The 72089-nt window shown below is 45.4% G+C and overlaps 1 protein-coding gene and 1 pseudogene across 1 annotated transcript; both read left to right on the top strand.

The window, feature by feature from the left end:
• Window positions 1-34654: 34654 nt before the first annotated feature.
• LOC136124513 (polyadenylate-binding protein 4-like) lies at window positions 34655-36494 on the top strand (annotated as a pseudogene).
• Window positions 36495-39845: 3351 nt separating this feature from the next.
• On the top strand, window positions 39846-40500 carry DEFB136 (defensin beta 136). The gene is made up of 2 exons (XM_065879247.1): window positions 39846-39900; window positions 40328-40500. The coding sequence occupies exons 1-2, from the start codon at window positions 39846-39848 to the stop codon at window positions 40498-40500; spliced, it is 228 nt and encodes a 75-aa protein (XP_065735319.1).
• The last annotated feature ends 31589 nt before the right edge of the window (window positions 40501-72089 follow it).

A 72089-nucleotide genomic window follows, 5' to 3' on the forward strand; every position in this document is an offset into this window, starting at 1 on the left:
ATCACCCCAAAGAGAAACTCCGTATTCATGAGCAGTCATTCCCCATTCTCCCCTCCCCTCAGACCCTGGCAACTATTAATCTACTTTCTGTCTCTATCGATTTACCTATTCTGGACATTTAATATAATTAAACAACATGTGACTCTTTGTGTTTTCTTTCACTTAGCACAAGGTTTTTCAAAGTTTATCCATGTTGTAGCATGCATCAGTATGTAATCCCTTTCAATTGATGAACAGTATTCTATTAAATGGATACACTACCTTTCTTTTTTTTTTTTTTTTTTTTTTTTTTGCAGTATGCGGGCCTCTCACTGTTGTGGCCTTTCCCGTTGCGGAGCACAGGCTCCGGATGAGCAGGCTCAGCAGCCATGGCTCACGGGCCCAGCCGCTCCGCGGCATGTGGGATCTTCCCGGACCGGGGCACGAACCCACGTCCCCTGCATCGGCAGGCGGACTCTCAACCACTGCGCCACCAGGGAAGCCCTACACTACCTTTCAATCATCCAGTCATCAGGTGATGGACATTTGGATTGTTTCTAGTTTGGAGCTATTATCAATGATGTTGCTCTGGTCACTTACATCCAAGTTTTTGTGTGGATATATTTTCAATTCTCTTGGATATATACCTGGGTATATTGTTGTGTTTTATGGTTACACTATGTTTAAATTTCTAAGGAATTGCCAAACTATTTTCCACAGCTTCATCCTTTATTCTACAATCCCACCAGCAGTGCTTGAGGGTTCCAATTTCTTCACATACTCCACTATGGTCCGTATCTTTTATTATAGTCATCCTAGTTGGTGTAAAGTGATATCTCATTGTAGTTTTAATTTGTATTTTAATTTGCATCTAATTTGCAAGATTAATGATGTTGAACATCTTTTCAGTGTTTTATTGGCCATTTGTATATTTTCTTTGTAGAAATGTCTACTCAAATCCTTTACTTATTTTTTAATTTAGCTGTTTTTCATTGGTGGGTAGTCAGTTCTTTGTACATTTTGGACACTAAACCTTTAAGAGATATAGGTTTGCAAATATTCTCTCCCATTCTTTGAGTTGTTTCTTTTTTAAAAAATATTTGACTGGACATTGCTGTACCAGTGAACATGTTTCCAGGTTTGAGTGAGAAACAACTCAGACTCAGTTATCTCCGTGGGCAGAGGACATGATTTTATATGTGGAAACCCTAAGATGCCAGCAAAAAATTTAGAACTAGTAAAAAAAAATTCAGTACATTACAGAACACAAAATCAATAAGCAAAAACCAGTTGCATTTCTATATACTAACAACAAACTATTCAAAAGAGAAATTATGAAACCAATCCCATTTATAATAGCATCAAAAGAACAAAGTACTGAGGAATACAACTTAACCAAGGAGGTGAAAGATTTGTACACTGAAAACTACAAAATATTGATGAAAGAAATTAAAGGAGATGCAAATAAACAGAAGGCAATCCCCGTTCATCGACTGAAAGAATACTTCTAAAATGTTCGTAATTCCCAAAGCAAATTATAGATTCAGTAAAATCCCTGTGGAAATCCCAATGTTATTTTTTACAGAAATAGAAAAAACAATCCTGGAACAGTTTTAAAAAATTTTTAAACAGATAAAAAATTTTTTAAAGAAAGGAAAGAGGGAAGGAAGACAGAGTCCTAAAATTCTTATGGAGCCACGAAAGTCCCTGAATAGCAAAGCAATTTTGAGCAAGAAAAACAAAGCTGGTGGTATCACAATTCATGACTTCAAAATATATTACAAAGCTATAATAATTTTAAAAGTATGGTACTGGCATAAAAACAGATAATGTAGAACAGTGGAAGAGAACAGAGAGCCCAGAGATAAGCCCACAGAGAGAGAACTGATATTCAACAAGGGTACTAAGACTATACAATGGAGAAAGGATAGTCTCTTTAACAAACAGTGTTAGGAAAACTGGATAGTCACATGCAAAAGAGTACATTTATAGAAAAAATCAATTCAAAATAGATTAAAGGTTTAAACATGAGACCTGAAACTGTAAAATTTCTAGAAGAAAACATGGAGGAAGAGCTCATGAGACTGGTCTTCGTAATGATTTCTTGGATATGCACAAGCACAAGCAACAAAGGCAAAATTAGACAAGTAGGACTACATCAAACTAAAAAGCTTCTGCACAGCAAAGGAACAGTCAACAGAGTGAAAAGACAACCTACGGAATAGGAGAAAATATCTGCAAACCCTATACTCAGTAAGGGTTTATAAGTTCCTCGCAAAACACATGAGGAGCTCACACAACTCAACAGCCCAAAATAATAACAAAGCAATTAAAAATGGGCAAAGGACCTGAATAGATATTTTTCCGAAGAAGATATACAAATAGCCAAAAGGAATACAAAAAAGGTGTTCAATGTCACTTATCATCAGGGAAATGCAAATCAAGCCCACAATGAGCTATCACCTCATACCCGTTACAATGGCTATTACCAAAATAATAATAACAAATATTGGTAGATATATGGAGTAAAGGGAACCCTTGTACACTTTTAGTAGAAATGTAAATTGAAAGAGCAATTATGAAAAAGATTATCAATGTTCCTTTAAAAATTAGAGCCAGAACCACCATAAGATCCAGCAATTCCTCATCTGAGTATATATCCAAAGGAAATGATGTTTAATCAGGATGTTGAAGAGATATCTGTACTCCTATGTTCACTGCAGCATTATTCATACTAGCCAAGATATGGAAACAACCAAAGTGTCTGTCAATGGATAAATGGGTAAAGAAATTGTGATATATATATACACATACATATATGTGTATATATATATACATGTGTGTGTATGTATATTCACACAACAGAATATTATTCAGCCTTAAAAAGAAGGAAACTATACCATTTGTAATGACATGGACAAATGTCCTGAAGGACATTATGCTAAGTCAAGTAAGTGAGACATAGAAAGACCAATACTGTATGATCTCATTTATATGTGGAACGTAAAAATGTAAAACTCAAAGAAGTAGATAGTATAATGGTGGTTGCCAAGGTATGGGGGGTGGGGGAATGGAGAGATGTTAGTCAAAGGGAACAAACTTCCAGTTATAAAATGAACAAGTTCTAGAGACTTAATGTACACCATGTTAATGTACAGCATGGTGACTATAGTTGATAAAAATAGTTAATAATACTGTATTATATACTTGAAATCTGCTAGGAGAGTAGATCCTAGCAATAAAAGGAGAGTAGATCCACACAATAAAAGAGGATAACCATGTGAAGTGTTGGATATGTTAATTATCTCATGGTGGTAATCAATTCAATGTATATTATATCAAAACATCGCATTGTATACCTTAAATGTATACAGTTTTTATCAGTCAGTCATTCCTCAATAAAGGTAAAAAACACAAACACACAGGAAGAAAATGTGATATACATCAATATACAAAATAAATTCAGCCTTAAAAAAGAAGGAAATCCTGCTGTTTGTGACCCATGGATGGACTGGAGGACATAGGCTAAGTGAAATAAATCAGACAGCGAAAGACAAATACTGTGTGGTCTCACTTATATGTGGAATCCAAAAACGTCAGACTCATAGTAACAGGGCCTGACGGGTGGAGGAAGCGGGCAGACACTGGTCAAAGGGTACAAAGTTTCATTTATGCAAGACAGATAAGTTCTGAAGTTCTGCTACACACAGTACCTATAGCTAACAATACAGAGTTATCTATTTAAAATTTTCTGAGGCTAGATCCTATGCTAAGTATTCTTATCACAAGTAACAATAACAACAACAACAACAGTAATAAAGGAGGTGAGAGGAAACTTCCGTATGTGACGAATACGTCTATGGTCCTGATGGTGGTGATGGTTTCACAGGTATAAACTAGTCACCAAACCTACTGAGTTGTATACATTACAATTAAACAACGAAAAAGACATATAATTACAGTATCACCAACATACAACCCCCATTGTACTAATGAATCTAGTCATTGGGCATCAGTAGCTGCTATTATCTCTGAAAGATAGACAACCAGACATTATGGGCCTCCTGATGCAACAAACACACACACACACACACACACACACACACACACACACACACACCACCAACTACAGTACAGACAGCTAAAGGACTCAAACATGAGTCAGGTCAAGCCTCTGAATCCAGCTACCAATTTGCTGGAAATACGGAGGACACGTGCTAATTTCTCCAAGAGTAGGGAAACACTCCAGGTTAAACACCCCAAGTTCTTCAATTTGAATGGTGGAAAATATTTGCAAATCATGTATCTGATAAGTGGTTAATATCCAAAATATATAAGGAACTCATAGAATTCAACAGCAAAAATTAATAGTAAGAATAATAATCTGATTTTTAAATGAGCAGAGGCCCTAAATAAACATTTTTCCAAAGAAGATATACACATAGCCAACAGGTCCATGAGAAGATGCTCAACATCACTAATCACTACAGAAATGTAAATCAAAACTACAATGATATTTCACTTCACACCTGTTACAATGGCTATCATAAAAAAGACGGGAGATAACTGTTGGCAAGGATGTGGAGAAAATAAAATCCTTCTGCACTGCTGATGGGAAGGAAAATTTGTACAGCCACTATGGAAAACAGTATGGAGGTTCTTTCAAAAATTAAAAATATTACTACCATATGATCCAGTAATCCCATATCAAAAAGAACTGAAATCAGAATCTCAGTGTGATATCTGTACCCCAATTGTTTATTGCATCATTGTTCACGACATTCAAGATACGGAAACAACCTAAGTGTCTGTCTACAGACGAGTGGGTAAAGAAGATGTGGCCTATATATACAATGGAAAATTATTCAACCATGAGAAAGAGGAAAATCCTGCCATTTGCAACAGCATGGATGGACATCAAGGGCATCATTCTAAGTGAAATCTGTCTGACAAACAAAGGCAAATATTGTACTTTATGATATCACTTACATATATGTGGAATATATAAAAGCCAAACTCATTGAAACAGAGAGTAGAGTGGTGGTGGCCAGGGGCTGAGGAATAGGGTGATGGGGAGATGTCAGTCAAAGTATACAAACTTCCAGTTATAATATGTATAAGCTCTGGGGGTCTAAGGTACTGCATGGTGACTACAGTTAACAATACTGTATTACACACTTGAAAGTTGCTAAGAGAGTAGCCCTTAAATGTTCTCACCACACACACAAAAAAATGGTAATTATGTGAGTGATAGATGTTAACTAATCCTACTGTGTAATTATTTTGATATATATATATCATTGCTTTGTACACTTCAAATTTATACAATGTTATATGTCAGCAATACCTCAATAGAGCAGGAGGAAAAACCCTCAACAATAAGAAAATGAACAACCCAATTACGAAACAGGCCCAAAATCTTAACAGACACCTCTCCACAGAAGTAGAAATAGCAGATAGGCATGTGAAAAGATGCTTCATATCACATGTCATCAGATAATTAAAAATTAAAACATCACCTATTAGAATGGCTCAAATCCAGAATACTGACAACAGCAAATGCTGACAAGGATATGGAATAACAGGAACTGGATGGACAGGAAGAGAAAAGATGTGCAAGATCTCTTCACCAAAAGCTACAAAGCACTACTGCAATAAATAAAAGAAGACCTAAATGACTGGATATACTATATTCATCATGAATTGGAAGACTCAATACTGTTAAGGTTCAATTCTTTCTAAAATGACCCCGTAGATTCACCGCAATCCCAGTCGTAAGCCCAGCAGAAGTTTTGTAGAAACTGACAAACTGACTCTAAAATTGATATAGAAATGCAAGGGACTTAGAAGTTTTAAATGATACTGGAATAGAAAAAAAAAGTTGCACAACTAACACTGTATGAATTTAAGACTTACTATAAAACTATATTAAGAAAGTCAGCATGATACTGTTTAAAGACTGACTAACAGACTAATGGAACCAAATAAAGGACCCAGAAGTTGATCAACATTTACTGTCATTTGACTTTGTACAAAGCTGCCAAGGATATCCGAAGGGGAAAAGAAATCTCTTCAATACGTGCTGCTGGAACTGCTTAATATTCATACAGAATGTGGATATTTATTTACTTTGTTCATATGACCCTACCTCACATCATACTCAAAAGTGAACTCTAGATGTATCATAATAGAACGTAAAGACTAAAGGTCACAGAAGAACAGAGGAGAATATTTTTGTGACTTGGGGGTAGGCAAAAGTTTCTTAGGACACAAAAAGTAATAACCACAAAAGGAAAAACACGTATAAATTTGACTTCAACAAAATTTAAAACTACTGATCACCAAAAAATACTGTTAAGAAGAAAAAGAAGAAAAAGAAGAATTAGGAATTCAATAATAAAAAGAAAAAAAGATAAAAAGGGCAAAAAATTGAATAAACACTTGACAAAAGAAATATAGACACTGCCAAGAATCACATTACAAAGTGACTGTCATCAGGAAAATGCCAACTACAATGACGTGAGATACCACTACACATACCCACTCCAGTGGCTAAAAATTAAATATGCTGACAATACCAAGTGCTGGCAAGGATGTGGAGAAACCGGAACTCTCATGCATTATTGGTAGAAGTGTAAACTGTACAACCACTTTGGAAAAAGTTCTGAAGTTTTCCTATAAAATTAAATATACAGCCATACAATAGACTATCTGGCAACTTAAAAATGAAATACTAATACATGCTACAACGTGGATGAACCTTGAAAAACTATACTAAGTGAAAGACACCAGTCCAAAATGGCATATATTGCATAGCATGCTATGTATGATTCCATATATATATGAAATGTGCAGAACAGGCAAATCGTCAAAAAGTAGATTAGGGTTTCCCTGGTGGCGCAGTGGTTAAGAATCCTCCTGCCAATGCAGGCAACACGGGTTTGAGCCCTGGTCCGGGAAGATCCCACATGCCCACTGAGCCTGCGCTCTAGAGCCCGCGAGCCACAACTACTGAGCCTCCGTGCCACAACTACTGAAGCCCGCGCACATAGAGCCCGTGCTCCACAACTAGAGAAGCCACCACAATGAGAAGCCTGCGCACCGCAACGAAGAGTAGCCCCCGCTTGCTGCACCTAGAGAAAGCCCAGGCAGAGCAACGAAGACCCAATGCAGCCAAAAATAAATAAATAAATAAATTATTAAAAAAAAAAAAAAAAAAAAAAGTAGATTAGTGGTTGCCTGAGGCTGAGCGGGGATGGAGAGTCTTATGGGCTAAATTCATGTCCCCAGAATTTCATATAATGAACTCCTAACTCCTAGTACCTTGAAATGTGACTTTATTTGGAATTAGATCAATTGCAGATATAATTAGTTAAGATGAAGTCATTAGGATGGGCCCTAATCCAATATGACTGATGTCCTTATAAAAAGGGGAAATTTGGACAGACATACACACAAGAAGAATGCCGTATGAAGCTGATGGCAGAGGCCTACAAGCCAAGGAACACCGAAATTTCCTACAAACCCCAGAAGACAGGAGAGAGAGAAAAGGAACAGATTCTCAAAGCCCTCACAACCAGCCAACCCTGCCAACATCCTGATGTTAGACTTATAGCCTTCAGAACAATGAAACAATACATTTCTGTTGTTTAAACCACCCAGCCTGTAATACTTTGTCATTGTAGCCTTAGCACACTAATACAGGTTTTGCTACTGGAAAATGGGGTGTTGCTATAACAAATACCTACAAATGTGGAAATGGCTTTGTAACTGGGTAATGAGTAGAGACTGGAAGAATTTTGAGGTGCATGACAAAGAGAGTCTAGATTGCCTTGAGAAGAATCTTGGTAGAAATATGAACATTAAAGGATATTCTAGGGAGGGCTCAGAAAGAAAAGGGGAGATCTGTAGAGGCGGCTTCAGTCATCTTAAAGAATACATATGTCATCACGAATAGGTTAGGAATGATGGATGCAGTTCTGGTGAGGTCTCAGACAGAAATGAAAAACAAGAATCTGGAGGAAAGGGGATCCTTGTTATAAAGTGGCAGAGAATCTGGCTGAACTGTGTTGTTAAATGAAAATTAGAACTTGCAAACAATGAACTCAGGTGTTTAGCAGAGATAATTTCTAAGCAAAATGTTGAAGGCATGGCCTGGTTTCTCCTTACTGTTTATATTAAAATGCAAACGGAAGGAAATAAATTAAAGAGAGAATTGTTTAGAAAAAAAAAAAGAACCAGAACTTGAAGATCTGGAGAATTCTCTGCCTACCCATATTGAGAAAAAAAAAAAATGAGAAGGCACGCTATGGAGAGAACTCTAAGGGTGTAACTGGACAACAAGTGCTAAAGATTAGGTGTGCTTCCATTAGCCGAGGAATGCCAGCAAATCAGAAGCTAGGTGAGAGGCAAAAAAGAGATTCTCTCTCACAGCCTTCATAAGGAACCAACCCTGCTAACATCTTGATCTTATGATAAAATGAATATCTGTTATTTATGTCCCCTGGCTTGCGGTACTTTGCTATGGCAGCTCTAGCACACTAATACAGGGAGTGACTGCTACAAGAGGTTTTTCGGGGAGTGATAAAGAAGAATGCTAAACTTGATTGTGGTGATGGCTGCACAGCTCTGTGAACCTATTAAAAACCACTGAATAGTACACTGAATATATTAAAAACTGCTTAATTGTACACCTGAAAACCACTGAATTGTACACTTTAAAGGGGTGAATTTTATGGCATTTTGGAACGTGAATTATATATTAATAACGTTGTTTACAAAGAAAACTAAACCTAAGACGAACTTATGACTGAGAAACTCCACTCATAAGAATTTACCCAAGAGAAATAAAAGCTTATCTTTACAAAAAGATTAGCACGAGAATGTCCACTGTAGCTTCATCACAATAGCCAAAAACTGGAAACAGTCCAGATGTGCATTAGGAAGACAATGGATTAAAAACTGCAGTGAAGTCACACAACAGAATACCCCTCAGCAAAAAAAAGGAATGGACTACAGATACAAGCAACATCATGGAAGGATCTAAAAATATTACCTCAGGGAGGGAAAATCCTTACACAGCACAGTACACACTCTAATTAGACACTATATGTATGAAGTTCTAGAACAAGCAAACCTAACCTGTGGTTAATATAAAACATAACAACAGCTGCTGCTCAGAAAACAGAAACTTGGTGGCAGATATCAACTGGAAAAGGACATCAAGGAACGTTCTGGAGTGATGTAAATATCATCTTGATAAGGTTCAGACTACAGGTGTATGCATTTGTCAAAGCTCTTTGAATGGCACACGAGACGTGCATTGCATGGTATATAAAATTTTTAACGTAAAAAGAAACTATTAAACTCTAACGACATCATTCTGAATTCTTAAGGAGAAGTGTACTGATGCTTGTAACTTACTTGAAATGCATCAAAAAGTTAGATGGATTGGTGGATGTCTTTTACATTGATAGAAATAAGTACTTTGTGCAGAGTTGGAGGGATGATATTGGCCCTAATCTATTGGCAAAAGTTCAGCTGTATGTGGGGAAAGGGACAAAAGGGAAAAAAAATTTTTGCAAAGATTCCTGGAAGGAGAGAGGAATGCAGACTCAGTAGAATGGTATCTCTTTTCCTTCCAGGCCACATTAATATCTGCCTGAGTCCTGTGTGGAAAGAGGTTTCAGGAAATAGCAGTAAATGATGTTTTCAAAAGGGAATCATATGATCATCTCAGTACCTGCAGAAAAAGCATCTGACAAAACTCAACATCCATTTATGATAAAAACTCTAAGTAAAATGGGTATGGAGGGAACATAACTCAACAAAATAAAGGCCATTATGACAAGTCCACAACTAACATCACAGACAATGGTAAAAAGCTGAAAGCTTTTCCTCGAAGATCAGAAACAAGACAAAGACGACCAACCTTGTCACTTTTATTCAACGTAATATTGGAAGTACTGGCCAGAGTTCATTATGCAAGAAAAAGAAACGAAAGGCATCCAAATTGGAAAGGAAGAAGTAAAACTGCCACTATTTGCAGACAACGTAATATAAATATCACATATAGAAAACTCCAAAGAGTCCACCAAAGGAGTTTGGGATTGACATCTACACACTGCTATATTTAAAATGGATAACCAACAAGGACCTAATGTTTAGCACAGGGAACTCTGCTCAATATTATGTAACAATCTAAATGGGAAAAGAGTTTGAAGAATAGATGCATGTATATGTACAACTGAATCACTTTGCTATACAACTGAAACTAGCACAACATTGTTAATCAACTATACTCCAATATAAAATAAAAATTTTTTAAATAAAATTAAAATTAAGAATTACAAAAAAACCACTAAAACTAATAAAGAAACTCAGTAAATATGTAAGGTATAAAAAATCAATATACACAAATTGGTTGCGTTCCTTTATGCTGATAATGAACTATACAGAAGAGAAATTTAAAAAACAATCCCATTTACAACTGCATCAAAAAATAAAATAAAATACCTAGGAATAAATTTCACCAAGGAGTTGAAAGACCTATATAATGAAAACTACAAGACACTGATGAAAGGAACTTAAGAATACACAAGAAAATGGAAAGATATTCTGTGCTCATGGATTACAAGAATTAATATTGCTAAAATGTCCATACTAGGGGACTTCCCTGGTGAGCCATTGGTAAAGAATCCACCTTCCAATGCAGGGGATGCAGGTTCAATCCCCAGTTGGGGAACTAAGATCCCACATGCCATGAGGCAACTAAGCCTACATGCCACACTATTGAGCTTGGGTACCTCAACGAGAGAGACCACATGCTGCAAACTACAGAGCCCCCGCGCTCTGGAGCCCACGCACCACAACTAGACAGAAGCCCAAGCACCACGACGTACATCCTGCGTGCAGCAACTAAAACTCAACACGACCAAAATTAATTAATTAATTAATTAAATATGTTTTAAAATGTCCATACTACCCAATGCAATCAACATCAAAATTCAAATGGCATTTTTCAGTGAAACAGAATAAGCAATCCTAAAATGTGTATGGAACCACAAAAGACCCTAAGTTAACCATCTTGAGAAAAAAAGAACAAAGTTGGAGGCATCAAGTTCCTTGATTTTAAACTATATTACAAAGCTACAGTAAATAAAAGATTATTTCATTGGCATATAAACAGATACACAGATCAATGGAACAGAATAGAGAGCCCAAAAATAAACTCATGCGTATAAGATCAATTAACTTACAACAACAGAGCCAAGAATATACAATGGGGAAAGGACGATTTCTTCAATAAATGGTGTTGGGTAAATTGGACAGCCACATGCAAAAGAATGAAACTGGACCACTATCTTACCCCATACAAAAAAATTAACTCAAAATGAATTAAAGACTTTAATGTAAGAATTTAAACCATAAAACTCTTAGAAGTGAACACAGGCGATAATCTCTTTGACATTGGTCTTGGCCATTAGTTTCTTAATCTGACACCAAAAGCAAAAATAAACAAGTGGGACTATATCAAACTAAAAACCTTTTACACAGCAAAGGAAACCATCAACAAAACGAAAAGGTAACATACTGAATAGAAGAAAATAATTGCAAATCATATCTGATAGGGGCCAACATCCAAATATATAAAGAACTCTTACAACTCAAAAGCAAAAAGCAAACCATCCAATTTCAAAATGAGCAGAAGATCTGAATAGACATTTCTTCAAAGAAGACATATAGAAGGCCTACAGGTACATGAAAAGATCCTCAACATCACTAATCATCAGGGAAATGCAAATCAAAATAATGAGATCTCACCTCACACCTGTCAGAATGACTGTCATCAAAAAGACAAGAAATAACAAGTGCTGACAAGGCTGGGGAGAAAAGGGAGCCTTTTGCAGTGTTGGTGGGAATGGAACTTGACACAACTATGGAGAACTGTACACAGATTCCTCAAAAAATTAAAAATAGGGCTTCCCTGGTGGCACAGTGGTTGAGAGTCCGCCTGCCGATGCAGGGGACGCAGGTTCGTGCCCCGGTCCGGGAAGATCCCACATGCCGCGGAACGGCTGGGCCCATGAGCCATGGCCGCTGAGCCTGCGCGTCCGGAGCCTGTGCTCCGCAACGGGAGAGGCCACAGCAGTGAGAGGCCCATGTACCACAAAAAAATAAATAAATAAAAATAAAAGTAGAACTACCATGTGATCTAGCAATTCCACTTTTAAGCACCTACCAGAAGAAAACAAAAACACTCATGCAAAAATATATATGAACCTCCAGGTTTCCTGAAGCATTATTTACAAAGGCCAAGCTATGCAAACAACCTAAGTATCCACTGATGGATGAATGGATAAAGAAAATGTATCATGTACATACGGTGAAATATTAGTCGGGCATAGAAAAGAACAAAACATTATTTGTGACAAAGTGGACCTCAAGGGCATTACGCTACGTGAAATAATTCAAAGAGAGACAAATTATCGTATAATCTCTCTTATATGTGCAATCTTAAAAAAAACAAAAACAAGCTCATGGATACAGAGAACAGACTGGTGGTTGCAACAGGTTGGGGGTAGGGTGGGTGGGAAAAATGAGTGAGCTGGGGATTTTTTAGTAAAAATAAATTTAATTTTTTAAAATAATGCTATCAACAGGGCTCTCTATGAGACCTGAGACCATGAGCAGCATTGATTTGATACTCAGGTGATTAAAAAAAAAAAGAACAGGAATATTTACCCTATCTCAATATGGATCATAGCACGAGGCGGGCTCAGTGAAGCCTACAGGGAATGTGGCAACCCTTTCTTTTGACGTCTCCCAAAATACTGAGAGACATCAGTATGACTAGGACAGCAACAATCCCAGTGGCAGCTACAAAGGGAAGATGCCACCTTCCAGTCAAATTTCCAGTAGCAGACACCCCAACAAGAAAAGCAGGAAAGAATTTTGGGGGAGGTCACATACGACACATCCAAGGTCTCTCAGCAGTAAGGAGTGACGTGAGGTGGACAAAATGAGGAAGCACAACCCAGCACAATCTTAGCTCCATCATTATTCAGAGGCCTGAGGAAACTCATGTATCACAGATGCTATTGGCAGAAAAATGAAGGCTAGCCTATTCCACAAACACATATGGATGACATGAGCAAACAACAGTAAACGCTGAAAGAAGAAAGAGAAGGGCAAGGGGAAGGGGAGGAAGAGACAGAGAAGAAGAAGAAAGGGCCCTGTTTATTGGTTGTAGCAGATAAGGAAGGAACCACCCGTACTACTTATTCTCCCCATCTGAGCAGGACACTCTCAAGAGGAATGTAGCTGACAGTAGGAATGATGTTAATGACACTGAAAGATGATTTGGCTGTGCATGTAATCACCTTTGTCCTTTTCTCAGAAGAGCCAAAAGAGTCTAGTCCTAGCTCAGTCTTACGACGCAATCTGCTCAGGATGGGTACTTCACCCATCACGGCAGGTTTGTTTACAGCTCCCCCGTCATGCTGGAAGCACTGCCTCTCTCTCATCGACTTAATTCCTCCTAAAAGCTACTCAAAAAAGAAGGGGGTTGAAGTGTCATTAACTCAAGTGATTTGTCTTGCTTTGCTTAGGTTAATGAAATTTAAAAATACTTAAGAACTAAAACATTTTGATGGCCTGGTCATACTAAGCAGTACAAAATTTCTGTAACTGTGCCTTGTAAACTATAATGTACTCCATATTTAAACAGCAATATTTTCAATACGAATTTCACTTTATTATTGCCAATGTCAAATAATGAGTGTTCCTTAGGAGGTTCCCAAGTAGAAAAAGTTAAGACAATCCAGTAGAAAAACAGATGAAAGTCTTGAACAGTACATCACCAAAAAAGGATTATCTAAATGGCCAATGAACAAGTGAAAAGGGGTTCAGTTTCATTAGCCATCAGTGAAATGCATATGCCATTACGATCTACCTCCTAGATGGAAAAAAGGGGAAGATAATAATAGTTGTGGAAAAGGATGTAAAGCAACAAGAACTCTCAGACACTGGATGGGAGTTGTAAATTGGTACAACCAATTTGGAAAACAATTTGGCCATATCTACTAAAAGTGAATACATGTACAGCCTATGACAGGAAATTCCATTCCTGGGTATATACCCACAGAAATGCTTGCATATAAGCCTTAAAAAGCATCCACAAGAATGTTCATCACAGCGCTATTTAAAAGAGCCAAGACCTGAAAACTACACAAATGACCATCTATATTACAATTTTCAAATACACTGTGGCCTATTCTCCAATGTAGTATTATACAACATGGAGAATGAATCAATTACAGTTACATCAAACAATAAGAATGTCACTGAAATAATGTAGACCAGAAGGAGCCAGATACAAAGGAGTACCTACTGTATGATTCCATTGATATAAAGTTCAAAAACAGGTGGCAGAACTCCTGCTGTTAGAAGTCAGGCTACGGACTGTCTTTTGTGGAGTAGTGACTCGTAGTGACTGGAATATTATTACATTCTTTTTTTCATCTGAGTTCAGGTTACATGGACATGCTAAATTTGTGAAATTCATTATGAGGTTCACTTGTGATTTTTACACTATTCTGATTATATGATTATTTCCATGGGAGAGACAATGAACGCCTCTAAATAAAGAGAAACACAGCCAACACAAAAACATCAGCTAAAGCCATCATTTTAATGGGATGGTACATCTGAGGAAGTCAGCAGGGGCCTCATATACAACTATTTCCCAACCATTACAGGCAAATACTTTTTGTCAATGCAGCACAGAACTGCCACTTCACAGAAAATATGAAATATTTCACCCGTTCCACATGATCTCTTGCAAACACCTTTTGTTCGCCAGCATGTATGAAACAATCTTCTTATGTATGCATTCGGTCCAATTCTGCCAACAAAAACAAAAATAAGTGCACAGTGCTTGCAGGGTCATAAAGCTATGGATAAATTAGATTGAAGGCTACACTTTACAACTTTTTAACGGTAGACTGGACAGGATCCAAAGACCCCAGTCATGTTACAGCTGAGTGCCCCTTTTTCAGTTGCTCTTCAGTTATTTTCCACAGACCCTATTATGAATCCTTAGTTCCCATGGTCCCGACTCACATGAATCACTAAACGACTATGTACAGGCAAACAGGGCCCAGCAGATTCGCTTGGGAGTGTTTGTTATGGAAGAAACATTTACACCTCAAAGTAGACCAAGGAGTCTGTCGAGGCCCCATACCAGGAGACATGCAGGGTCTAGGATAGTAGCAAGGCAGTCTGAGATTACCAAGTGTCGGCTTGAAGAAGGAAAGATCACTAACACAGAATCACAGAAGCCCATGGTTCTAGGCCTGCCTTCCCAATAACATTCTATTGGACTTTTTGCTCCATGCCTGACTACCTGCCTAGGCTTACTCACAGGTTAGTTGAAAGCATTCCGTGGGGTAACGAGTGTGAAATGGCTTGAAATACCTGAAACATGTATCTAAATCAATTGCTAGTATTTTTCCTAACCTTAAGACCGGGGTGCCTCTGGAAGCTGAGGGGTCAGGGAGGAGTGGTAAGGCAGGCAGTTTAAGAGGGTGAAGGTGGCTCTGAGTCACCTTACTGAACGACCCACTCTTCTGTGCTAAGCGTTATCAGTCTCTCCACCCAGCTGGCCCATGGGTGTGAGAGTAATCAACGTGGTATGACCAAAGGCCACCGGCAAGCAAATGTGCCTTTCACATGCCCATTAGCCCTGGAGTACCTCTCGGAGGACAAAGGAGTCCAGTGGAGACACCATGTGTCCAGAGGTCCTGCCATCCAGGACAGCGGCAGAAATCTCAACACAATCCTCACTTGCCCTTTGAATACCTCACCTTTGGCCCTCAAGTGATACCTTTAGAATATGAAGCTTCGGGGCAAAGGGTAAAAGCTTTCTGCAGACTTTAGCAAACCACAAGCAAAGTCTGAGAACGTCCACTTCAGTGACTTAAGTGGACCCTCTTCAGCAGTGTCAAGTTGCTGGTTTCTGTCCAGAGGGCATAAATTCTGACCCCCTCACTGATGTTCCATAGGATCCCATCGTGCTTTGAGCTAACACCCTGGAACAACTTGCTCTCTCCGTTGAGAGAGCTGCTCAGCGTAAAGTCTGCCTTGGTTTCTAAACACGTGTGAAAAAATAATCCAGGTAACTGACTTGGGAGTGCAAGTTCTAAGAGTCCTAAAGGAACAGCCCCCTTCCCACTCCCAAAGCCTACCTGTCCTCTAAAGGTCTCACACTTTTGCGCTGCCAATACCATCAGTCCAACTTTCCCTGCAAGCTTCACAGATTCCCCAGACCAAAATCCAGAACCAATTTCTTCTTTGAAACTACTATGTGTCCTGAGCATTTATCTCCGTCCCCTGAACAGCCTGGAGCATACATCTCTGCTCACATCCCTCCCTGTTTCAACTTCCTTCATCCAAGTCCAGCTTCCTCCTCACTCTTATAGGACCTCATACCCACTTTCCCTTAACTGTTCATAATGCCACGGGGAGGGGATTCCGTTTTACCTGGTGGAACACAGGAGAGGCAAGACTAGGACCACAAGGATGAAGAGTGAGCTCCTCATAGCTGAACCAATCAGCAAAGAGACAGCTGATGGCAGGGGAGAGACTCTATGTAGCTCTCGAGACACAGGGAGCTGCATGACTAGTGAACCTTTTAGGAACAAGAACATCTGCTTGCTCCACTGAGCAGTTCAATAAACTAAAAGTCTGACTTGGAACATGATGTCTCACCATTAAAATAGACTTCCTGAGCGCCACTTGCAAACTGCATTCTCACCGTGGGAACGGCCCTGACGGCCTGGGAGGGTGCTGTGTAGGCTTCCTTGTATCTTCACTGTACATCCATTTAACAAATGCCTACAGTGTGCAGAGAACTGCAAGGCTACTTTATTTAGCTGACAAAGTGTTTTCAGCAATCTCTCACCCTGAAAAAATAGAAAGCCCAGGCAGATATAGCACTCTCCCATTTTAAAAGCAAAGAATACGAAGCTCAGGTGGAAAAAATGACTTGCTCAAGTTTATACGGATCATAAATGACAGCAACACAACTTAACGTGACACCTGCATACAGAAGAATTAAAGCATGCTCCAGCCCAGTTCTAGGGAAATCAGAGCTTCCCAGAGGGCAGGGCAAAGCCCTACAACACCATCAACATGAGTCTCCCATGCTGGGCAAAGTGGGATCTACAGAGAATTTGTGTTAGAACTCTTGCTTTGAGGGACTGAAGGTCAGAGCACTTGACAGTTTACCTGACGGTTTTCAACGTGTTTTAAGCTTAAGGAAACCTCTATCTGACCTTTATAGAGAACATGGAACCCAGAATCAGGCAATCCGGGTTCAGATCTGGACTCGGCTTGATGAGCTTTCAACACGTCACTTCTCTCACCCCTAAGAGAGGCCGTAGAGACGCAGCTCCTCCAACTAGAGAGCAGCGGAGCCGGGGCAGCAAGCCACCCCTCCATCACTCTGCCCCACGCGCTTGGCGCCTCATGGAAACTCACCTGCACGGGTATCACTTTGGTGGCCTCGTGCTTACCAGCTTCAGGAAGCCTGTGATGTGACTGCCCTTACAGAGCTGTGCAAGACCCAAAAACAACTGCAAAACAACCATTCAGTACAGAAAAAGGTGAAAGACATGAGTTTGGGGAAATGATCAAGAGAGCATGGGTGCACTTCGGGACATGAGAACCACTTTCCAGACCGAAGCAACAAGTACAGCCAGAAAGGCATTCTTTCACCTCATCTGGCTCTGATCTCCTCTTCTCCTGCCATCCTCCTTGGCCTCCAACTCCACTCTTACCACGGTGCCCTCCAGAACCCCAATTCCTTCTACTTTATACCTTCTCCCCAGCACACGCTTCCACCTCTACGTTCCAGTGAAACGCTGGGTTCTCCTCTGAAGGATTCTGCTTCCCAGCAACCTTTGGTGACCAGAGGCTATTCATCTGTTGAGGGTCCACACACCATGGAACAGGCAAGAACATTTGCTAACAGCCTCATGCAGTTTCCAGAACAATCCCAGACATGATCTGACACCTCCTCTCCCTCACCCCACCCACACCGCATTGCTCAACAAACCTCACCAATCAGCTCACTCCCACCCACCCCTCCATCTGCACGACCACCACGCAGCTCGAGGTATCACCATCTGTCATTCGACTGAGTAACTGGCCTCTTAACCAGCCTCCTGTGTCATTTTTACGTATTTATCATTCCTGCTTCACGTAGTCATCAAAATGACCTTTATAGGACCTTCTCTGGTGGCGCAGTGGTTGAGGGTCCGCCTGCCGATGCAGGGGACACGGGTTCGTGCCCCGGTCCGGGAAGATCCCACATGCCGCAGAGCGGCTGGGCCCGTGAGCCACGGCCGCTGAGCCTGCGCGTCCAGAGCCTGTGCTCCGCGGCGGGAGAGGCCGCGACAGTGAGAGGCCCGCGTACCGAAAAAAAAAAAAAAATGACCTTTATAAAACAAACTGGATCACGCATTTGCCACGCGTAAAGCCTTTCACCGTCTTCCTAATGGGCTGAAGTACCAGCTGCTTACATGGACGCCAAGCTCCCCGACTGGCCCCCGACTACCTCCCCAGCCCTATTCCTCTCTTTTGCCCACCCCCTCCCCTTGGTCCAACCCCTGGACTTCACTGTTCTCAAACACACCCACTCACAGCTTCTACCCAAGCTATTCGCACATCCTGGAAATCTGCATCGCCATCCCCCAACCTTCACCTAACATTTACTCATTTAAAGAGAGATTCTCGGTCTTTTCCACAGAATAAATTTTCCTGAATGCTCCACACCTAAATCATATTCTCCCTCGTTAATTTTTATCACAGGATCCTTTTCCATTGTTAGCATACTTATGTTTTTCTTGATTTAATATTTGCTCCCTCCACTTGACTACAAGCTCAATGAGAGCATGCACCACGCACATCACATGTATATGACATCACATCAACCAAACCCAAATTTTTTTCTAGGGCACTGCATTAATTCCCTAGGGCCGCCATAATAAAGCACTACAACCTGGGGGGCTTAAACAACAGAAATGTATTGTCTCACAGTTCTGGACGCTAGAAATCTGAAATCAAGCTGTCTTCAGGGTTGTTTCCTTCTGAGGCTTGTGAAGGCAGTATCTGTTCCAAGTCTCTCTCCTAGCTTCCAGTAGCCCCTGGCATTCCATGGCTTGGAGATGGTGTTCTCCCTGTGTCTTCACATTGTCTTCCCTCCATATGTGTCTGTGCCTGTGTCCAGTTCTGCCCACTTATGAGGACACAGTCGTATTGGATCAGGACCCACCTTAACTCGATCATCTGCAGGGACCCTATTTCCAAATAAGGTCACATTCACAGGCACTAGAGGTTAGGACTCCAGCATCTTTGCACAGTTTAACCCATGACAAACATTAACCTTTCATCTTCCTGGGTAATATCTATGACCCAAATGACATCACATCAAACAATTTTTTTCTAGGACACTAATTGTTATTTTTTTCTTCTATCACACTACACAGAAGAAAAGTCAGCCACAGGGCTACTTCTACTCCTAGGCTTCTGAAAGCCACTGGAGAGTATTACACAATCCTGCAAGCAAGCTGAGAGTAGAAATTAGGTCCTTCCTTTCACTTCAGATGCTATTTGACCTCACCGCCCACCAGAGCCTGTCCTACTCTCAGCAGGTGATCTGGTTTCTGCTCCAGAAAAAAATAAACGTCAGAGGGTCTTGAATCATTTACCTTTGCACCCTATTCCCACCCACCTCACTCAATAAGCAACCATATACCTATAAATATATATGTATTTTTCCTCTTTTCCTTCTTCTTCAGAGGAATAAGTGTCAATTCTCCTGCCAAGTCTTATCCTTCCAGCCACGCTCCTAGCACATTCCCACCCATCTCTTAAGTTATGCTTTGTCATTAATCCCCTCTTTTAAAAAAATAAAACTTTTTTTTTTTTACTTTTATTTGCATTTATTTTTTGCAGCATTTCTTCAGTTTCTTCTGGGATATCTTTTTCTTCTGTGCAAACTGCTCTTCTGCTTTAGAAACAATCTGTTCTTTTTCAGTAAGGATCATCTCAGTGGGGCTGGGAGAGCTCATGTATGGGATGATCCAACCATGAGCTCTGTAAGTCCTGCACCAAATCCTGGCGGCTTTGTTCACCTGGATGTTCTTAATGACCACAAAATCTACATTTAAGCCCTTAACTTCAGCATTACTCTCTGCATTTTTGAGCATGTGCAGTAAAAATTCAACACTTTTTTTGGGCCACTGACCCTGCGTCCAGCCCCACGGTTTGGCCTGGACACACCTACCAACTCCACCATTGTAATGATGGAATGGCGCACCGCGCAGGCTCAGCGGCCATGGCTAATGGGCCCAGCCACTCCGCGGCATGTGGGATCTTCCCGGACTGGGGCACGAACCCGTGTCCCCTGCATCGGCAGGCGGACTCTCAACCGCTGCACCACCAGGGAAGCCCCACATTGCTTCTTTAAAGTGACATCCTTCAGATACTTGGTGGCTTTTCGGATATGCATACCCTTAATGGCCTGGGCAGTTTCACAAGTGTTCTTAAAGTGAACACGAAGATTTGAACCTCCTGACTTGCATGATTTTGTGGGGTTTTCTGGGTCAAGTGAATAGCGAACCACTTTTAGAGGTCACCTCAGGCTGCTTACTGGAAAAGGAATCAAAAAAATAAAACTTTTGGTTGTAAAATACATAAATAACACATGTACAAAAAACCCACAAGACAAATGTAGAGCTTCACAAATTATTATAAGCTTAACCCTATAGTAAACACCACCCAGATGATAAAACACAACTTTGTAGCCACCCAAGAAATACTTCTCTATACCCCCATCCCAATCATAAACCTCGCAAGTTACCACAACCCTTGACTTTTATTGTAATCATGTCCCTGAATTTCCTTCTATTTATGCCAACCAATTGAGCAAACTACAATTTACAAATCTTACAAAACTAAAATTTCATTTTGCTCATTTTTTATTTGATGTATCATTTGGTCTCTGTTTATCTGTGTGTTCTCCCTCCTGCTCTCTTACAAATTACCTGTTGAATAGCCTAGGACCCCGACCTGCAGATTTACCCACAACCTGGATTTTCTTGACTGTGTACTCACTCACGGTGACATTGAACTTGTACCTCTGTCCTCATATTTCCTGGAGATTGGCAGCTGGATCCAGAGGCTTGGTCAGGCTCGGGTTCAACCCCTTTACCATAACTACAAGTTTTCTTGTATCTTTTCATCAAAATCTCATAATAGGGCTTCCCTGGTGGCGCAGTGGTTAAGAATCCGCCTGCCAATGCAGGGGACATGAGTTTGAGCCCTGGTCCGGGAAGATCCCACGTGCCACTGAGCGACTAAGCCCGTGAGCCACAACTACTGAGCCTGCGTTCTACAGGCTGTGAGCCACAACTACTGAAGCCCATGCTCCTAGAGCCTGTGCTCTGCAACAAGAGAAGCCACCTCAATGAGAAGCCCACGCACCACAACGAAGAGTAGCTCCCGCTCGCCACAACCAGAGGAAAGCCCTCGCGCAGCAATGAAGACCCAACACAGCCAAAAAATAAATAAAAAATAATTTTTAAAAAATCTCATAATATCTGGTTGTGCCTCTTTTTGTGCTTTCAGTAATCATTGATACTTAACTCTCAGATCCATTAATTCATCAAGGGTTGAAAAGGGGTGATATTTTAATTGCCAATGGCAGTTTTTACAGAATAAAAGTAACAATTCTAAAATTCATATGGAACCACAAAAGATCCCAAATAGCCAAAATAATGCTGAGAAAGAACAAGAAAGCTGGAGGCACCATGCTTCTTAATTACAAACTATATTATAAACCTATAGTAATCAAAACAGTATGGTACTGGCATAAAAACAGGCACATACACCAATGGAACAGAAATAAGAGCCCATGCATATATGATCAACTAATATATTTCAAGAGAGCCAAGAACACTCAATGGAGAAAAGATAGGGAGATGCAAATAAAAAACACAATAAGATATCACTTCACACCTGTCAGGATGGCTATCATCAAAAAGACAAGAGATAACAAATGCATATGAGGATGTGGAGAAACGGGAAGCCTGATACACAACTGATGGAATGTAAATTGGTGCAGCCACTATGAAAAACAGTTTGGAGGTTCCTCAAAGATTAAAAATGGAACTAACAACCCCAATATTCACAGCAGCATTATTTACAATACCCAACATATGGAAGCAAACTAAGTGTCCATCAACAGATGAATGGATAAAGAAAATGGGACGGATACACACACACACACACACACACACACAAACACACATATATAATCAATGGCATACTACTCAGTAATAAAAAAAGAAATGAGATTTTGCCATTTGCAACAACATGGATGGACCTGGAGGGTATTATGCTAAGCGAAATAATTCAGACAGAGAAAAACAAGTATCATTATGATATCACTTATATGTGGAATCTAAAAAATAAAACAAACAAATGACTATAACAAAAAAGAAACAAGACTCACAGCTATGGAGAACAAACTAGTAGTTACCAGTGTGAGAAGGAAGCGGAGAGGAGCAAGTCAGGGGGAGGGGATTAAGAGGTACAAACTACTATGTGGAAAACAAGCTACAAGGATATATTGTACAACACAGGAATTACAGCCAATATTTTATAATAACTATAAATGGAGTATAACCTTTAAAAAATTGTGAATCATGGGCTTCCCTGGTGGCACAGTGGTTGAGAGTCCGCCTGCCGATGCAGGGGACACGGGTTCGTGCCCCGGTCCAGGAGGATCCCACGTGCCGCGGAGCGGCTGGGCCCGTGAGCCGTGGCCACTGAGCCTGCACATCCGGAGCCTCTGCTCCCCAGCGGGAGAGGCCACAACAGTGAGAGGCCCACGTACTTCAAAAAAAAAAAAATTGTGAATCACTGTGTTGTACACCTGAAACTCACATAATATGGTACATCAACTATATTGTAACTAATAAAAATCATCACTAAAACTATTACTAAAAGATGCACTTCATAAAGCAGTAAATTAAGCCCAGAGAGAAGAAATAAGATGAAAAAGCATTAATAAGGAAATTATTTACATCAGAGAATATTATAAGCAACAACTATTAAAATAATAAAATATATAAATAAGTAATTTAGAGGTATAAAAATAAGGTTAAATTAAAATATTAAACACAATATGAAAGGTGAGCAGAAAACCACTGCACTAAAACATTCCAAAGTCTTTGAATTACTGGAAGAAGATGAAGATAATGATTAACTTTAGACATTTCTTAACCAAGTTTACTGGTTAAAAATAAATCTCTATTAGAATAAAATTAGAACGTGTAACTTCGAAACCAAAGGAAGCATAATCAGTACAAGCAAAAATCAATCAATAATCACTTAATCAATAAAACAGTAAATAAAAAGCACAAAAAAGACAGAAATAAATTGTCACTTATCAAAGCAAATATAAATGGACGATAATTATCAGTTAAAAGACAGAGGTTTTAAGATTGATTTTTTTAATCTGGCAATAACCTATTTATAATAAGAGTGAAAACAACACCGAAAGACAAAGAAAGGTGGGCTACAATAGTCAGAAAAAATAATGTCAATTCTAGCAAAAACTGCTGATTTTACATTCCAGTATACTTTCTCCTATTTTTCTTTAATAATCAGCCAGAGCACAGGGCCACTGGGGACTTTCATTCTTTAGTTGCAGTTGAGCAGTCCATTCACTAATGAGCTTTATGATTTCATATCTCTTAGCAGCCATAAATAATGAGGCCCACAAATTAGATGCACATTGCTGGGCAGAAACACCTATGACCCTCCTGGTTTACAAAGATCAGGGCTCTGATATGTGCTTGGCTGTGTCCTTTAGCTTTGTTTTTTAATGCCATAAAAGTGGGCACCTACAGTACGTTTAGAATTATTGTATCTTCCTGTCTCTTATCATTATGTAGTGACATTCTTTGCCTTTTTGCCCATAAACATTGTTATAGTTTTTTGCTTCAGATCCTCTTTTTGCTAATGTTCATGTAGCTTTACCAGGTTTCTATGAAATATAATTTTCCTGTGGTGCCACTTAGGATCTGGTATAATGTAAATAATGGGAAACCCCAAAATAAAAGTGACTTAAATAAGATAGAATTCTCTCTCATATAAAGGAGACCTAGAAGGAAGTTGAAACGGCTACCAAACTGAGTAGCTGAAAACTACTAAATGTCCTCATATCTCTGATGCCACCAACAAGTCATGTTCAGCTTAGCCTAGGAGGAGACTATCTGCATCCCACAGCACCAAGTCGCTGAACAAAGTGAGGAGCCTTTCTGTCTTTAAAAAATGATAGATAGAAGGTATGGACATGTACTCCATCTACCACATAAGCCTCAAAGTTAATATTATTTCAACTTTAGGAAGCATGTATTAGGACACAAACCAAGGAAAACCAATGTAAGATGTGTGGACTTCAAACCCGTATCAATAAAACGCATTATTCTCTGGCCACCCCTCATCAGTGTAATCGTGATCATAAAATACTCCAACCGTGTCCATCCTCCAGCAGTGCATGCGGGGCTCAAAGTACTCTTGCTGCAACCCAGCTGACATAGAATATTTCAACCCCGTGATGACTGTTTCTCATCATAAATCAATATGTTATGATACATGTTTTGTAAATAAATCTGATGAGCCTGGTTTATGTGAATCTAGACCTGGGGGATGGATATGCTTTGGGAGAGTGGAAAACCAAGACACAGACCCCGGATTATGGCAAATACACAAGTGTAATGAGTACCCCAGAGTCAGACCACTCTTCTTCACACACTGACATTACCTCTCCCCTCAACATCTGCATAGGCTTCGCTTGTACAATATCACTGGCTTATTAATAGTTCTATAGTGGACACTACCAGCTTGAGCAATGTTTCAGTGTAAGGGACAAGCCAACAGAGGCGCTGCCTAATGAGCTGACTGAACACTTGAAACAACCTTCTAACTTCCTTAACTCGAATCCTGCCCCGACATCCATCCCACACAGAACTGCTCAATGGGTCCATCCAAAAGACAAGTCAGACCTTCCCACATCCTCACACTCCCTTCAGGAGTGCCTCTATAATACACTCAGTCTACAGTTGTTAACATTTCACTCATGGGGGGAGGGATAAACTGGGAATTTGGGATTAACATATACACACTACTATACATAAAATAGATAAACAACAAGGAACTACAGTATAGCACAGGGAATTATATTCAATATCTTCTAATACCATGAAAGGAACCTGAAAAGAATAGATATATATATATATATAAAAACCCTCCAGAAAGTAGGCAAAGAAGGAACTTACCTCAACATAATAATGGCCATATATGACAAACCCACAGCCAACATCATCGTCAATGGTGAAAAACTGAAACCATTTCCACTAGGATCAGGAACAAGACAAGGCTGCCCACTCTCACCACTATTATTCAACATAGTTTTGGAAGTTTTAGCCACAGCAATCAGAGAAGAAAACGAAATAAAAGGAATCCAAATCGGAAGAGAAGAAATAAAACCATTACTGTTTGTGGGTGACAAGATACTCTACATAGAGAATCCTGAAGATGCTACCAGAAAACTACTAGAGCTAATCAATGAATCTGATAGAGTAGCAAGATACAAAATTAATGCACAGAAATCTCTTGCATTCCTATACACTAATGATGAAACATCTGAAAGAGAAATTAAGGAAACACTCCCATTTACCACTGCAACAAAAACAATAAAATATCTAGAAATAAACTTACCTAAGGAGACAAAACACCTGTATGCAGAAAACTACAAGACACTGATGAAAGAAATTAAAGATGATACAAACAGATGGAGAGATATACCATGTTCTTGGATTGGAAGAATCAACATTGTGAAAATGACTATACTACCCAAAGCAATCTACAGATTCAATGCAATCCTTATAATACTACCAATGCCATTTTTCACAGAACTAGAACAGAAAATTTCACAATTTGTATGGAAACACAAAAGACCCCAAAGAGCAAAAGCAATCTTGAGAACGAAAACCGGAGCTGGAGGAATCAGGCTCCCTGACTTCAGACTATACTACAAAGCTACAGTAATCAAAAGAGTATGGTACTGGCACAAAAACAGAAATATAGCTCAATGGAGCAGAATAGAAAGACCAGAGATAAACCCACACACATATGGTCACCTTATCTTTGATAAAGGAGGCAAGAATATACAATGGAGAAAAGACAGCCTCCTTCAGTAAGTGGTGCTGGGAAAACCGGACAGCTACATGTAAAAGAATGAAATTAGAACACTCCCTAACACCATACACAAAAATAAACTCAAAATGGATTAAAGACCTAAATGTAAGGCCAGACACTATCAAACTCTTAGAGGAAAACATAGGCAGAACACTCTATGACATAAATCACAGCAAGATCCTTTTTGACCCACCTCCTAGAGAAACGGAAATAAAAACAAAAATAAACAAATGGGACCTAATGAAACGTAAAAGCTTTTGCACAGCAAAGGAGGCCATAAACAAGACAAAAAGACAACCCTCAGAATGGGAGAAAATATTTGCAAATGAAGCAACTGACAAAGGGTTAATCTCCAAAATATACAAGCAGCTCATGCAGCTCAATATCAAAAAACAAACAACCCAATCCAAAAATGGGCAGAAGAGCTAAACAGACATTTCTCCAAAGAAGATATACAGATTGCCAACAAACAAATGAAAGGATGCTCAACATCACTAATCATTAGAGAAGTGCAAATCAAAACTCACACCAGTCAGAATTGCCATCAGCAAAAAATCTACAAACAATAAATGCTGGAGAGGGTGTGGAGAAAAGGGAACCCTCTTGCACTGTTGGTGGGAATGTAAATTGATACAGCCACTATGGAGACCAGTATGGAAGTTCCTTAAAAAACTAAAAATAGAACTACCATACAACACAGCAATCCCACTACTGGGCATATACTATGAGAAAACCATAATTCAAAAAAGAGTCATGTACCACAATGCTCACTGCAGCTTTATTTACAATAGGCCAGACATGGAAGCAACCTAAGTGTCCACTGACAGATGAACGGATTAAGAAGATGTGGCACATACATACAATGGAATATTACTCAGTCATAAAAAGAAATGAAATTGAATTATTTGTAGTGAGGTGAATAGACCTGGAGACTGTCATACAGAGTGAAGTAAGTCAGAAAAAGAAAAACAAATACCATATGCTAACACATATATATGGAATCTAAAAAAAAAAAAAAAGGTTCTGAAGAACCTAGCGGCAGGACAGGAGTAAAGATGAAGATGAAGAGAATGGACTTGAGGACACAGGGAGGGGGAAGGGGAATCTGGGACAAAGTGAGAGAGTGGCATGGACATATATTCACTAGCAAATGTAAAATAGATAGCTAGTGGGAAGCAGGCACATAGCACAGGGAGATCAGCTCGGTGCTTTGTGACCACCTAGAGGGGTGGGATAGGGAGGGTGGAGGGAGATGCAAGAGGGAGGGGATATGGGGATATATGTATACATATAGCTGATTCATTTTGTTATACAGCAGAAACTAACATACCATTGTAAAGCAATTATACTGCAATAAAGATGTTAAAAAGAATAGACATATAGATACATTTATGTATTACTTAAATACTTCCCTGTATACCTGAAACATTGTAAATCGACTATACTTCAGTAAGTTTTAAAAAAAGAATCTGAAAAAGAATACATATAACTGAATCCCTCTGTTGTATACGTGGAACACTGTAAATCAACTGTACTTCAATAAAAAATAAAATTAAATAAATAAATTTTCACTCATGGTCCTTTGTAACCTGGCTCTACCTCCTTCTCCAGCCTTATCTGTAACCACCCCCCATGTTCTAGTGATACATAAATGTGTGTTCATACCGGCACACACCAAACTTTTCTATACCTCTCTCCCCCGATCCTATGGATCTACTGATTGTTCCTAGAGCCCTCTTTCTTGTACTTCCTGGATAATCCCTACTTAGCCTTAAAGATTCTACTCCAGAGTATCATCTCCTCCAGGAGTCCTTCCCTGTTTCCCTCAAAGCTCAGTTTCATGCCCCAAGTTTCCATAGCACCCTGTACATAAATCCTGTAGAACAGCTTTTACCTCATCATATTAAAATTATAACCTATGGCCCATGCAACTGTGAGCGCAGAGTTTTCTCTCTTCTTTACGTCCCTGGAACCCAGAACAGTGCCCTGCATAAAGTGCCACTAATTTCAGTGGCCACACTGAATGGAACGGAATTGAATCTCCCCCTTTTCCTGCTCTCTTGAGTGCTCTACTTCCACGCCCCATGCTACATTTCTCCTCCACACCCACAGTGATCCTGGCCCTTCCGTAGTTTCCCACATTGGGTCTGTGCCTCACTTCTTACAGATATGAGTCTGAGTAAGGGAAGGGTGGGCTGCTGATCTGCCCATACTTATGAGCAAGGCTGAATATGTGTCACATGCCAGGCACATGACCAGTGTTGCAGAACTGCCTTTCTCCACAGCCCCTCATAGAAATCCTTGGAGATGCGGACAGCCCAGTTAGCTACAAGTGTGCTAAGAAATTTGAGGACGGGGAAGAGACTTCAATGCCCAATGGAAAAAATCATGTTCTCTAAGCAATCTGGCAGAAGCTAAGGAAGAAGGCAAACTAGCCCTGGGGACTTCTGGGCATCAGTCCCAGTGGCATAAGGCCATCTGATCTTGAAAGAAGGTACTGAGAACATTCTTCCCTGCGTGTGGCCAGGGACCAGTTCCCAGCCAATATCTCCTCACAGAATGTCCTAAGACTCCAGACATAATCAAATCTTGCTAAAGGCAATAAACTGATTCACCTGATCACACAGCCCCTTCCAGGCAGATGTATCTCTTTGATCACTTGGGACAACCAGACCCCACTTTCCTCTCTGAACTTCTCCAGGTCCAGGGAGTGATTTCTTCATTATCCTCATGTCGAAGGAGCTGTTATGTGTAGCCAGCTGGATTTTCCTACTTGGGTTTGGACTTGGGTTTTGGTCTGAAATTGTCTCTCAGAGCTTGCAGGGTGTTAGAGACACTGAAACTATGATCTTAATCCTCACTCTAAGTCCTGCCCCAGCAAACAGTTAGAAGAACATGGTAAAAGAGTGGAAGGTTCTGGACCATGGCCTAGGAGAGCCAAGATTTAGGTCAAGTTTTGCCAGTAATCAGAGGAGCTGCTGTGCTCAGACCCTTTGTTCCTGTTCCTCTGCCCCCAGTCGCTGCAGCCTCCGCTGCTTTTGGGCCTACCAGCCTAAAGAAAGAGTCTGAAGTCCCACAGTTGCTAAGGAGACGGCAGCAATGCACTCCTACCCTCTGACTTCCATGGAGTCTCCTATCAGCTCTATATGGCAGAATGGGTCATACTGAAGCCCCAACCGTCCTGCCCAGCTTGAAGCAAGGGTCTCTCCATCTTCCACTGGGAAGTTCTAGGGTCTGAACCATGTCCCTTCATCAGATATGGAAGGCCACCTCCTTGCACTGACCCGGATCTTCCTCTTGACACGTGTGCTTCCAGATAAGGGGATGGGTGTAAATTAAGCTGGGCCACGGGAATAGGTCTCAGGCCTTCCCCGAGACTGACATCTCCACGGATTCTCCAGGGATGAGCTGGATGTGGGGCAAAGATCCTGCAAGAGGAGGCTGGTCTAGGGAAATGAATCTTTAAACCTTGCGATCCAGTGCTCTGTTGTGAAACCTTGGGCTCCTGGTCAAAATCTCAGGCACCATCCCTCCCTACTCCCGCGTTCCTAAGCCCCGGAGATTAACCACAGAAGTTAAAAGGAAAGGAGCTCTGTGTGCCCACTGGTATATTCCGGGATTAGTGAGATGGGAGGACTTTTTTTTAATCCCAGGGATTTTCACTATAGGAAACAGAATCTCTTCCAACTTGATTCTGGGTAAAGTATTCATTATAACACGAATACACTGAGCATTTTGCAGTCCACGAAGGCAGGTGTGCAGCAGATCATATATCACAAAAGAGAACCATCAAACAAGCAAGGTTGTAGCAACATAAGCGTTCTGTTGTTGAAATAGGGACGGAATCCCTTGGGGAGCCCTGGCAAAGCAGTACCCTCAGAAGCACACCTGGGAAAGATATTTTCTGAGGGTAATCCATCCCTGACCCTCACCTAAACTTTTTCCAATGAAAAAGCTGTGTGCTTGGGCTTCCCTGGTGGCGCAGTGGTTGAGAGTCCGCCTGCCGATGCAGGGGACACGGGTTCGTGCCCCGGTCCGGGAAGATCCCACATACCGCGGAGCGGCTGGGACCGTGAGCCATGGCCGCTGAGCCTGCGCTCCACAGCGATAGAGGCCACAACGGTGAGAGGCCCGCGTACCGCAAAAAAAAAAAAAAAAAAGCTGTGTGCCTGCTAGAACAACCAGATTTTCAGCTATTCCATCAGGGTCAGGCAAGTGGAGGCCAAAGACGCGTTGCAGGAGGGATGAAACTGACAGAGAAACACAGTTCTACAAGACTTGCTGAAGAGCCACAGTGCAGTAGGTAAGGGCCAGCCTGCCAATGTCGCTCTTGTTCTTTTCTCATCCCTCTTCTCTCGCAATTCTTTCGACTTATATTATACATATAAGGCCAAGTCACTTTCCACTCATTTTTTCCCCTTTTCCTGATTAAAAAAGGCAGAACAATCAACAAGAACCCACAGTTCCTATATTTTATATTTGTCATCTCCATTTACCTCTACAATAATCTTATGAACAGGTACATTTATTTTCATTTTACAGATGAAGAACCCGAAATTCAGACATATTAGGTAACTTAGCCAATATCACATAACTCATAAGTAGCAGAGCCCAGAGGCCAACCCATTCTAGCAGAAGCCAAGGTCTGTGTTCTTTCCACTATCCATGGCCTGCCTTTACATCAGTACGAAAGTTAGGGTAGCAATCGTAAAAGAAACCATTCTCTCTCATTTATTCCCATTTGGAGCGCCCAATTTAAGTATGGGACCCTACATAGAGTGAGTTTTCTTCGAGCTTCCCCATCCAACGAGACTCGATTTCCACGTCTTTCATGGGCCTCAAGCTCTGCCGTGCCACAAACTTCATGCAACTTTTATGGCTTCTTTACTTTATGTGCCTTTTTTTTTTTTTTTTAACCGCTTACCTGTCTTGAAAAACCTTCTCTTGTTCCTGCGTAGGGTGCCTACCCTATGATATTTATTTCTAACAGGTCACCCTCCGTAGTAGACAATAATAGCAAATAACTGATAAGAACGTATACTTTGCTATCTCCACCCCCGGTCGCGGCAGCCTCCGCTGCTTTCACGCCTAGCACTCTGAAGATAAAAAAAAGAAAAAAAGGTTTTTTAAAAACCCTAAAACGCTTTAAAATCTAAAAACTGACGGGGGCGGAAGAGCGAATCCTCCCCGAAGAAACCGCGGGGAAGTCACTTTCGCACGCTTCCAGAACCTGGGCGACCATTGGTCCCCAACCGGAAGGCTAGCGGTGAGCCGCCCGCGTGCCCGCGCCCACGCGCCTCCGCCCGCCGCCCTCGCCCGCGCACACCGCGCGTCCGCGCACAGGAGTCCGCCCACCATGTTTCCGCGCAATACGTGTCCGCCCACCACGCGTCTGCGCACCAGACGTCTGCCCACCACGTTTCCACGCACTACGTGTCCGCTCACCACGCGTCTGCGCACCAGATGTCCGCCCACTACGTGTCCACGCACCATGCGTCTGCGCACCAGATGTCCGCCCACCAAGTTTCCGCGCACTACGTGTCCGCCCACCACGCGTCTGCGCACCAGACGTCCGCCCACCACGTTTCCGCGCACTACGTGTCCACCCACCACGCGTCTGCGCACTAGACGTCCGCCTACCACGTGTCCGGACACCAGGCGTCCACCCACCACGTTTCCGCGCACTACGTGTCCGCTCACCACGCGTCTGCGCACCAGATGCCCGCCCACCACGCTTCCGCGCACTACGTGTCCGCCCACCACGCGTCTGCGCACCAGATGTCCGCCCACTACGTGTCCGCGCACCACGTGTCCGCCCACCACGCGTCTGCGCACCAGACGTCCGCCCACCACGTTTCCGCGCGCTACGTGTCCGCCCATCACGCGTCTGCGCACCAGACGTCCGCCCACCGCGTTTCCGCGCACTACGTGTCCGCTCACCACGCGTCTGCGCACCAGATGTCCGCCCACCGCGTTTCCGCGCACTACGTGTCCGCTCACCACGCGTCTGCGCACCAGATGTCCGCCCACTACGTGTCCACGCACCATGCGTCTGCGCACCAGACGTCCGCCCACCACGTTTCCGTGCACTACGTGTCCGCCCACCACGCGTCTGCGCACCAGACGTCCGCCTACCACGTGTCCGGACACCAGGCGTCCACCCACCACGTTTCCGCGCACTACGTGTTCGCTCACCACGCGTCTGCGCACCAGATGCCCGCCCACCACGCTTCCGCGCACTGCGTGTCCGCCCGCCGCGCGTCTGCGCACCAGACGCCCGCCCACCACGGGTTAGCACACCACGTTTCCGCGCACTACGTGTCCGCCCACCACGCGTCTGCGCACCAGGCGTCCGCCCACTACGTGTCCGCGCACCACGCGTCTGCGCACCAGGCGCCCGCCCACTACGTGTTCGCCCACCACCTGTCCGCGCGGCGCGCCTCAGCGCTGCCTTGCTTCTACTCGGCGTGGGAGGCTGTTGCGCCCAGGGCTTGCCTTTGCCGAGTTGGTACGTACGTATATTTGGTTTCCCTCTTATCCGGGCTGCTGTAATTTTAAACCCCAGGAGCCCGAGGCCTGTATTTATACAGAAATGCGATTCTCGAGGCCACCGTGTGTACCCTTGGGTTGCTTCTTGGAAGTATTTGTGTCGTTTTCAGGGGAGTCCCCGTTTTAATTGTGTGTGTGTGTGTGTGTGTGTGTGTGTGTGTGTGTATGATTCAACGCATAATGACGTTTATTAAAATTTTTAAATACACACAGGAAAACAATGCTACATCTTGTTAAAAGCCACCCTCATACTTAAAGACATACCAGACACATTAGAATGGAAGGGAGGGAACGAGAATGGAGACAAGGGACGAGAGGAGGGAGTCCTCGTTCTGATCAGTGATTACAGGGTGCTGTGAAGTCAATGGGAAAGAGGAACTCCATTCTGGGACCTTGAGAACAGCAATATAAACGGATAGTCAAATGGGTTAATAATATAAGTTGATCAGGAAGGAGCTCCCTGAAGAAATGGCATTTCACTTGAGACTTGAAGGGTAATGGTTCCTGATCTCAGGTGGTACATTTTCTTTCATTTCTTTTTCTTTTTGGAGTAAAATTGCTTTACAATGTTGTGTTAGTTTCTGCTGTACAATGAAATGAATCAGCTATATGTATATCCCCTCCCTCTTGGACCTCCCTCCCATCCCCCCCAGCCCACCCCTCTAGGTGGTCACAGAGCACTGAGCTGTGCTCCCTGTGCTCTACAGCAGGTTCTCACTAGCTATCTGTTTTACACATGGTAGTGTATGTCAAACCTAATCTCCCAATTCGTCCCACCCTCCCCTTCTCCCCCATGTCCACACGTCCGTTCTCTACATCTACATCTCTATTCCTGGCCTACAAATAGGTTCATGTGTACCATTTTTTTAGATTCCACATATATTCGTTAATATACGATACTTGTTTTTCTCTTTCTGACTTACTTCACTCTGTATGACACTCTGGGTCCATCCACATCTCTACAGATGACCCAATTTCATTCCTTTTTATGGCTGAGTAATATTCCATTGTATATATGTGCCACATCTTCTTTATCCATTCATCTGTCATTGGACATTGAGGTTCTTTCCATGTCCCAGCTATTATAAATAGTACTGCAATGAATACTGGGGTATATGTGTCCTTTTAAATTATGGTTTCCTCAGGGTACATGCCCAATAGTGGGATTGCTGGGTCTTATGGTAGTTCTGTTTTTAGTTTTTAAGGAACCTCCATACTGTTCTCCATAGTGGCTGCACCAATTTACATTCCCACCAACAGTGCAAGAGGGTTCCCTTTTCTCCACACCCTGTCCAGCATTTATTATTTGTAGAGTTTTTTATGATGCCCATTCTGACCGGTGTGAGGTGATACCTCAATGTAGTTTTGATTTGCATTTCTCTAATAATTAGTGATGCTGAGCATCTTTTCATGTGCCTCTTGGCCATCTGTATGTCTTCTCTGGTGAAATGTCTATTTAGGTCTTCCACCCATTTTTTTAATTGGGTGGTTTGTTTTTTTGATATTGGGCTCCATGATCTGTTTGTATATTTTGGAGATTAATCCTTTGTCCGTTGCTTCAGACCAGGAAAGCTGAAAATTAACAGACTCCCAGGAAGGGCCATATGAGCTTTGAGAGCCTGCGGTTTGGCAGTCTCTTGGGAGCCAGCCCCGAACTCCTCTCTCTGGCCCTCGGAGCCCCCTCCAGCTTCTCTGAGCTTCAGACCACGGCTCCAAGCAGAGCCCCTATTGTCCTGTGTGGTCCCGCTAAGATGTCCTCCTGGCAGGTCTGGGAGTGGTCAGGGCTGGGGAGATGAGCACTGCTGCCAGCAGCTACCCCACGGCCCCCCATGTGTGGGTAACCTGCACTCGCACATCACTGAGGCCTCGCTGTGAGCAAAGTTCAGCCCTGCGGGGCCTGTGCTGTCCGTCTGTGTGGGCCACTCCCTGGGTTCTGCCTGCGTCCACTTCCAGCAGCCAGCTTAGCGGGCCTTGGAGACCACAAACTTTGATGTAAGGGAAGGCTGACCCGTATCACGTGGCCTCAGCGGATCCCTCTTTGAGAAAATCTGGCGTGGGAAACGTCTTCATGAAGAACCTGGACAAATCTATACGTATCAAGGCACTTCATGATTCTTTTTCTGCTTTTGGAAACATTCTGTCCCGCAAGGTAGGGTGTGATGAGACAGGCCCTAAGGGTTATTCCTTTGACCCAAGAGGCTGCCGACAAAGCCATCGAGAAGATGAAGGGCATGACCCTCAGTGACCACAAAGTGTCTGTGGGCAGATTCAAGTCTCGAAAAGAGCAGGAAGCCAAGCTTGGAGCCAAAGCCAAGGAATTCACCAACGTTTACATCAAAAACTTGGGGGAAGAGGTGGATGATGAGAGACTGAAAGAGCTATTCAGCCAATTTGGTAAGACCCTAAGCGTCAAGGTAAGTGAGAGATCTCAGCGGGAAATCCAAAGGCTTTGGCTTTGTGAGACACAAAAAACACAGGATGCCAACAAGACCTTAAAAGAGACAAATGGAAAAGCAATCAGTGGGAAAGTCATTTTCCTCGGCCGTGCACAGAAGAAAGTGAATCAGCAGGCCCCGTTAAAGCGGAAATTTGAACCGCTGAAACAGGAGAGAATTGGTCGCTGTCAGGCGGTGAATCTCTACATTAAGAACTTGGATGACACCAGTGATGATGAGAAGTTCAGTAAGTTTTCTCCTTTTGGATCAGTCGCCAGTGCCGAGGGGGACGCAGGAGGATGGGGAGAAGCAAGGGTTTGTCTTTGTCTGCTCCACATGCCCCCAAGAGGCAAGCAGGCAGTCACTGAGCGGATGCATCGCGGGCTCCAAGCCACTGTGTGTCACCCTGGCCCAGAGAAAGGCTCACCTGCCCAACCAGTATACGCAGCGGGTGGCAGGGATGAGAGTGCTCTCCACCAATGCCATCTTAAATCAGTCCCAGCCTGCAGCTGGGGACTACTTTGTGCCAGCGGTTCCACAGGCTCAGGGGAGCCCTCCGTGTTACACACCTAACCATGTAGCACAGATGAGACCTAATCCACGCTGGCAGCAAGGCTTCCAAGGAATGCCAAGTGCTATATGCCAGTCTGGGCCTCATCCAGCTCTTCGCCATCTGGCTGCATCTGGGTCTGAGTGCCCCCGGACTGCTTGGCTATGAACTTCGGTGGCTAGCGCTGCCTAGCGAGGTGTGACTGACAGCTGCCCGTCTGGAGGCGGTCCCCCGTTTTTGCAGAACTTACCACCTCGTGCTGCTGGTGCTACTGCTACTCCTCGGGCTGCTGCACCTTACAAGTCCACCTCAAGGGTATCCCTCACCCTGCCGTACAGCCTCTGCAGACACCCCAGCCTGCAGTCCACGCACAGGGCCAGGAGCCGCTGCGCGCACCCACGCTGGCCGCCACAACACCTGCACCCCTCCACCCCGCCAGGAGCGGAAGCAGGTGCTGCGCCGGTGGACGTTTGCACCGGCTCATGCGGACCATGCACTCAAAACCCCTTTATGAGGGAGGGAGTGGGCTGTGGTCACTCAGTGGTGCACTAGGACCGTCGGTGGTGCTGGAGAACATCTGTTTCCTTGATCTGAGTGGTGGTTACACAGTGTTTGCTGTATGTTCAATCACTAAGCTGCGTCTGTGATTTATTTTTCTTTATGTGTATTAAATTGCATCTTTTATCAATAATTTATGTTAAAAGTTTAAAAATAAGAACCACGGCAGAGCACAGAGGATTTTTAGGATAGGGTAACGATTCTGTAGGATACTACAGTGGTGGATAGATGTTATACATTTGTCAAAACTCACAGAATATACAACACCACAGGTGAAACTTAGTGTAAACTATAGATTTTGAGGGATACTGTGTGTCAGTGTAGGTTCGTCATTCGTAACAAATGTACCACTCTGGTGCAGGGTGTCGATAATGGAGGTGGTTGTACACATGTGGGAACAGGAGGGAGCTGTCTGCACTTTCTACTCAGTTTTCCTGTGAACCTAAAGTTGCTCTAATAAATGGACTTTATAGATTCACAGGCATAGAGAACAGACTTGTGATTGCCAAGGGTGGAGTAGGGGAGAGATGGATTGGGAGTTTGGGGTTAGCAGATGCAAACTAGTACATATAGAATGGATAAACAGCAAGGTCCTACTGTGTAGCACAGGGAACTATATTCAATATCCTGTAGTAAACCATAATGGGAAAGAAAAGCATAATTTTAAAATGGAGTTTAAGTCATTGCACTCAGGAAGGGTCTGACTAGTGAATGAGGCAACTGAAAAGGAAGCCTGCTCCTTAAACAGGGTAATTCATTTAGGGTTACATAGGATGTGCAGTGGATGTTTTTTTCTCAAAGGTAAGGATGATAATAAGGAGGGCATGAGAATTCCAGCAAATTAAAGGAAGAAAGCACCAACAGAGCAACACTAAATCCATTTGTGTTTCCCTGGCAGCTTAGCCCGACAAGACCTGGGGCAGAAGGAACACTTGGCTCACTTAGGAGGATCTCCTGCCCGAAGGTCGGGACGGTAATTTAATCAGGACATCTGTGGGTGGAAAGGAAAGGGTCTGTCCTGAACACATACTGATCCCCAGACACATATTAGATCTGCTTTTCCAGAACTGCATGTAGAGGGACTCAGAAGTATTTAGAAAATGTTAGGTTCATAGTTCCCATATTCCCTAATGCACAATTGAACAATCTAAAAGACAGAGTTCCGAACCGAGTATTAAGACAGCTGAACATTTGATGCCAGCACAGCCCACAGCTTGCTTCTTTCCTTTGTGCAAGCCCATTCACCAATCTGAGCCTTGTTTCCTCCATCTCTTAAAGAATAAGGTGCCACTACTAGCCTACACTGTGTCTATGGCAGCAGATGGTAAGGATATGGCCTGGGCTCCGTGGGCGGGAATCATATGCCCAGTGCAGGGTCTCTTGGGAGCCTTTCCTGGGGACTGCAAGGGAATGCTCAGCCCTGATCTAGCACCGACCTCCATATTTCCAGTCCACTAGCCCACCATTTCTCTCCCACTCCCATTCCAACCTACAGCCATGCTCTCAAACATACGCATTGTTGGAACCCAGAATAAAACTTTCCCTGCAGCATTTTGCATTCACTAAGAAGTCTCTTGGAGAGGGTCTGCAGAAGAGAAAGAAATACAGCTATAGTGGTGGTGGGATTTAATACAGAATAAGCACGAAGAGTAGCAGAAAGAGGAAGAGGAGAGAAGAAGGAAATCTATACCAGAATGAGCGTGATGCGTTTTTCAAGCTCTATTTCATTTCATCATCAAAAAAAACCTCTTACAATGCACTTTTAGAGAAAAGGAAGCTTATCTGAAAAAAAAAACAAAACAGAAACACTAATTTGAACAGATACATGCACCCTAGAGTTCATATTCATAGTAGCACTATTTACAGTAGCCAAGAAGCAACCTAAGGGTCCATCAACAGATGAATGGATATAGATGTGGTGTATATATACATACAATAGAATACTACTCAGCCATAAAAAAGAAAGAAATTTTGCCATTTGCAGCAACATGGACGCAGAGGATATTATGCTAAGTGAAATAAGTCAGAGAAGGCAAATACTGTATGATATCATTTATATGTGGAATCTAAAAAAATTACAACAAACTAGTGAATATAACAAAAAAAGCAAATTCACAGGTTTTCAGAACAAACTAGTGGTTACCACTGGGAAGAAGGAAGAGGGGATGGGCAGTACAGGGGTAGGGAATTAAGAGATACAAACTATTAGGTATAAAATAAGCTACAAGAATATTGTACAACAAAGGGAATCTAGCCAATATTTTATAATAACTATAAATGGAGTATAACCTTTAAAATTTGTGAATCACTATATTGTACACCTGTAGCTTCCATAATATTGTACAGCAACCATACTTCAATTTTTAAAAATAGTTAAAAAAAAAAAAAAGAAAAGAAAGAAGAGGCTGAAGCTCAGAGATGCTAAATAATTTATCCAAGGGCCTGTTAATCAATAAAAAGGGAGTGTAATCAATAAAACTATGCTCTGTTGCCACTTTACAGACTCAGAATCCTACAGTCATGGGTCACTCGGGTACAAGCCTGCCTCAGGGGCAAGAATAAACCCTAAGTTCGTGTCTTCTCAACTCCCGGTCCCCTACCATCCCTCCAAGGAGGCAGACCTAATGACCCTTCACCAGATCCACGTCCCTGCAGCTCCGGGGAAGCGTTGTTCTACTCCACTCCCGGCAGAGGGCAGCCAATCCTGAACGTAGCACTGAACTGGCTCTTCCCGTCAGGGACCAGGAGAGGGCTCTAACCCACCCACTCCAAAAAGAGAATCTTTCTCAGAATGCTCAAGGTTGCCAAACTCCAGCCAACATTTTATATCAACCATTTGGAAAACGAAGACCCTCAGCGAACTTCTCTGGGGGAAAGATTCCCTGCAGCGTGGGCCTCCAACAGGAGAACAAATCCGCATCTGAAGAGAAGGCTTTCCCTTCTCCACTGTGTCTGAACACCTACCTAGCTCTTGGTCAGGCCACGACAGCTTGAGATCCTTTGCTTCTTGGAACACTGTAAGTTCTTGCCGACTTCCTTTCTGGCCTGAAATTAAGCCTGTATTTTATCACATCACCTCTCTGGGCTCCTGTGTTCTCAGCTGGACCGGAAAAACGAGCAGACATTTTCCTGCCGTTTTTCCATCAGTGTACATTTGAAGTTACAGGGGAAGTGCCCAGGCCTGAGCGTGAGGACGCCTGGTCTCTACTCCTGTTCTGCCTTCACTGTCCCTTCTTCTCCCATGATTTGTAGAAGAGGAAGTAGCGCCGAATGGCCTAGGGACTTTTTTTCCTCTAACCCTGAAGAAGCCTGTCTTCCCTGGGTGTCCTTCCAGATAGAATGAGGCCAGCATCCAGCCCCACCCAGCCTTGCCCAGCGCTATAAAGGAGCCTCCCAGACAGCCACCCCCAGGCAGTTGCAGCTCTGTGCCCTGCTCAACGATGAGGCTCTGCCTCTCTGGGTTACTCTTCCTCTTTGTGATCTCATTGCCTTCAGGTAAGATGATGGGGTCAGGTCTGATCATGAAAATGAGGATCTTCCAAGGACTGAGGCACTTGAAAAGCCCTATTGGTGTGAGCCCAGCAGGGAGACACCAATATCAGATCAGCAGACTAGGGGCAAGAGGTGGGTCGGTGGTGTTCGGCCCCTGCCCTGCTCCTCTGTCACTACATCCTGAAAATCTGCCAAAGCTTAAGAGAGGGGAGCCCGTTTCACCACATGCAGAGATCACTTTCCAGCTATCCAAATTCCCGTTTCCCTCAACTTCGTCTGATGAGCGTTGGACTCAGCGGCCCTCGCCGAAATGTAGCAGCAGGTGAGAGGGTAGAGTCCTTCACCAGGAAAGAGAGGACAGCCCTAAGATCTCCCCCAGCCTCTTGAGGACTGATTTTTCTTTCTTGTGTGTGTGTGTTTTTCCCTTCAGGGAACGGCTTGTTCGGAAATGATGGAGTGGAAGTTCGTACTTGCACTGCGCTCGGGGGCAGATGTTTCTTTGGCTGTAGCATAGGATGGAAATGGGTTGCCTACTGTCACAATGTATTGTCTTGTTGCCTAAAACTGAGGAGACATCGTCCGCCTCAGGTCTATAGAGCATGAGCCTCACCTCATGGGTCCACATTAAAAGGATACGCAAATGGCTAAATGGACAAGACCTCCAGTCTGTGTGTAAGGATGGTGGACGAGCTATGGGCGCCAGATGCTATAACCAATTTACTGGCGAAATTCCAGGTGTGTTTTTCTAAAGGGGCATTGTGGCAAAAGGCATTCCTGTTCTACTTTCTGCCCTCCAGTCTCCAATCGATAATTCCTAAATCCCATTCAGAATCCACTGATCAATACGTGACCACAGGCCCAAGGAGATGACATCCACTGAGCCTAATAACAATCGCTTACCACGTGCCAGTCCCACTTTTAAGTGGTTTACACGTGTTCGATCACTTAATCCTCACCCAAAACTCTATTATTTCTCCCATTTTGCAGATGAAGAAACTTTTCCAAGGTCACACGACTAGTAAGAGTTAGTTAGCGCTGGATTTGAACCCAGAGTGTCTTGATCCAGTGTCTACACTATTAAGGTGTACCACCTTTCAATTACTAAGTAGAGGAATCTAACTGGATGTTTTTTTTTTTTACTGAAGTATAGTTGATTTAGAATGTTGTGTTAGTTTCAGGTGTATGGCAATGTGATTCAGTTATGTGTATGTGTGTGTATATATATACACATATATGTATATGTATACACACACATATATATACAAATTTTTCAGATTCTTTTCCATTATAGATTACAAAATATTGAATATAGTTCCCTGTGCTATACAGTAGGTCCTTGCTGTTTATCTGTTTTCTATATAGTAATGTGTATCTGTTAATCCCAGACTCCTAATTTATCCACCCGAGGCTTCCCATCTTCCCTTTCACTACCCAGTTCCCAATTTTGTATCTCAGGGGCTCCAAAAACCACACTGGGAGAAATTGTCCTTGGTGGGGTGGGCAAGTGGGGTGCGAGACTGGAAAGGCGGGGAGCAGTTTTGTATCAGGGGGCGCCTCTGTGGCATCCTTCTCATGTCCTCTCTCTGGCCAGCAGTCGGGTCCGGGAGTCAGAACTCTGCACAACAGAACCGGGTCATAGCGTCCCCCTGAGGTGTTTATTACATCCACCACCACTGGGATTGTGCCAGACTCTGAAAAAAGGAAGCATTCTATGAGCAAGACGATGTGCTCCCTACCCTTGGGTGCTCAGAGTTCCAGTCGAAGAGCAGAAACCCCAGACCAACCTCTGGCAGGAATCACATGTCTTCTGTCTGCACGAGAACGGCCGGTCATGCTGGGCACACGCCCAGAGACCCTAGCAGACAGGACTGCGTGCGGTATGATGGGGTGTCACGGAGCCGGGCCATTCCGGGGCTGTGTTCCCCACCCTCTTTCCCCTCCAGAGTGACAGCAGAGCAGCAGTGAGCTCCACCTGCCAGGTCCAGGTGACAGCCTCTGCTTCTTAGCTCTGCTCCACAAGCCGCCGACGAGAGGTTCTGACTCCATAAGACACGAAGTACCTTGGAATTAACCTGTTGAGACAATAGTGCCTCCTGCACGTGCTGGTGGTTTGGTTTGGATATGAAACTGTGCAACTCAGATTGGGACTTGAACCCACGCGCCAGAACTCAAACCCAGACAAAATCCAAATTGGGACATGAATCCACGGTCTTTTAATTGAGATCACACACCTGGTCTCAGGACTTAGTGAAGCTCAGGCTCTTGATGTCTTGTTGCAGAAAGAATTCAATGAGAGACAAAGTGATAGGTAAGAAGTGGATTTATTCAGAGAGAAACACACCCACAGACAGAGTGTGGCCCATCTCAGGTGAGAAGCCCCCAAATATGGCATAGTTAGTTTTTATGGGCTGAGTAATTTCATAGGCTAATGAGTGGGAGGATTATTCCAACTATTTCGAGGGAAAAGCCTTCACAGGAAGATGGAAAATAACTGACTCCGTCAAACTTGAACTGAGGGAGAAGGTGATGTTTCCCCTTCACACTTGTAAGTGAAGGTCTGCTCGGGTGTGTGCCTGACCTAAAACCTTCTTGCTCCAGGCATGAAGATTCTCTGCTCTGTCTCCCTGTCTCTCCCTGTCTCTGTCTCTGTCTTTTTCTCCTTCTACTCTTGGCCCACTCTCTCCTAGGTAAAGCAGAATCTTGGGAGGAGACAAGGTAATTATTAATAAATCCTGGGTTCTGCTTGGGCCACCTAAGGCCAGGGCTGGCCTGAGCTCTTCTGGAAGATCATGGTCATGCCCTGACTTTCTGCTTCTGCCGTTGGTGAACTACCACACGGGGACTGCTTCTCCCACCTTCGATCAGGGCTTACAGGACACCTGGGGTGGGACCCGAGAGGAGTCTGATGACAGAATGGATGAGAGGCAGTGAGACAAGTTCAAGCATAAGGACTCAAGATGTTCCTGGGGCCGCCGGCCACCTGGCTTGGGTCAGGGGCCCTGATGCCATCAGGACTTATTAATGGGAGCGAGGTCGTGTACTCATTCAGAATGGGCCTCAGTATCAGACAACCTGGATTTCAATCTGGGTCCTTCCGGAACTACATCTCAGCTTGGTGACCTTGACCAAGTCATTTAATTCCTGTTAGCCTCCATTTTCTCTTCCCTGGGAAAGGAGTAGTAAGGGAAAAGAATAAGAAGGGGGAGGAAGGAGGGGGAGGAGGGAGAGGGGGAGGGGAGGGAAGGGGGAGGGGAGGAGGAAGGGGAGGGGAGGGGAAGAGGAAGGGGAGGAGTAGGAGGAAGGGGAGGAGGAGGAGGGGGAGTGGGAGGAGGAAGGGGAGGGGAGGAGGAAGGGGAGGGGAGGAGGAAGAGGAGGAGGGGGGAGGGGAGGAGGAGGGGGGAGGGGAGGAGGAGGGGGGAGGGGAGGAGGAGGAGGGAGAGGAGGAGGAGGAGGGGGAGTGGGAGGAGGAAGGGGAGGGGAGGAGGAAGGGGAGGGGAGGAGGAAGAGGAGGAGGAGGGGGAGGGGAGGAGGAGGAGGAAGGGGAGGGGGAGGAGGAAGGGGAGGGGAGGAGAAAAGATTGGAATAATAAGAGAAGTTACTCCCTAGGACGGTTGGGGACTTGAAGAAGCTAAAAAGTTCTTAACACAGAGCCTGGCACACAGTAACACTGGATAATTATTAACCCCTAGGTAAGCACTCAATAGGGACTAATTTTTTTTTTCAGATTAGTTATTGTTGCTGCTGCTATTAGTGTTGGAGCTGGCCCATTGCCCCCTGATTTCTGTCAAGTTCTCTTCTCACTGCAACAGGGCAGTAGATCAGGGTAGCAGCCCCCAGAAGCCCCTACAACTCACTAACAGAATGATTTATTCCTAGAGGTACCCACTGCTGGAGAGGACAGCCTTGTGGTCCAGCTGCTGGGGAGATACTCCCACAGCCAGCACGTCTCCCCCAGCCATGGCCACACCCCACCCTCACCACCTGCCTACTAGGAAACCACACGATTTGCGCACAAAGTCCTGGCCTGGGAGCCCGGAAGCTGGGATTTTCCCCACTCATACACAAACCATCTCTATGATCCTGGACACATCGCTTCAACTCTTTGCACTAGGAAGGGTGGGCTGCATGTACCATGGTTCTTCCTATGGAGGAGGGTGCCAGTCTAGAAAGCAGCCTGGAGACAGTAGCAGATGCTACTGTTCATGACTAGCTTGGTGGCATCACAGACACATGGAGTGTCCCTTGGGCAGCGTCCTACCAAGGGCGGAGAGGCAGTGGACACATCCCCTCAGCAGGCATGAGGGGGAGGGTGCACTGTCTGAAGAGGATTTAAAAACGATCATAGGGACTTCCCTGGTGGTCCAGTGGTTAAGACTTCGCCTTCCAATGCAGGGGATGCAGGTTCGATGCCTGGTCAGGGAGCTAAGATCCCACATGCCTTGCGGCCAAAAAACCAAAACATAAAACAGAAGCAATATTGTAACAAATCAATAAAGACTTTAAAAATGGTCCACATCAAAAAACATAAAAATAAATAAATAAATAAAAACAATTATAAAGCCAACTAACAGCCAGTCTCCTCTCTATTATCACCACATGCCAGCAATTCTAAACAATGCCAATGATAAAACACTTCTGGGGACAGGGAGGGGGTACCACTCCTATTGCCCTAGATCCACAGCTCCCATCTCCTAGCCTGTATATTTCCTAAAATGCTCCCTGTCAGCACCCACCCCTCTCTGTCTAGAATAATGTTCTTTTTCTCTGTGCCCCAGCTGCTGACGTCCCCCCCCCGCCCACTGCAACCACTGAGATCACCCAGACTTGAGAGCCTCAACCTTGAAAGCCCTAAGTTGCCCTCACCTTTGCTGTGCTCCCTCCCGGCTCTGTACCTGGCATGGAATTCTGACCAGCAAAAGAGAACATAAGCTTGAATGTTAGTTGTACCAACTCTGCCATCTTGGGCAACTCAGGTAACCTCTCTGAAACCTCAATTTCCTCAGCTGTAAAATGGGGATAATACATAGCACACACACTTGTGAATATTGACCAAGATACTGCACGTGCAAGCCTTTGAAAGGTTTACACAAGTTTGAGTTGCTTTTGTCTTGTTTATCCATCACCATTTTTATTATTTTGCTCAGCTCATTTCCTCTGAGCCACAGGACGTGGGTCGAAGCCCTGTGAACCTCTGCTCAGCTCTAAAGCTCGGTGTCCCAGGCACAGTTTTTCAGGCCTGCTCTGGCCAGCATAGAGACACCAGCAGCCTCCCCTCCCTGATTCTAGATTCCAAAATCCCATGAATGCAGCCTGAAACCAAATTCCCTTTGCAAGAATCGGTGACCACCAGTTTGAATGCTCCATCTACAGGAGGCACTTTTTCTTTTTCTCTGATGCTGTAATTAATCTTCATCCTCCCAAAACGGATACTTGTGTCACTGATTTTTTTTTTTTTTTCTTAAATTTGGCTGCGTTGGGTCTTCGTTGCTGTGCGCGGGCTTTCTCTAGTTGCGGTGAGCGGGGGCTACTCTTTGTTGCGGTGCACGGGCTTCTCATTGCGGTGGCTTCTCTGTTGCCGAGCATGGGTTGTAGGCGCGCGGGCTTCAGTGCTTGTGGCACGTGGGCTCAGTAGTTGTGGCTTGCAGGCTCAGTAGTTGTGGCACACGGGCTTAGTTGCTCTGCAGCATGTGGGATCTTCCCGGACCAAAGTTCAAACCCGTGTCCCCTGCATTGGCAGGTGGATTCTTAACCACTGAGCCAATCAGGGAAGCCCTGTTTTTTTTTTTTAATCTAAGGGCACAAACTTACATTTATTCCAGTTTGCCTTTGTTTTGTTAGATTTGGCCTCTCAACGCCAGTCTGTTGAGATCTTTCCGGATCCAGACTCTGCCACCCTGGCAGAAGGCAAGAAGCTCTTGGCAGGGAGTGGGGGGGGGGGGTGCGGGTCAAGCCTGAAACCTCCCCCAGGAAAACAGGGCGCCACAGGCCAGGCCCAGGGAACATCTGTACCCCAGACTCCACTCCTGGGATCCTTGCCTTCTGTTATGAGTGTACGTTCAGGGCAGTAATGAACAAATTATGAGGCAGAGGATGTTGGTATTTGAAACCTTCCATCTTTGCTGTCACCTTCCTTCTCCTTTGCTAGACCACCTACTGCCTCACTTTCAGCAAAGTTCATCCCAGAGTGTCCAAGGCAATTGACTCCATAAAGGGAATCTCAACTTCAAGACTCAACACGCTTTTTCTGGAAGGGTCAGAGAATATGCGTATTAAGCTTTACGTCCGGGCTTCCGTGGTGGCGCAGTGGTTAAGAATCCGCCTGCCAATGCAGGGGATGCGGGTTCGAGCCCTGGTCCGGGAAGATCCCACATGCCGCGGAGAAACTAAGCCCATGCGCCACAACTACTGAGCCTGAGCTCTAGAGCCCGGTTGCCACAACTACTGAAGCCCGCGCACCTAGAGCCCATGCTCCGCAACAAGAGAAGCCACTGCAGTGAGAAGCCCGTGCACCACAACAAAGACCCAACGCAGCCAAAAATAAAAAATAAGTAAATGTATAAGCTTTAGGTCCATGTGATCCCTGTCACAACTACTCAGCTCTGCCTTTGCAGTGTGAAAGCAGCATGTTTCAATAAAACTTTATTTATAAAAACAAGCGGTGGGTAGGATTCCACCCACAGGGCTTGGTTGGCCAAGCTCTGCTCCAGGGGATGTTTCAGCCCCTTGGCTGACTGTGGAAGCCACGGGAAATGCCGAGGGCCAGAGAGCCTGGGCCAGGGTGTCTGCCCTCAAGGGGCTTATAATCTACATGTATTCATGATAGATGAATAAGTACACGAATGGAAACATTTCATGGTATCTATCAGTATCACCGCTGCTTTTCCATTCGCTCCTCGAATATCTGTTGTTGACCTGCTATGCGCCAGGCACTGCACTAGCCTGTGGGGGACGTGGAGGTGGAGCCCCCGCACTGCCCTTGGAGCCCCTCCTCCCACTACTGGCTGAGTGAGCAAGGCTTCTGGACTTCTACCCCAGGGCTATGTCAGGGATCACATGGTCAAGAGGGTAGAGGACAACAGCAAGAAGAAGCAAGGTCCCCAAGTCGCCCCATATACCTTCCTTCTTTATCCATCAGTGTGACTTTGGACCAGTCACTGAACTCCAAACCTCAGCTTCTCCTCCTAGTTAAGAAAAAAAATTATTAGGGTGCAATGGAGTCAGAACTATTCAGCAAAGAAAAAGTTCAAGTGCCACAACTGGAATACTAAAGCATGGACAAATGCTTCATGTGTACTGAAAATGTCAATTTGGGATTAAAAACATTTAAATGTCAAAAAAATAATAATATTTATCTCAAGGGATTTTATTAAGCTTAAATGAGACATTTTCAAGGCACAGGGCCTGACATATATTAGATGTTTAATAAGTGATAGTTACATTGATTCAAAAAATCTTCCTGGGCTTCCCTGGTGGCGCAGTGGTTGAGAATCTGCCTGCCAATGCAGGGGACACGGGTTCGAGCCCTGGTCTGGGAAGATCCCACATGCCGCGGAGCAACTAGGCCCGTGAGCCACAACTACTGAGCCTGCACGTCTGGAGCTTGTGCTCCGCAACAAGAGAGGCCGCGACAGTGAGAGGCCCACACACTGAGATGAAGAGTGGCCCCCGCTCGCCGCAACTAGAGAAAGCCCTCGCACAGAAACGAAGACCCAACACAGCCATATATAAATAAATAAGTAAATTAAAAAAAAAAACCTTCCTTATAAACACTATTCCTGACCATTCTATGCAATTCTGAGTCATGTTTACTCCTTCCAGGGCAAGAACGAAGCATCCCAAAATACAAAAACTCATTCGTGTCTTCATTCGTTTTTTGTATTCATTTATTCATCTAACAAAAATAAAATTCTTGGCTACTGTGTGAATAGGCACACACACACACACAAAAAGGGTTGTGATCACCATCCTCTTTGAATTTATAGCATACTAGAAGTGATAAACCAAAAGTAAATAAAAAAGCAAGCAAATCAATAATCACAAAAATGATTACTTCATATCTTTCTAAATGTTTATTGGGTTATCATTTTAAAATGTTGCCTTGATCATTAGATTCTGTAGGAAAATCATAGTAAAATTGTCTTTATAAAAATCTATTCCCCCAAATATTTTAATGGAGCTTATATGACTTCACCAATTCTCACGAAATTGAAGTGAAAATTACTATTGCCTTGTACTCATAAAATATATTTTGGTGAAATTATCTACTCAGTTACCAAAAAAATCACAAAAATGGTAATTGCTTTGAAGGAAGGGTGTAGGGACACATTAATATATGTGTATATGTACATACATACATACATGTGTGTATGTACATATATACATAAGTGTGCATACGTAGTACACAACCTATGTAACCACACCCAGATCAAGATATAGGATATTTCCACCACCTCCAGAAGATTCTCTCTTGCCCCTTCTCAGTCAATAACCCCTTCTTTTACCAGCAGTTAGTTTTGCCTATGGTTGAACTTCATGTAAATGGACTCATACTGTGTGCAGTCTTATGTGCCTGACTTTCATTCAACACAATGTTTATAAAATCCATCCACTATGCTACATGTAACAGTAGTCCGTGCTTTTTTATTACTGTGCAGGTACCACAGTGTATTTATATACCAATTTCTTCGTGAATACTGACAGTTTCCAAACTGGCTGTGCCAGTTTAACTCCCATCAGCAATGTGTGAGAGTTCAGGTTGCCCTGCATCTTCACAAACACTTAGCATTGTCAGTCTTTACATTCTCAGCATTCTGGTGGGCGTGTCTACTGTCTCTTTGTTATTTTAATTTGCATGTCTTTAATGAGCATAATGCTGAGCATCTTTCACATGCTTATTGGCCACCTGGAGAGCCTGAGTTATGAAGCATCTGTTCATACCTCTGGCCAATCTTTTATCGGGCTGTTTGTCTTTTTTTTATTGATTTGTAGGACTTCTAAAACATTTGAGTTGACAAATATGTCGACAGTAATGAAATGATCTTTATCTGCTTTAAAATCGAGCTCGACAGCCCTGGCACCATAGCTAAGCCATGAAGACGTCACTAAGTTAATGACGGAGCCCAGACAAGAGCTTGGGTCTCCTAACTTGTGTCGCCTATTCCTCGGAGTATTGTAATGTTCACACACGCAACCTTGATACGGGGAAGATGAGAGGGGATGTGGCGGAAAAATGAGCGCCACAAAATGCTATTAAATTGTTCCTTTTTTTTTTTTTTTTTTTTTTTTGTTCCTTTTTAAAACAATGAACAGTTGAGTTGTCACCCTGGACCAGGTCCCGGAGGATGTACCTTACTTGCTTATCACCTCTCGTTATGATTAAATAAATAATCGTGACCTGTCCTGCAGACCAAGTCTAAATATCGACAGATCACGGGGCTGAAGGAAATCAATCCGTACCAAGGCAAAAACAACTTCATTTATGGAACAGTTCCTTCTGCTCTCTGTGCCAGACGCGTGGCCAGCCAGCTCTTCCCTTTCTGTCCTGCTTGCTCGGGGGAGCTGCACAGAGCACCCCGTATGGGGCAGTACTCTTTCCTGCCACCAGGTGGCAGACTCTGCCTGTTTTGCTCCCTCCGCAGCCTTCCGACTCAAAGAGTCCACCGGGCGCCCCCGCTGACCACCGCAGGACGTCTTCTCCAACGTCCAGCTTAACAACCAGCTCCTTCGTGTCCTTTAAGGTCCTCATGGTCAGAGCGATACTGGGCATAGAGTCAGCATTCGATCAAAAGCACAATCGATGAATGAAAGCAGAGCCCCCTCTGTGCAGTGATTTCTCCGCAATGCTGTCCACTTTCCAGAGGGCTCTGTTTACAGAACATGACAGTTTACAGAAACGAGGGTCCCAGCCACACAGCAAGTGAGAGTCAGACCCCACATGAAAATTTAAGCCAAGGACCACAGCCATTAGTGTCCTAACCGTGGGTTGAGGGAGGGAGCAGAGCGGGCTGAGGCTCTTGCCCTGCTGGGTCTGACCCAAGCACAGGCCAGTGAGGAAGCCCCCTCTTGTCTGAAAACACTCACGCACCGATGCCTGGGTCTGGAAAGGCCCTTAGAAATCGTCACCACAGATGAGAAAACGGAGGCCCAGAGAGGGGAAGGGAAGCCACTAGTGAGGCCAGAACCCAGGAAAGGCCCCAGGTCTCTGAGAGGCAGCCCCGTGCTCCCTGCTCCACACCACGTGCATTTAGGGAAGGAGCTGGTCAAAATGATGGGCCACCATTTACATTTTTTAAATCTTTTTAACCGTGCCTGTTTGGGAAGGCAAATCTTTTAATTTTTAAATTAAAAATTTTAAATTTTAAATCTTTAAATTTTAAATCTTAAAATTTTAAATCTTTCTAACCGTGCCTGTTTGGGAAAATTGATACGTGCCAACTTGTGTAGGACTAGAAATAAGTTGGACCGAAATTAAATGCATCCGATGATGGTCCAAAAGGGACTCGAGTCACTGAAAAGCCCCTAAGAGCTTTTGCTCTGAGCAGGTGAGAGTGACCGTGGGCGGGAAGACCCCTCCCACCCCATCCCCACCCCTCTGCGGGCGAGCAGGTAGAGCCTGTTCTCACCACCAGGGGGCGCGGCCTACCTACTTTTCCCGCTCCGGCGGGCGGCTGAGGTGTGTGCGCTTCTCCCATCCCCGTGGGCGGCGGTCTTTGCAGAGCCCAGACGACCCCTCTCGCCACTTTTCCACCAGTAGGAGGCAACATTCAACAACTTTTGAAAGAGTGGGACAGAAAACGAAGAGTGTGAACTTGGATATAACCTCACATCACACAGTAAGAACCAGAGAAATGAAATTGTACGTTGTTTAGTTTTGGGGTTTGGGGGGAATTTTTTTGCGGGGAGGGGAAGGGGGATTGGAAGGGGAGAGTATTCCAGTTTTGTAATGAAAGTCAATTTCTGACTGTTTAAGACATGGAAATCATTAGCAAATATAAATTGATAAGATGTATCAATTGGAGGTGAAGTTTTTTAAATTGTACGTTAAAATGTATATGAAAGAAAAGAAACTAACTTGCGGGGAAAAGGGGAAGGCAGAGCAAATGTAATAGAAAGTCAGTGACGAGAACAGCACTGAAGTGTTATAGACTCAGATGCAGCCTCCCTGCTTCAGGCCCAAGTGTCACCTACTAGCTGAGTGATATTAGGAAAAGCATTGAACCTCAGTTACTCATATGTAAATGGAAAATAATAATCACTCAAGAGGCCATACATAAGTTCATGCGGTTGGCACCGTGTCATGGTATGAGTTAATAGATGTGGTATCTATTTGTTGATAATGAGAATCAATGACACAGGTAAGGTGTGTACCCAGATTCTGGTTCACAAGAGGTGAGAGGAGGCATGTTCCAGGGTACATAAGTGTTTTCTTATATAATAGTTCTAATTTTTTTTTTTTTTTTTTTTTTTTATTTTAAATTTTTTTTTTTTTTTTTTTTTTTTTTTGTGGTACGCGGGCCTCTCACTGTTGTGGCCTCTCCCGTTGCGGAGCACAGGCTCCGGACGCACAGGCTCAGCGGCCATGGCTCACGGGCCCAGGTGCTCCGCGGCATGTGGGATCCTCCCGGACCGGGGCACGAACCCGTGTCCCCTGCATCACAGGCGGACCCTCAACCACTGCGCCACCAGGGAAGCCCTAATAGTTCTAATTTTAATATGACCTTTGAAGTTCTCTGAATATGTATTTTTCATATCCATTTTTATACTTCAGTATACTTCTTCCTTTTATTTCACAATATAATGTTCAACTAGTTGAACAAAAAATCCAAAATCATTCTTTTGGAATGTTTCCGATGAAGTCAAAAATCACCACCAGGGGGCGCTGCCTACCTGCTTTTCCCGCTCGGGCGGGCGGCGGAGGTTTTTGACTCCATAGGAAACATTCCAAAAGAATGATGCTCTGACTTTTGAAGGTGTGTTTCAAAATAATGATGGAGCTCTAATTTGAGAATAGTCACTGTCAGCTGGCTGGGTATCACTTAAAGAGCACATCAGCTGCAACTAGTCAAGAGCAGCTGAAAAAGGTAAAGACAGCTTTAGGGCCACACCTGAGGGCACTGCCCGAGCCTCACCTAAAGGCTTGCCCTTCCACTGCTTACCAGCCACACCTTAGCAGGGTGCCTGGCACTTGGGCACTGGTGGCACCACCTCATCCAGCGGCCCCAGGGGCACCTGGTCTGTAACTGTCAGGTGGGCTCTGCAGCGGGCTCAGGTGGGTATCAGGGATGGGCTCCCTCTCCTGCTGTGCTCTACATACTAACACAGAGCAGCCAGCTCTGGATCTGGGTGGTCCACAGGGAGCACAGAACCAGCTCCTGCGGCCCCACCCTGCCCGGTGTCCTGATGAGGCTGTGCTGTCCCAGGCCCAGCCCAGGGCTGAGGGCATCAGCTTGACATCTTAGCCTATACCGGCTGCTCTAACAAGATACCACAGACTGGGTGGTTTACAAACAGCAGAAATTCACTGCTTACAGTTCTGGAGGCTGGAAGTTCAAGATCAAGATGCCAGCAGATTGGGTGTCTGGTGAGAGCCCGCTTCCTAACTCACAGCCTTCTTGCTGTGTCCTCACATGGTAGAGGGGCTAAGGAGCTCTCTGCGGTCCCTTGTAAGGGCACTAACCCCCCTCCTGTGGGCTCCACCCTCATGACTAAGCACCTCCCAAAAGCCACTCCTTCTAACACCATCACCTTTGGGGGTTGGGATTTCAACGTGTGAATCTGGGGGTGGGGACACAGAATTCAGACCACATCAGAGGGTGTGAGGCCCTGGGTTCCGGGCTTTCAGCTTCCCTCTGTTTCTGACCCCTTCCCTGAGTACATGCGCATCGTATCCCATGCCTGAGGAAGAGCACAACGTTTTTCTCTGCCTGGAGAAACATCCCAAGATGGGCCTTCAGTCCAGTCCAAGAGACCCACCCAGCGCTGGACGCAGTTTCCCTCATGCTCCACTAATCAAGAATAATGGCTGACATGGTGAGTGTTCCTCTGAGGCTCTTTGCTTCTGCTCCCAAGGCTCCGCCTGCTCTTGTCCACCTCCGTCCAGGGCTTGTCTCTGGCCTCTCTGTCCCCTAAGAGACACATCCTTCACTGTGCCTGGGCCCTGGACCCTGGGACACAGATGGTCCTTCTCCTGGTCTTGATTTCTTGATGATTGGTTGGTTGGGTCTTACGCCCATGGGTGCCCTTGCCCTGAGTGGGCTCACACTTCTGTCACCCTTGTTACTTTGCCCTGCAACATTCTCTGTTGCTTCATTTGGGAGCGAGGAGGTAACTTCCAGCACCGTCTCTCCAGGACGCCCCTCCCCCTCTCAGAGAGCTGGATTGGTCCACCGCTTCCCGCGACCTCGGCATTTTGGAATGTCCTTTAGGTTCTTTCCTTCTTCTGTGGCACATGGTCAAAGGAGTGCTTACATCAGATCCCGATTGAATCATTCCCGGTATCAGCTAGACAAACTTTGCAGAGACCTACAAATGCCCCGATCCCTGACATTTCCACCAAACTCATTTTCTCTTCCAGATTTGCTGACAATACACAGGCCTTCCCACCGGGCCCCCTGCCCTCCTAGGGCCCCCATTCCCACCCACCATCGCCTCCCCGCAGCGGGCACTGCCTAGATAAGACTCAGGCTTTCCAACCCGTGGCGCCAGCCTGGGGAAGGCAGACAGAGCGGGGGCCCTGTGGCCCCTCGGCCTGCTCCCCCAGCCCTTCCCTTCCCTGGCACCAAAACAGATGACTTCATGGCAGAACCCAGCTCCTATCAGCTCGGCCTCCCTGGGACCGGAGAGGGGAGGGAGCCTGGAGGCAAAGGACAGCCCGAGCTCTGGTTATTTTGGCACAGGCTGGGCCTCTGCGGACTGTCAGCTGCAGCCTTCAAATCCGCGTGGCCCCGGCCTTTTTCTGGGGGTTCCTGCTGCCCCGGCCATCAGGGCACATGGCCACCTCTCCTAGCTCAGCTTCCACCGCCCTCCAAGCTGCACTAGGGAACAAGGCCAGCTGCAAACAGAGCCACCACTTAGCCAGGCACAGAACAGCAGAGGGAGTCTCCCCTTGTCCCCTGAAATAAAAGTCCATGCTTGCTCCCAGGTCCCCACGACCCAGGCCATTTCTTTCCATCCCTGTTGGCCGTCTCAGTCCAGCCCAGCGCGGCACTCATTCAGCTCAGGAATTAAAGTCTCCGGCATGGTGCAGGCTCAGCATCCACTGTCCTCCTCCGGTGTCGTGTGAGGCTATGGAGAGAGCTGTGGGGAGCTGGGGGAGCCCAGGGGAACGGCCGTGTCACTGCTCTGCTGGCTTCACAGCTGGGGTCAGTTTCCAGTCTGGTCCAGCACTGCAAGGGCTGGTTTCTGCCCCGGCCAGGTGGGGCTCGCCTTGTCACCCCCGGAGGACGGGCCTGGAGCTGGGCTTCCCACGGCCATGTGCTCTGAAGTAGAGACAGTTCCCTGCAACCCCAGTTGCCACATCTGTAAAATGGGAGTGTAACTGTTACTCCTCAGAGCCTGTTGCAAGGACCAAATAGACTAATACATTAGTACTTCATGCCCGGCGGGCAGCAAACACTCAAGAAACATGTTCTTTTCGTCCCCTGTCTCTGAGAGATGGTGGTCTGCCCCCGCTGGGCTCCCTCAGCCCCCAACAGTCTGCCTGCACCACCTTCAGGTGTACAAATGAGGGTTCTATAACTCCCCCCAGGGGCCCCTGGGCCCCCCTCTTGCTGGATCACAGGCCTCCAACCTCTCCCCCCAGACCAGGACACACAGGGATTCCTGGTGCCTGGGTACTTCAGCCACCCCTGACTTCAGGAATCGCTAGATGGAGAAGGGGACGTTTGTCACACATGAGGGGAGCACTGCACCGTGCCTTCCCCCACCCCACACGGGTGAGGTGCCAGTGAGGGAGAATATGCCATCTGTACACATCCCAGGGCCTCTCTCTCCCTTCTGCTCGCTTCCTGTGCCCTTCCGGAAGCACCAGGCCAGTCGACTCTCACGAACGTTTGTGCAGACTCTGAGTGTCCCTTCTTGGCCAGGAGGCATCTCCCAGGTAAACCCTGCACCTCCCTCCTAGAGGTTGGATGCAGGGCAGATGGTCAGGGAGCAGAAGGGGCCTAGAACAGTATTTCTCATCCCACGTGCCACCCAGATCTCACTTTGTTGCCCATTTCCCTCTTAATACCTCCGATAGCTTCCTGCATTTTTGTGAGACTTTTATCTTTCCCTACCTGAATTGAATGCACCTCATCTCCCCGACAACAGCTCCACGTATTGGAAACGTGGTTTTTCTGTCTCTATCTTGTGCTCAAGAACATTGAGAAAGGAGAGAGCCAGTGACTTGCCCAAGGTCACACAGCTGGTTCGAGAATAGGATCTGGACCTTCTGGTTCTGGTTCTAGAGAGCAGGCCTGTATCTGTCCGGCTGCCCCCAGGGAAGAGGCTCGCTCCCTCCTTTAGGGATAGCCGGGCCAGGACACCTAAGGCTTGGCCTCCAGATTCCCCTCCCAGGCCCACAAACCCTTTCCCCCGATCCGGGTGATGACCGTGAATTGCTAATGCTTACTGAGGGTCTTCCATGTGCTGGGCACTTAAATTCCCCCAGACAGTAAGACCCTCCAGGACCATAGTCTCATGAGATCCCATTTTTTTAGTTGTAATATCAAGTACAGCAAGTCCCCTACATACGAACCTTCAAGTTGCGAGGTTTCAAAGATGCAAACGTGTACTCGCATGCCATCACCTGAGTTAGCTGACGTGCCTGGTGTACAGGGTCACGAGGCGTGCATCCTCTACAAGTGGTTGTGCTTTTGTGTACTTCACTGTACAGGACTGTATAGAGTGCAGTAGTACAGTATCTTTATTTCAATCCCAGGATGTCTGGAAGCAAGAGTAAAAGCAGCAGTGATGTAGCTGGTACTGCGGTACTTTTCAAGTACTGTAAGAGGAACAATTAAAACAGCTTTAAACATTAAAAATGTTTATTTTTTGTGTTTTTTTAATGTATTTTTTGTGTGAAAAGTATTATAAACCTGTTACAGTACAGTACTATATAGCCGATTGTGTTAGTTGGGTACCTAGGCTAACTTTGTGGGACTTACAAACAAATTGGACTTACGAACTCACTCTTGGAAGGGAACTCGTTCGTATGTAGGGGACTGACCGTATGGGCAAGAGTGCTGGTCAACAGGAACTGTCACCCCTTGCTGGGAGCAGTGAAAATTGAAACAACCTTTTTTGGGGGGAGATCGGGCTCCACGGTTCAAAACACGTGAAAACCATGACCCCCAAATACTCCAGTTCTTCTCCGTGACCCTCCCGTCTGCTTCCAAACCTCTTCTTGACCCAGCTCCGAATCCCAGCTCCACATTAAAGCTTCACTCCTGCTTCTGGCCCAGTTTGGCATTTGGTTTTCCCACTGTTTGATATTTAACCCTAGATTCTTTTATAGAATTCCGCCGTGGACCCCAGTGTATGACTCTTCCCAGTCTAGACAGGCTGTGCTTGGACTTGCGCAAGTTGTGGCCCTCACATCCAAGCTCAGGGTCCCGTCACACGGCTGTCACTGGGGTCAGGATGCCGATGTGCGGTAAATCAGAAGTAAAAAACTCTGAGGGTTTGGGGTTTCAATCTGACTGGAGAACAAAAGGCTCAGACTATTTCTAAGGAAAAAGCCAGCGGCTTCATCAACTACTGCTGGGAATATTATTCGGCTTATACACATACCCAGCCCATAAACCCCTCAAGCCCACCCTTAATGTCTAATTTCCCCATCTTAACCTTATTACACCTGGAGGCTCGTGTTGGGGGCTGAGCAGGGCATAAATGTGACTTTCTCTGTCTCCCGTCTCCCTAAGGATGCACACAGGGGCCTGGGCCCCAGGAGAACACAGGGGATGCCCCCGCCTCGTCCACCGAGAGGGCGCTTGCCAAGCTCCCGTGGATGTGACCCGTGGCTGGGCCCGCATTCCTCAAGTCCAGAGACGTGGGTTCTTCCCTTCCCAGCTGTGCCGCCTGGGGTGAGTCATTTAACCTTTGCAGGCTTCAGTTTCTTGTCTGTAGCAGATGTGAGGAGCCCTGCCCCTCCCGCCCAAGTGGGAGGACCAGACATCATCAGGACGGGCCACCTTCACGCTCTGCACAGCCTGACAACGTCTCCAGGCTTCCAAGCAGAGTCTCTCGGGCTCCAGCTTCTCCTTCCGAGCCCTGGATGCGGGGAGGTGGAGCCGTGTATTCCTCTGGCCTCAGGTTCGTCGCTGCTGGTCTCCCATGTGCCCGTCTTCAGGTTTTTACTTCACAAATAGCAGTAAGGACTCAAAACAGGCATTGTGAGCAGCCTGATCTATCAGCAGCACCGAGACCATGAACGTTGGACACAGCAGCAAGGAACACGGGGCAGGGAGACATGGTCTAGGATTATAAAATAATTATAATGCCAGAGGGATCCGAGACACGTCTTCAGACCATGAGGTACTTGAGGGCAGAAATGAGCACTTAACTGTGTTCCGTTTCCTTTAGGACGAGCAGAGTCCCTGGCACTCAGTAACCTATTGCAGAAGCCACAGCGTAGAGGCTGACAGGGCGGGGAAAGGAGGGAACGTTGGCAGCAGAGGGAGTCTTGTTACCAGGGCCATCCCACCCAGAGTGCCTGGTAGACAGAGCAGAGGAAGGTTTACACACCTGTTGGACGCACCCCTCAAGCTTGGCCACTTTGCATCCTCCCTTCCAGGCCACAGTGATAATGTGGGCCCCTGAGGTTACTCTGATTGGCTGCTGTACTCCCAGGTGATGCTGGGCACCCGGGCATCCCCAGCCACGCCGCAGTCGTGGCTGTGACCCCTGCTCCTAGGTCCTCATTGCTGTCCACCCGTTCATTGCTCAGAGCTGCTGGCCCAACCCAGCCGCAGGCACAGCCGTGACGACGGTGGCTTCTCAGGACGGGCGGGCTGAGGGCTGCAGAGAAGCTGTCAGCTGGAGTATTATTGTCCAGATGTGGGAGGCCACTTATCTGGGACGCCCACACAGGGAAATGAGATAGTTTGCGGCACTTTTCCCACCAACAGTCTTATCTTGACTGGAAAGAAGATTGCGTTTGTGTGTGAAGACGTGTGTGTGTGATTTTACAAATTTCCGTGGATGACTGTTCGAGTGATTTTCACTCCATGACTTCTGACCATATGGATTGTGTTTGTGTGATTTTATGACTTGAATACAAAGTATGAGTCTCTGAAGTGTGTCTGTGTTTGGTGTGTCGGAAGAGAAGTCGATGGCACTAAGGGATGGAGAAGTGGGAGAGTAGTGAGAAACAGCGTCAGGGAAAACATTTAAAAGATGAAAACAACCGGTTTTGGTGAAAGGATGAAGACATAGGTATTGTTATCATCTTTTTAATTGATATATCGTTGATGTGCAGTATTATGTTGGCTTTTGGTGTACTACATAATGATTTGACATTTGCATATATTATGAAATGATCACCACAATGAGTCTGGTAATCCTCTGTCCTCATACAAAGTTATTACTATGCGTATATATATATATATATATATATATATATATAAAATTATTATTTATTTTTATTTTTTGCTGCGTTGGGTCTTCGTTGCTGTGCGCAGGCTTTCTCTAGTTGCAGTGAGCAGGGGCTACACTTCGTTGCAGTGTATGGGCTTCTTATTGCAGTGGCTTCTCTTGTTGCAGAGCATGGGCTCTAGGCGTATGGGCTCAGTAGTTGTGGCACACGGGCTCAGTTGCTCCACAGCATGTGGGATCTTCCCGGACCAGGGCTCGAACCCGTGTCCCCTGCATTGGCAGGCGGATTCTTAACCACTGCTCCACCAGGGGAGTCCTGGTATTACAATATTAATGGCCATATTCCTTATGCTGTATATTAACATCCCTATGACTTATTTATTATGTAACTCGAGGTTTGTACCTCTTATTCCCCTACACCTATTTCACACACACCACCCACTACCCTCCCTTCTGACAACCACCTGTTTATTTTCTGTATCTGAGTCTTTTTGTTTTGTTTCTTTGTTTTGTTTTTTAGATTCCACATGTAAGTGTGATAATGTGGTATTTGCCCTTCTCTGTCTGACTTATTTGACTCAGCATAATATCCTCTGGATCCATTCCTGTTGTTGCAAATGGCAAGGTTTCATTTTTTATGGCTGAGTAATACTCCATCGTGCGTGTGTGTGCGTGTGTGTGTGTGCGTGCGTGTGTGTGCTGCGTGCGTGTGCGTGCGTGTGTGTGCGTGTGTGCGTGTGCGTGCGTGTGTGTGTGCGTGTGTGTGTGTGTGTGTGTACCACATCTTCTTTATTCATTCATCTATCAATAGACACTGAGGTTGCTTCCGTATCTTGGTTATTGTAAATAATGCTGCAATAAACATTGGAGTACATATATCTTTTCAAATTAATGTTTTTGTTTTCGGTGCGTAAATACCTAGAAGTGGGATTACTAGATCATACAGTAGTTATATTTTTAACTCTTTGAGGAAACTCCATACTGTTTTCCGTAGTGACTATACCAATTTACAATCCCACCAACAGTGCACAAATGTTCCCTTTTTCTCCACATCCTTGTCAACACTGAATTGTCAAAATACGGTGATCCCTGCTGTAGCCCTGCTGACTTTGTTTTTGTTTTCAGTTTTTTGGCGGTACGCGGGCCTCTCACTGTTGTGGCCTCTCCCGTTGCGGAGCACAGGCTCCAGATGCGCAGGCTCAGCGGCCATGGCTCACGGGCCCAGCGGTTCCGCGGCATGTGGGATCTTCCCGGACCGGGGCACGAACCCGTTTCTCCTGCATCGGCAGGTGGACTCTCAACCACTGTGCCACCAGGGAAGCCCAGCCCTGCTGACTTTGTTAGGCGACTTCTGGGTTATAGTCCCAACTGTGGGAAGCTGTGGTCTGTGATCATCCCTAGGCTGCAACGTTAATCTGGAGATAGTACTGACTGTCAATTGTAACTACCTCCTTCAGCCTCCTCCATGAGATCTTACCTGCAAATCCCAGATTCAGTGCCAGTAACATTCTGACGTTTTACACCACATCTCCTTATGGAGACTGGACCATTCTTTAGCAACAACGAAGAAATGAGTCTGTCCAGTATCAAACCAGCAAATGCATGTATCATCTTCATCTCATCACCTCTACTGAAGAGCGCCATTCATCTTTAGCCCATACATGATGAGTCTTTTGTTGCTATTCAGTTATTTGCATCAACTGCGGTAAACCTGTTAATTATAATAATAGCAGCCAGCAAGTATTAACAACTTTTGCTATTTAAGCTGCTCTACTGCCATCAGTGCCAAAAACCTGGACCCCAAATTTTACATTCTTATTTTTTATTGTCCTTACATACATGTAATTATACAATACACCGTGAATATATAACTTTACTATATAATATAGTACAATAAACATATACTATATAATAATCATTACTATTATTATAACCTATATTAAACGAAGAGATAAGTGCAGAAAAACACTCCATGATTACCTCCTCCAAGATTTAATTGATGTTTGCACTTTTTCATATCAGCTTCAGATTTCTTTAAAGGAAAAACATAATTATTACATATAGAGCTAAAACCCTTACCACACTCTCCATCTCTACCCTCCCCAGAGGTAAGTTCTATCTTGAAGTTATGCTTGTCATTTGAAGGCATATTTTATACTTTTTCTGCATGTGCTTATATTCATGAATAACATATGAATTGCATGCTTTTACACTTTTTTACACACTATAAACTGTTGGAATCAAGGGACGACTCGTTGCCCGGCGTACATGCACTGCCTACAAATTCCGGTAGATGTCGCTAGCGCTCCAGCCATGGGGATCCGGTTTCTCCGCTCTCAGTGCCGGGCTTTGGGATTTCCTTCTGCGCAAGTTTCAACTCTCGTTTGCAGTTGGAAGCTGTCTACAGGCAAGATACCGGAGCGGCGGCACCGTAAGCAGTGAGACCTCCGATGATTTCTTTCAGTTCTTTCCCTAGAGGGAAGGCCTGTGAGCTCTGGGGTGCGCAGAATGCTTTCAGCAGCGCCAACCTGGGCAGGCACGTTGGGTCCCTGGGCCTCGGTGCCAAACCCCCCTCACCACCCCCTCACCCCACCCCGAGAATCAGTGGTAGCAAACGCTGCATCTCCCTGAGGCACTCCGGTCCTTTGATAGAGGCTCCCTGGGGGCTGCTCTGGGCAGAGGAAGGAAAGATTCCCTAATGCACGAGGACAGAGGGGAACTGGCCGCCTGCAGCCCGGTGTTCGCCATCCCAGAGGTGATGAGCTCTGGGGGGGTCCTTCCGGCTCGAATCCACCTCCCACCCTCCCCAGGTGCTGTGTAGCAGCCCCCCAGCGACTCGCAGGCCTGGGCCGTGACCATCTCCCATCGTGGTTACACGGGTTTCTATTTATTATTTTCTTTTTTAAGTAGCTGTGGCTTGAGTCCCAGGAAGGCTTAGCTGAGATGAAACCTTCTCGGTGGCGGCTTCAGGGTCAGAGCACAGAGGTTGAGAAAATGTTTGGAGCGTGATCAGGCCTTGGCTTTTCCTGAAACCACCGCCCAGATTAACCCCGGGTACCCTCCCACCCCATCCACAGCAGGGCCGTGAACACGGAAGAGACCAATCGGACTACATGCTGGATCTGGTTCATTTACTTTTAACCTTTGCTTTCCGCTGCTTTTGTTCACTGAAAAGATACTGTGTATACATAATGGTCTGCCTCGGGGAACCCTGCCCCTCTGCCTGAATATTGAACCAAAGTGCCTTTGTTCGGGGAAGCATCCGGACACGGTTCCACCTGTGGCTGGCCGCAAGAAAGAAGAAATTAACACATCCCCTCCCCGAGGCTGGCGATTCCAGAGGATATTTGCAAAACGTACTGGCCTTTTTACTTTAACTTCCTCATCTCCTCCCCGTCTCTGTGCTATAAAAGAAACTGACATCCAAGCCCCGGTAAGATGGTTATTTGGAGACTTTAGTCTGCCATCTTCTCCGTTCCCCCTTGCCTCGACACCTGTCTCCGATTTATTGGCCTGTCGAGCGGCGAGCAGAGCGAGCTTGGACTCGGTAACAAATGCCCGAGTCTACTTCCCCACATACTAAAATCTGCCAACAGATACAGCAGATTGCGATGAAACAAGAAAAAGTCCAGGGAAGGAAGTGCTGCCAGTTTGACAACTTCCCAGGAGTTACTGTGGCCAGTGGTCTGCCCAGCACACGTCAGTGCGTCCTAACAACTGTTTGGCCTAGAGGGGGGGGCTTGGACCAACAGTAAGGCCCTGAGCCCTGGAAGCCTGGGCCCCTGTGGGATCTCCTGAGGACCCCCTCCTGCTGGCCCCTCCCTGACCTGCCCCCTCTCTGGCCTCAGGGCCCTGGGGGAAGCCTGCCCAGGCCGTGGGAGTTTGGCTACCATTATCCGGCCCTTATCTGGGCCCACTTAGTTCAATGACCAGGAGCCGACCTGAGGGTCACGCCTGTCTCCAGGGAGCCAGTGCTATCTCGGTGACCTGCAGAAACCCTGGCGTGAGCTCATGTTTTCTGACGACAGAGAGGACCCCGCCGTATCGCTGCCCTGCATCCCCACCCCCAGCGTCTGGCAGGAGCCCGGCGGAGGCTCCACGGCTCCTCACTGAAATAGCAACGTTGATAACTGGGGCAGACAGAAACACATTGATGAATTTCCATTGAGAAAAGTGCCCCCTCCCACCCTCCCCCCTGTGTTCCCGAGGTCCCACTCCGGGGGACATTCGGGGCTCACAGGCGGGACCTTCTTCACAAGTGTCCTCAAAATTGTCCTCACCCCTACCACCACCACCATGAAGTTGTGCGGTGACCCCAAACCCCTAGAAAAAGGATGTATCCAAGAATTCCTGCTGAAACGTACTTGTTCCTCGTTTAGGATAAGTAAGGATAGAAATTTTGTTTTCACCCATCTGTATGTTCCAAACTCTGACACCACCCAGCACGCAGTGGGCTGCTCAGTACTGAGAGACTGGGTTTGATTGGACTGGGTAGGACTGGAGGAACACAGGACTAGGAAGCAGGGTGCTGCCCCCTGCCCCCGGGCTCCCTGGGAACTTGGGTAAGTTAGTTTCCTCTCTGGTCCACACAGAGTTACTTTACACCGACTTAAAACCTTTGTTACAGGAGCATTTAGTGCATTTACATCTAATGGGATTACTAACATATTTGAGTTTACATCTACCACTTCTTTTGTGATTTTCTTTTGTCTTGGCTGCTCTAAGTTTGTTTTTCTGTCTCTTCTGGGCATCACTTGACTTGATTAATTTTATCATTCCTTTTTTTTTTTTCCCTCTCTACCACCTTGGAAGTTATAAGCCCTATTTTTATCATGATTACCCTGAAAATCACAGCATGCAGAGTTAACTACTCATCAAAGTGTAAAGTTGAACAATATGTTTATCCCACTCCCAGACAGTGTAACAACACTTTAATTCCACTTACCCCTGCAGCTGGTGTGCTATTGCTATATATGTCCGGTTTCCCTGTTCTTCTTTCAAATTAGTATTTTTGTTTGACACAGTGTATCATTTACATTTACCCATATTTTCACTCACCTGCTTGGATCTCTATTATTGCAGCTCAGTCCTTCCATCTGGGATTGTTTTACTGTCAGCCTGTAGAATTCCCCTACGTGGGTCTAATATTGAAAAATCCCTCTGGTCTTATTTATCTGAAAATGTCTTAATTTTGCTCTTATTCCTAAAAAAAAATTGTACTGTATAGGATTCTAGATCGGCAGTTATTTTCTTTCAGCACATTGAAAATGTTGGATTACCTCCTAGATTCCATTATTACTGGTGTGATCATCTCTGTTTTTTCTCCCTCTGGTGATTTTTAAGATTTTTTTTTCTTTGTCTCTGGTTTTCCGCAGTTTTAGTAAGATGTGTCTAGTGTGGATATATGTTTTCTTTATCCACCTAGGGATTTATTCTGTTACACTTGAACCTGTGGATTGGGATCTCTTACCAATTCTGGGAATTCCTTAACTATTATTTCTTCAAAGATTGTCTCTCTTCTATTCTCTCTTGTCTCCTTCTGAAACTCCAACTATACATATGTTAGACCCTCTTATTCTATCTTCTATATGGCTCACCCTTTCTTCTCCATTTTCCATTGTTTTGTCTCCCTGTGTTTCATTCCAGATGATTTCTTCTGGCTAATTTCCTGTTCTTCTACTTAGTTGTGTCTAATGGACTGTTATTTCCAGCCACTGAGCTTTTAATTTTTGGTTATTGTATGTTTCATTCATAAACGTTCTGTTTGGTTCTTTTAAGATCTGTTATGTCACTTTGGAAAATTTCCTGCAGATATTTTCAAGCTTCTCTTTTATTTCTTTAAGCGTATTTAGTATACTTTTTGCGGGGATACACTCGGAATATTCAGACAGAGAGGAGAGCGACGTATTTGTATATCTGTTTCTATTATCTGTTATTTATGCTGGTTCTCCTCATGGTACCTTGTTTTCTTTTGGTGCCAGTTTATCTTCTATTGTGAGCTGCTCGTTGTGCTTGAAAAAATATTTATAGCAATAATTTAAGATCTGGGGTCAAACTACCATTCTCCAAAGAGGATTTTGCTTGCTTCTGTCAGGTATGTAGGGGCTATGCACCTCCAGAGCTGCTTTAAACTAAGTTCAAAGCTTAAGGTTCCTTGGACCACCCAGACAATGGGAATGCAATTTCTAACCCCCAGTAGGATGACTGTACATCAAGTTCACCCTTACTCTAGGGATGTAACCCTTTGTGATGCCAGCATATTGCAGGAGAAATTTTCTATTAGACTTTCCAACTTACATGGGCTTGGACTTTTATTTCTGTCCTCTATCATCCAACCCATGAGACCGTCAAAGGAAAGTCCAGATTTTCCAGGATCAGCAAATGCCCTCAAGGCAAAAGTGGTTTCCAGATTCTGCTTACATCTCTAGGTACTTGTTTATACTTCAGTTTTGACCTGATAATTTGTTGCTGTTATATTCCTATTTAAATGCTTTTAAGACTTTTTTTTTTCATTCCAGAATTTGTTGTTTTTGGGGGGGGTGGGTTGGTATTTGGCCCAAATAACTTATCAATAATTTGCCATGGCCTGATGTCTTGAACTTATTTAACATTCATTTAATGAACGGTGGTTTCCGTCAACCAAAGAACATTCTGTCTGTCTCAGAGGACTATTTAAAGACAGTTAACTACGTACATCTTTGAAAGGACAGTTTTTGTGATTTTGTTCAAGATGTTTAAAACTAAAAGTAGTGTATCTTAATCTTTAACTTAACTGGATAATATGATTCCCATAGTTTTTCATGGTATTTGATGTATGTCAGTGTTTGCTACCTATTGCCATATAACAAATCACAATCTTAGGGACTTAAAAAAAATGACATGTATTTATTATCTCACAGTGTCTGTATATTGAAGTCCAGGAACAGCTGACCTGAGTCCTCTGCTTCAGCTTCTCTCAGAAGGCTGCAATCAAGAGGTCAGTCAGGGTCTTCCCTGGTGGCGCAGTGGTTGAGAGTCCGCCTGCCGATGCAGGGGACCCAGGTTCGTGCCCCAGTCCAGGAAGAACCCCCATCCTTTAGATACAAGGGTACCTTGAGCAAGTCAGGTAACCTCTCTGAGCCTCTGTTTCTCCATCTGTGCTGAGATCCTTGTCCCACCCACCTCCCGGGGAGGACCTCCTGCTAGATGGTAAATTTGAGCTCCTTGTAGCTAAAGCATTTTATAACGTGGGTTATGTTCCCCTCCTGTTCCCCAGCTCCTCCCCGCCAACCCAGGCAGCCAGCACGACCCTCTGGGGACCTCCAGAGACTGCATGGAGGATGCTGGCCAAATCCGAGACCCATCCCCATTTTCAACGCGATAATTGTCACCTCTCGTGGCACCCGCTCCACCCTTAGACGTACTGAACTGCCCCGGGAGCCTGTTTCAGGGTTCACGTCCTACCCGTTCATTCACTGAACTGACACTCTGGATGTCCACTGGGTGTCTGGCCCCGTGTTAGGCCTCTGCCACCAAGGGAAGACACAGCTCACAGGGCCACAGTGGTCAGGGCAACCAAGCGAAGAAGTGCAGTATCTCTAGAGCACAGGGGAGGGTGTTCCACCACCTCGCCAGCCAGAAGAGGAGGACAGCAGTGCTGCCCGGGCCCAGGAGGGTGGCAAGGGCCTGTGAAGGGACCGGTCTGTGCTGTAGGAGATGGGGGAGGGCCCGGGGGTGTAGCTGGCCCACTCTCTGAAAGGGGGCCAGCCCCCTCCCCTTCCCAGGGATCACGGCCCTCTCCAGCGACAAGGATGGTGGATGCTCAGAGCAGGGACAGCAACGCTGAGATGCCACCAGCTGAAAATCTGAGACCCAGGCTCCCTGTCAGGTGAAACGTTCAGGATTGGTCCCCCCAGATAGGCTTCTTTTTTTTCCTTTTCCTCTTATCTGTGTCAGTACCCACACACATTCCCCCGTTCCCCTTGGTCGAGACCAGGTCCAGCGACCTCTGAGTCTTTCCTTCCTCGGCACGGCCTCCCCCCTGCACCCCCCCATCTCAGCCCTGTGTCTGCAGCCACATCCGACACCCGGGTGTCCCTGAGGACAGGCAGACGTGTGGGGAGACCTTGGGGAGATCAAGGGTGAGGGTGGGAGAGGAAAACAGGAAGGTGGAGGTGATAAGGAGAGAGTCTCAAGGGAAATGGAAAAACAAACTTGAAAACAGCAGGTTTGGGGAAATCCTGGCCTGAAGAGTAGCAGTCCCTGGTCATCAGAATGACAGCAGAGCTGGCCTAGGAACACTCTTTGGCGCAGGACAGGGAAGGAAGACCCTGACCCCTTCATTTACTCGATATAACATTTATGGGGACTTCCCTGGTGGTCCAGGGGTTAAGAAGCCGCATTTCCACTGCAGGGGGCATGGATTCAATCCCTGGTTGGGGAGCTAAGGCCCCACATGCTGCACAGCACAGCCTATATATATATACATATATATATGACATTTATGGGCAGCCTGTTATGTTTTGCACAAACACAAATGTGGCAGGTCTCCGTGGGCTGAGGTGTCTTTTCCTGAACATGCCAGGTACACGCCCGCCACAGGGCCTTTGCACTTGCTTTTCCCTCTGCCTGGAATGCTCTTCCACAGATATTCACATCACTCCTTCCCTCATCTTCCTCAGGTCTTCAGTAAAATATCACCTTCTCTGTGATGCCTTCCTGACATCTGATCTAAAATTGCAGTGAGGCTCCCTCCCCCCGCAAAAAGTCCCTATCCTTATTTTCCTGGGCCTGACCCTAACATCTGTGGATCCTGCTGCAAGAGTAAAACCGTGGTCCCCAAAATATAGCCCCTCCTTTCTCTTCCCACCCCCATTTCCACCTGGCCCCTCAAGATCTTCACCCACACATGTGAGCATCCCAGCTGTGTCCCCAGCAAGAGGCCACCTCCTGATCACAACGCGGACTTAGGGGTACACACACCTGTGTTCCATTCTACCTGCTAAGATCAGACCTCAGGGAGATCCATACAAGCCCTGGATGTGGACTCTGCGCCATTTGGGCAGGAACTTTTGAGATTCTGGGTAACCAGGGTGTGCTCTAAAAAGGGGGTTTAGGCTCCCAGGGGTGCATCTCCTTGGCTTGGCAAGCTCCTCCCCCTGGAGGAGACCGGGCAGGCCTCTAAAGTGTGGGGCTTAGGGCAGGGGTCCTTCTAGCTCAGTCTAGGGATGGGACTGTCCCTTCCTTGCTTTGTTTTTCTCCATTTGATATAGTATATATTTTACTTGTTTATTTGGCTTATTGTCTGGTTCCCTCCAGTAAAATGTAAGCCCCAAAGAAGGCAAGGATCTGTTTTGTTTGTTTATTAATTTTTTTTATTTTTAGGCTGTGTTGGGTCTTTGTCGCTGCGTGCAGGCTTTCTCTAGCTGTGGTGAGCGGGGGCTACTCTTCCTTGCGGTGCGCGGGCTTCTCATTGCAGTGACTTCTCTTGTTGCTGGGCGCGGGCTCCAGGCGCACGGGCTTCAGTAGTCGTGGCACCGGGCTCAGTAGTTGTGGCTCATGGGCTTAGTTGCTCCACAGCATGTGGGTTCTTCCCGGACCAGGGATCGAACCCATGTGCCCTGCATTGGCAGGCAGATTTTTAACCACTGCGCCCCCAGGGAAGTCTGGCAGGGATCTGTTTTGATCACTGTTATATTCTCTGTTCTTACAATAGTATCTGTCACGTAATGAGCGTTCAATAAATATTTCTTGAAGAAATAATGGATTTGGGGGGTATGAGATACCAGGATAGAAGCCAGGCTGGGGGTCTTCATAAAGTTCCTGTGTCCTACAGAGGGCTTCTGGCATCAAGGGTGATGTGATGCATGTTGCCAAACTCCTTCTTTTCAAGTTTACAAACTCTGGAGAGGAAATTATAAGTTTTGCTCTTAGAGGGTAGTTTAAAAATTCAGTGGCTTGTTTTTAATTATGTGTGTGATATTTACGTCAGTACATACATACTCAGTGGATGTGTTTTGTGACAAAGACTCTCTCCTTGACCAAACATTACAGTCAGGCTCCTCTGAGCCCTCCTCTCAACTGTGTCTCGACCTTGGCCCCCATCCTGTCCCCAGGCCGCTTGACTCAGTTTAGCAAGAATCCCCCCACCCTTGATAACTGATCACCCCGATATCTGATCACCCTGGGTATCTGATCAAGTTCCTCATGCCCCACCCTTGCTATCTAAGTCCTTGTCCTGCCTTTAGCAAGAATCCTGTTAGATCAGTTTAGCAAGACTCTCCCCTACCCTTGACATTTCCTCTTAGTAATTTTCCATCCATTACCCCCACTCTGCTCCTTGACTAGAAATCCCCGCTTGTCTTTTTTTTTTTTTTTTTTTGGCCACGCTGCATGGCTTGCAGGATCTTAGTTCCCGACCAGGGATAGAACCTGTGCCCCCTGCAGTGGAAGTGTGGATTCCCCCCAACTTGTCCTTGTTGTAGTAGGAGTTGAACCCCATCTCTTCCTCCTACTGCCAGAGTCATAACCCCCTTTGCAATAGTCTTGAATAAAGTATTTTTTACCGTTTTTTTCATTTTTTAAAATTGAAGTATAGTTGATTTACAATGTTGTGTTAGTTTTTCTTACCATTTTCACAAGTATCAGAATAATCTCTCTTTATAGGTAGGAATACAAAAATCTATCAGACAGGGTCCCAGCCTCAGTTCCAGTCAAGTGGGGAAATCAGTTGCCTAAACCAATAGCCAAATGCAAGATAATAAATATGGAAATAAAAGTATGGTCAAGCTGTCGTCAACACCCAGATGAGAAAGCAGTTAACACTGCCTGTGCGAATCAGAGAGTCCTTCAGACAGGAGTGACATGGGCTGGGCTTTGCAGGGTGAGTAGGAGTTCGTGCTTTCTGGAAGCTCAATAACTAACTTCAGAAGCATAATTTTTTTTCAGAAGTATAACTTTTGCACATTAAAAGATGGTTAAGGGACTTCCCTGGTGGCTCAGTGGATAAGAGTCCACGCTTCCAATGCAGGGGGCCCAGGTTTGATCCCTGGTCAGGGAACTAGATCCCACATGCATGCCACAACTAAGAGTTTGCACGCCGCAACGAAGGAGCTGGCGAGCCACAATTAAGGAGCCCGCCTGCTGCAACTAAGACCTGATGCAACCAAATAAATTTAAAAAAAAAAGATGGTTCATAGATATGATCTTATGTTTGTAAAATACATGTACTTCCACAGAAAAAATTATAAGTCTAGAGGAATGTACTAATTAAAATTAATAGTAGTTATATCAGGGTAGCGGTTTAATGGGTGATTCTTACTTTTTCTTTAAATGTTTTGTACAGAACAGCACACACATCACCCTTCTAATTAGAAAAACATTAAGATAATTAACAAACTGTGTCAACACGTCCAATATGAGCTTTTGGTCCTGGAGCTCGGGTGGCAGAGACTTGTCAGATGTCTGTGAAGGCTCAGGGAGCAAAAGCAGAGCCCGTGTGGATGTCCAAGATTTCAGGCCAAGGGAGCTGAGCGGCCTTCCAGCGGAAGACACTAGTGGGAAATTATGGAAATGTTCTGGGGGAACAGCGACGCTACCTGTTGGAGGAGTAGGCTGAGCCAGAAGATGGGGTCTGGGATTGCGGGGGCGGGGGGGGGGCTTTGTTCCCTGACCTACAGGCTCAGGGGGCTCCACAGCAGAGCTTGGAGGGTGCGAGCCAATCAAGGAAGCTCTGTTTTCGACCGTGAGCCTCTCCTGCCCCACGTGCCCTAGGTCAAGATTCTCCCATGGGGCACAGCTCTGTCTGGATCCCAAGCCCCTTGACTGCACGCACGCCTTGGGTCACTCAGCGGCAGACACCTGCGTGTCTAGAAAACGGAAGCGTTTAATGAAAAAGAGGAAGGAGTGGGGAGGAACCGGAGGGGACAGGAATTCCCAGGAGGTCTGCAGGGAAGGCGAAGACTGAAACCCGCGCGCCGCATGCATCTGTGAAAATGCTGCAGGTGCGGACGGGAGGCCCCCCCCGACAGACTCAGCACAGGGCTCCCCACAAGTCTCAGCCCTGGGCACACACAGAGCCCACTCCGGGGACGGGAAAAGGGGAAAACCTTAAGTCACGGCAGCAGAAGCAACGGAGGTGGCCCTAGCTGGCTTGTGTGTCGCCGTCCGTCCTCCATGGGGAGAAGGCCGCCCCCCCTGCCTGGGGTGGTTTCCATCCGACCCAGCGGATCGGGACCAAAGCGGGGCTCTCCCCACCGCTCCGTGCCCAGAAGCCCCCTCCCTTTCTCCGGGCGGTGGCGACTGTTCCCAGGTGAGTCGCTGGGTGGCGCTGTCGGCAGTAACGGAGGATGTCGCGGGCTCGCAGCGTCTGGAGAGGCGGCCTGGGGCTGGGCGTGGATCCTGGAGCTCCGCCGGGAAGACCGAGGCTCGTGGGGTTCCAGGGACCCACCCGCAGTCTGAATTCGAAACGAATACAAACCCCGGGCGCCAGCTCTTGGCTGGCTTCAGCGTGAGGCTCCAGAAGAGAGGGTCTGTCCAATCTACATACGACGAGAGGGCACGAACGGCGGTGGCTTGTTTGCGAGTCTCGGGGAAACTGGTCCCTTGAGATTATAGGATTTACTCGGGTTTCTCTGGCTCCGGAGTCCAGTAAGTACACTTGTTTCTCATTTCGTTTTTTGTTCGGTGAACAGTGTATGTTTGTTCAATAAATAAAAATGGGAAGGCGGGATCCACAGGGAAAAGAGAGAAGATAAGGTACACCTGAAGCAGGTAAACTGTGTGAGAGGTCAAGCCGTGTGATGCTGAGGCTGCCCTGGGAATAACTCCACCAGGTCTCTCTGGGCTGGAGAAGGAGTCCTGCCTCCATCACTCCCAGCCTGACCCTCGGTCAGTTTCCCTGTAAAATGGGCACACTGACCAATGCCCTGCCCATCTCAAAGGGAAAAAGGACACTAGGCAAGGACAGACTTTTTAAATTGTTGTGTGCTCAGTTAGTGTAAAGAATTATTACTATCCTCACCCCAGTCATCATTACTGGCAAATCATTGCTCTGTGATCCACAAAACCTCCCTGAGGCAGCAGAGCAAAGACCACCAAACCCACATCCTGGCTGCTTCGGCTTTACACAGACATCAGTTTGGTGATAAGATTAAGCTCTGGTGTTTGCACTTTGCAGCCACATTTCCTGGTAATTTGTATGTCCGTAGTTTGAGGGGATTTCAACCTGGAGCCATATAGGGGCTGGGATCAAAAAAGTGGGAAGGGGTGCCTAGACGCAGGGACCTCTCCAGATACATGGACCCTCTTTCAGAGGTTACGATGCCATAAGATGCCCGCCAACCTCACCGCACCCCCGTCCTCTGCATGTGACCCTGTTGGCTGCATTTGCCCAGGTCCTTATAGTTCCCCTCTACCACCATCACCACTTGATGTGGGCAGCAAGCTATGAAAGTCAGAAGGAAAACTAGGCAGGGCGCACTCTTCCTGTGCAAATAATTTACATGTTTGTAGCACTCTCTAGACTTTGCATTTCACTCACTCAGAAGAAGACAAATGGCCCCATTTCAAAAATGGGCAAAAGCCTTGGATAAACATTTCACAAAAGAAGGTATATGAATGGCCAATAAGAACATGAAAAA

This window comes from Phocoena phocoena, chromosome 6, assembly GCF_963924675.1.
Source record: "Phocoena phocoena chromosome 6, mPhoPho1.1, whole genome shotgun sequence".
In the NCBI taxonomy this organism is placed as follows: Eukaryota; Metazoa; Chordata; class Mammalia; order Artiodactyla; family Phocoenidae; genus Phocoena; species Phocoena phocoena.

Excerpts from the sequence above, each read along its gene's own strand:
- DEFB136 (XM_065879247.1), top strand. The coding sequence starts at position 39,846 with ATGAGGCTCTGCCTCTCTGGGTTACTCTTCCTCTTTGTGATCTCATTG. Across the intron at positions 39,901-40,327 it reads TGTGATCTCATTGCCTTCAG|GGAACGGCTTGTTCGGAAAT; the intron begins GTAAGATGATGG and ends TTTTCCCTTCAG.